Here is a 72,089-nt window from a genome sequence, read left to right on the forward strand (position 1 = left end):
AGAATAAAATCCTTAGGAATATATCTACCTAAAGAAACTAAAGACCTATATATAGAAAATTATAAAACACTGATGAAAGAAATCAAAGCAGACACTAATAGATGGAGAAATATATCATGTTCATGGATCGAAAGAATCAATATAGTGAAAATGAGTATACTACCCAAAGCAATCTACAAATTCAATGCAATCCCTATCAAGCTACCAGCGGTATTTTTCACAGAGCTAGAACAAATAATTTTACAATTTGTATGGAAATACAAAAAAACTCGAATAGCCAAAGTAATCTTGAGAAAGAAGAATGGAACTGGAGGAATCAACCTGCCTGACTTCAGGCTCTACTACAAAGCCACAGTCATCAAGAGAGTATGGTACTGGCACAAAGGCAGAAATATAGATCAATGGAACAAAATAGAAAGCCCAGAGATAAATCCAGACACCTATGGACACCTTATCTTTGACAAAGGAGGCAAGAATGTACAATGGATTAAAGACAATCTCTTTAACAAGTGGTGCTGGGAAAACTGGTCAACCACTTGTAAAAGAATGAAACTAGATCACTTTCTAACACCATACACAAAAATAAACTCAAAATGGATTAAGATCTAAACATAAGACCAGAAACTATAAAACTCTTAGAGGAGAACATAGGCAAAACACTCTCAGACATAAATCACAGCAGGATCCTTATGATCCACCTCCCAGAATACTGGAAATAAAAGAAAAAATAAACAAATGGGATCTAATTAAAATTAAAGGCTTCTGCACAACAAAGGAAAATATAAGCAAGGTGAAAAGGCAGCCTTCAGAATGGGAGAAAATAATAGCAAATGAAGCAACTGACAAACAACAAATCTCAAAAATATACAAGCAACCTATGTAGCTCAATTCCAGAAAAATAAACGACCCAATCAAAAAATGGGCCAAAGAACTAAACAGACATTTCTCCAAAGAAGACATACAGATGGCTAACAAACACATGAAAAGATGCTCAACATCACTCATTATCAGAGAAATGCAAATCAAAACCACAATGAGGTACCACTTCACACCAGTCAGAATGTCTGTGATCCAAAAGTCTACAAGCAATAAATGCTGGAGAGGGTGTGGAGAAAAGGGAACCCTCTTACACTGTTGGTGGGAATGTAAACTAGTACAGCCACTATGGAGAACAGTGTGGAGATTCCTTTAAAAATTGCAAATAGAAGTGCCTTATGGGTCATACACACCGAGGAAACCAGAATTGAAAGAGACACGTGTACCCCAATGTTCATCACAACACTGTTTATAATAGCCAGGACATGGAAACAACCTAGATGCCCATCAGCAGGCGAATGGATAAGAAAGCTGTGGTACATATACACAATGGAGTATTACTCAGCCATTAAAAAGAATACATTTGAATCAGTTCTAATGAGGTGGATGAAACTGGAGCCGATTATACAGAGTGAAGTAAGCCAGAAAGAAAACACCAATACAGTATACTAACACATATATATGGAATTTAGAAAGATGGTAATGGTAACCCTGTATGCAAGACAGCAAAAGATACACAGATGTTTAGAATGGACTTTTGGACTCTGTGGGAGAGAGAGAGGGTGGGATGATTTGGGAGAATGGCATTGAAACATGTATACTATCATGTAAGAAACGAATCACCAGTCTATGTTTGATACAGGATACAGGATGCTTGGGGCTGGTGCACGGGGATGAATCAGAGAGATGATATGGGGTGGGAGGTTGGAGGGGGGGTTCAAGATGGGGAACTCATGTACATCCATGGCTGATTCATGTCAATGTATGGCAAAACCAATACAGTATCGTAAAGCAGAATAAAGTAAAAATTAAAATTAAAAAAATAAAGAGTGCCAGCTTAAAAAAATATATATATATGGCTTACTTCTTTCTAAGAAAAAACTTGTTAGGGTTTGAACATGAGGAGATATTGATTTCTTCTAACACCTGCCTCCAGACATACCATGTTGAAGCATTCCTTTTCTTGAGGCCATATTTTAAAACTTCCAATAAATTTTTATTATTGCAGAAGTCTTGCTTCATTTTTGAAGACTCATTTTTGTTCTTTCTAAAAAATTAAATCACTAACCTTTAAAAATTGTATAAAAATTTTATAAATGTTTAAAAGAGATGCAAAAATTTAAATTAAATTACAAATGTAATTCAACATTTTCCCCCATGACCACAGCATTGGCAAGATCTGACTATACAGTTATGCTTTTCTTTGGGAGAGGGACATGGTTTGCTTTTTCTGAATCTTTTCCCTTTTCTAGTTGCTAGACCCTCCAGTGCCTTGAGAATAATAAATATCTCCTTGCTTAACTAGGAAAGGTTGCTGGTGTCTCCCTAGTTGACGAGCTAACTTGGATTATCGTCATTAGGAGAAGACGATTGCTCCAACCTGTGCTGCTCAAGCTGGGCTCAAGTCTTTTAAAGTTTTCTGGGGACTGATGGTTCACTCTTGAGTTGGGCTCCTCTGCTGTTAACCCCAGCAGGCACATTCACATGGGCTTCCTCTGCCTGTGTCTCTTTGCTTCCCTTGCTTGGTTTCCCAGAAAACTGTGAATCTCATCTTCCCTCTGCAACAATCTCTAGGCAAAAACACATGGGATCCATCATCCTCACCTCCTGGAAACCCCAAAGAGCCCTGATTCCCCTCTTTACTTGGCAGTCCCTGGGATGCCAGGTCACTCCAGTGAAATTACCCTGGAGGATGGGACCATTTAATAAGTTCCTAAAAAGACATCTAATTAAAAGGGAAAATATCAATTCTTTTTTTTTTTTTTTTTCCCAGGCAGTGTCAAAAATGAGGATTCCCTTGACACATCTATCTCTTTGGTTTGGGGAAACAAAGCATCCTGCTTTCTTGGCAATCTGCACTTTCTGAAACAGACTGCCTTCCTAGAGTTTGTCACACTGAGAGCAGTAAGTCAGACAGAAAAAGAGAAGCATTGTATAATATCATTTATATGGGGAATCTAAAAAGAAATGATACTGATGAACTTATTACAAAACAGAAACAGACTCACAGACTTAGAGAATGAACTCATGGTTAGCATGGGGGAGGATAGGGGGCAGGGATGGTTAGGGTGTTTGGGATGGACATGTACACATTGCTATATTTAAAATGGGTAACCAACAAGGACCTATTGTATAGCATGGGGAACTCTGCTCAATGTTATGTGGGAGCAGATTGGTAGGGGAATTTGAGAGGGGGGTACATGAAAGATAATATGCATGGGATACATGTATATTGTTTACGGCTGAATCTGTTTGCTGTGCACCTGAAACTGTCAACATTGTTAATCAGCTACCTTGTTGTTGTTCAGTCATCAAGTCATATTTAACTCTTTGAGATCCCATGGACTGCAGCATGCCAAGGCTCCCTATCTCTCACCATCTCTCAGAGTTTTCCCAAGTTCACATCCATCAAATCGGTGATGCCATCCAACCAGCTGAGTATAACTGGCTATACTCCAATATAAAATAAAAAGTTAAAAAATAATAAAATAAATAAAATAAAACAGACTGCCTTCTCCCCTCTACGCAGTCATAAAATCCCTTAAGAAAGCCAGCTCCAACAGGGATCTCTCTAGTTACCCTTTCGGAAGGCAGCTGACTTTAACACAGGAGCCTCCTTGAATTTGGTACTGGAACCATAAAATGACTTTTGTTCAGAACTTTGAGTTACTGAAATTTTAAACAACATGAAAAATTCCAGACAACATTCTATATGTATATATATCATAAACTGCCAAAGGCATTTCTAAAATTGTTCCTTTTATAATAAAGCCAACTTCCCTGGTGGCTCAGGTGGTAAAGCGTCTGCCTACAATGCAGGAGACCTGGGTTCAATCCCTGGGTGGGGAAGATCCCCTGGAGAAGGAAATGGTAACCCACTCCAGTACTCTTGCCTGGAAAATTCCATGGACCGAGGAGCCTGGTAGGCTACAGTCCACCGGGTCGCAAAGAGTCGGACACGACTGAGCGATTTAACTTTAACTTTCACTAACTTTCTTTAAGCAGCAATGTGTAGTACCTGAGAGTTCCAGGCCGTCACACAGCTATCACTGGAAGCGGGACCCTGGGACTCTCACCTGCACCCTGTTCAGAGGCCACTCTCCCTCCTGGCGGGGCCCCCGGGTCAGAGGATTACCAGGCTCTATGGGAGGAGTACTGCTCTATGTCTGCCATCATTTCAACATATGTTCAACACTGATTTCTTAGTGACCATTTATACTTTCCAGACTCTGTCCATGAATATGAGTGAGAAAGACATTTTCATGAAGCACAGGATATTACGATTCACCGAATATCTGAATCAAGCGTGCAAGAAAATGTGCAAAACCAGAAAAGAATACTCGCAAGCTCTGATTTCTAAAACAATCAAGTAATGATATTTCCATAGTGATTCTTATTTTTTTAAATATTTATTTATTCAGGTCTTATTAAGTTCCAGTGCACAGGATGTAGAGAGTACATACTCAGTAGTTGTGATGCGTAGGCTTAGTTGCCCCATAACACGTGGGATTTTAGTTCCCCAATCAGAGATGGAACCTGTGCCTCCTGCATTGGAAAGTGAATTCTTAACCACTGGACCAACAGCGATGTTCCTCCATAATAATTTTCAGAGCATGATGATTTGGGTGCCTAAATAATATAATAGAAATATAATAAATAGAAATAAGCAGGTATGTGTGTGCTAGTTACTCAGTTGTGTCCAACTCTTTGAGAATCCATGGACTGTAGCCCTCCTGGCTTCTCTGTCCATGAAATTCACCAGGCAAGAATACTGGGACTGGTAGCCATTCCCTTCTCCAGGGGATCTTCCCAACCCAGGAGTTGAACCCGGGTTTCCTGCATTGCAGACAGATTTTTTACCATCTGAGCCACCTGAGAAGCCTACATATTATTAAAGATTTTGTTCTCTTGGCAGTCAATGAAATAAAAACTATTTCCTTTCTTTTTGTTTCTTCTGATTTTGATGATTTCTTTTGGCTACCACATGATTTGATCTGAGACCTGTAACTACTTAAATCAAAACATGCAGGCTGTAGCATCATCTCTAGTTTTTCCATTAACATCATTTTAAAGGGCTTTAGGGTCAGATGTGCTTCAAAAAGGCTGACTTGTGGAAGTAAGACACTCCCTCTAGTGGATAAAGAGAGAGAAGAAAGTATTTGATTTCTTGATTTGAGGATTAGCTACAATTTCAATTTTTGACCTCATGGGAAATAGATGGGGAAACAGTAGAAACAGTGTCAGACTTTATTTTGGGGGGCTCCAAAATCACTGCAGATGGTGACTGCAGCCATGAAATTAAAAGACGCTTACTCCTTGGAAGAAAAGTTATGAGCAACCTAGATAGTATATTCAAAAGCAGAGACATTACTTTGCCGACTAAGGTCCGTCTAGTCAAGGCTATGGTTTTTCCTGTGGTCATGTATGGATGTGAGAGTTGGACTGTGAAGAAGGCTGAGCGCCGAAGAATTGATGCTTTTGAACTGTGGTGTTGGAGAAGACTCTTGAGGGTCCCTTGGACTGCAAGGAGATCCAACCTGTCCATTCTGAAGGAGATCAGCCCTGGGATTTCTTTGGAAGGAATGATGCTAAAGCTGAAGCTCCAGTACTTTGGCCACCTGATGCGAAGAGTTGACTCATTGGAAAAGACTCTGATGCTGGGAGGGATTGGGCGCAGGAGGAGAAGGGGACGACCCAGGATGAGATGGCTGGATGGCATCACGGACTCGATGGACATGAGTCTGAGTGAACTCTGGGAGATGGTGATGGACAGGGAGGCCTGGCATGCTGCGATTCATGGGGTCGCAAAGAGTCGGACACGACTGAGCGACTGAACTGAACTCAACTGCTTTTTGGCTTAGTTTTTCCCTAAGAAACTACACTCCATTATGTTCCATTTATCAAGGCTCCACCAGGCAGTCTCTGCATCTTTTTAAAGTTGTTCAGCCAACAAATACTTATTAAATATTCTCCATGTGTGAACACAGGTCTAAGTACTAGGGATACAGCAGTGAATGAACAAAATGATTGAAAATTCTGTCATTGAGGAACTTAAATAGATATTAGGTGACTTCTCTTCTGGTCCAGTGACTAAGACTCTGTGATCCCAATGCAAGGGGCCAGCTTCAGCCCCTGGTCAGGGAACTAGATCCCACATATAGCAACTGAAGAACCCACATGCTGCAGTGAATACCAGTGCAGCAAAAAAATATATATTTTAAAAAATAATATTAAATAATGTTCAGTGTGTGCTGTGTGTGTGTGTGTGTGTGCTTCCTATGCCAGACTTCCAAGGAGCAAGCATCTTTTAATTCCATGGCTGCAATTATTGTCTGTAGTGATTTTGGAGCCCAAGAAAATAAAGTCTGCCACTGTTTTCATTTTTTCCCCATCTATTTGCCAAGAAGTGATAGGACCAGATGCCATGATATTCATTTATTGAATGCTGAGCTTTAAGCCAGCTTTTTTACTTTCCTCTTTCACCTTCATCAGGAGGCTGTTTAGATTTTCGCTTTCTGCCATTAGAGTGGTGTCATCTGCATAGCTGAGGTTATTGATATGTCTCCCAGAAATCTTGATTCCAGCTTGTGATTCATCCTGCCTGGCGTTTCTCATGCTGTACTCTGCATGTCAGTTAAATAAGCAGGGTGACAATATACAGCCTTGACACACTCAGTTTCCAATTTTGAACCAGTTCATTATTCCATGTCCAGTTCTGTTACTTCTTGACTTGCAAACAGGTTTCTCTGGAAGCAGGTAAAGTGGTCTGGTATTCTCATGTCTTGAAGAATTTTCCACAGTTCTCTATGATCCATATAGTCAAGGCTTTAACATAGTTAATGAAGCAGAAATACATATTTTTCTGGGATTTCTTTGCTTTTTCTATGATCCAACAGATGTTGGCAATTTGATCTCTGGCTCCTCTGCCTTTTCTAAATCCAGCTTGTACATCTGGGCATTCTTGGTTCACGTACCATTCAAGCCTAGCTTGAAGGATTTTGAACATTACTTTGCCAGCGTGTGAAATAAGTGCAATTGTGTGGTAGTTTGAATTTTATTTGGCATTGCCTTTGTTTGGGATTTGAATGAAAACCAACTTTTTCCAGTCCTGTGGCTACTGCTGAGTTTTCCAAATTTGCTGGCATCTTGAGTGCAGCACTTTCACAGCATCATCTTTTAGGATTTGAAATAGCTCAACTGGAATTCCATCATCTCCACTAGTTTTGTTGGTATTAATGCTTCCTCAAGCCCGCTTGACTTCACACACCAGGATGTCTGGCTTTAGGTGAGTGATCACACCATCGTGGTTATCCAGGTTATTAAGACCTTTTTTGTACAATTCTTCTGTGTATTCTTGCCATCTCTTCTTACATCTTACACCACCTGAGGAGTATTCTAGAAGGGAAGAAGAAGAGGTATATTTGGGTGCTCTTATGGCTCAGAAATTCACACTGAAGAGCTGATTGATGACTGTGACATGCTTGTTTACTGATATGGCAGGAAATATTCCATTTCTCAGAAGTAACTCCTAACTGGTTGACTCACCTGAAGTATTTTAGAATTATACAGTCTTTCTATTTTCTTAAAGAGTAGGTGAAGGAAACAAAATCTAAAATGAACAAGATCTGATTCTTCAGAAGAGTTAAAATCTAGAAACCGAGTCTCACTTGCCACTTTTCTTGAATTTTGCAATTAGAGGAGACAGGATCAGGGTCTCCCTTGTGACTCAGGTGGTAAAGAATCTGCCTGCAATGCAAGAGACCTGGCGTTTGACCCCTGGGTTGGGAAGATCCCCTTGAAAAGGGAATGGCTACCCACTCTAGTATTCTTCTCTGGAGAATCCCATGAACTGAGAAACCTGACAAGCTACAGTCCATGGGGTCGCAAAGAGTCGGACAAGACTCAGTGACTAAGCACACACATACTGAGGATCAGGGTCTAGTTGAAGTGGACGTGTCTGCTTTCTTGGACCCATTTGATTCTAATCAGCTCGTGCTGCGTGTTCTGGCTGTCATTCTTTCCAAGGTTGTGCCCTGCTCCCTTCCCTCCTGTTTTAACCTTGAATCTGAAGTGAATCTGTTAAGATTGTGAAGGTGGTTGGGGATGCTTCTGAGATGTTTTGCTTTGTCTTCTTTTTTAAATAAATCAAGAATTGGATGGGATGGTCTTTTGTTTTTCTAGGAAAGGAACAAATTGAGCTGACTTTACACAACTTATTATTTGCAACTGTACCTAAAGTTACTGCTCTCAAACCTGGGTACAAAATGGCATAAGGGTGCTATTAAATACTGAGACCTCATTCACTTGTTCAGTAAATACCTGTAGAGGACTTGGTGTCTGCCAAGCACTGAGACAGATCACGAGAATACAAGAGTAACCAAGACTGCCTCCGGGGTTTTCAGTCTTTATAGACAACAGAAGAGGCCATGATAACACACTGTGTGCTAAGTATGTAGTCTGAATGAGGAAATGCAAAAAACTCAAGAGAAGAAACAAAAACCAAAATCATACTAGGGCGGTCAGGGAAGGCTTCTTGGAGGAATTTGCAGGTTGGCCAAGACCTAAAAAAGTAGAAGTTACACATGTGAAGGTGGGTTAACTATAGGTTAAGATGGGCTTCAGAATGGAAGGTGGCAGATAATGCTATGAACAACAACAACAAATTGCAGCTTGTTGTGAACATTGATGAGACAAGATGTTGCTGAAGATGAAAGAAATCCAGTATGAGCTCTGTATGTTACTGTGGGATGGGCACTGAAAGGGTTGAGAGAACAGGAGAGAACAGATCTTGAATGCTTTTCTAATCAGTACCGAGGAATCTAAACTGCATTCCAAGAGAACCGGGGTGGGGGGGGGGGGGGGCATCAGGAAAAGTGGTTATATAACACTGTCTAAGCACCCCAGCTTTTCAGGGCTGGCTTTCCATAAGCTTCCCAAGAAAGGTGAGCAGGACATTAGGAAAATTTTTTATTAATGTCCGTTTTTTAATAAGACATTGAAATCTGTTGGTAGAAAAGTATTTTCCAGTATTTCTTTTTATACGTGTTTATAATTAGTGAACCTCCTTTTAGAGTTAAAGCTGAAAAGACAACTAAAATCCAGGCCATAGTGTATACTATATATATATAGGATATCCATGGTGCTGCTTAAGGGAATATGAGTTGATCCACAATACAGTGGTTCAATTTATGGGAAAATCCCCTAGTATTATGGTTTTAATACTATATTATCATACTCAATTATTGGCTAATAAGGATATTTGAAGGAAAAAACAAATGTTTCAGAGATGAAAATGCTTAACATAAGATGATTCTCTGTGTGTAGTTTGCCATCTAGTGTTGATTTGTGGAAATAAGAAAAACTAGTACAATAATTTTCAAATCATGCTCACTAGGTGGCAAAGGGATGACTCAAAGCAACATTTCAACTAAGACATCAAATTATATCAGGAAACTCTCTGAGATTTGTGGAGCTGGGAGAGTGTGTGGGTGGATGAGGTGGCTACTTCTAACAAATTGTTACTTCTGGGGAGTAGTACAGTGTAGGAAACAGTTCCCAGTTCTGGCTACTCTGAGAATCACCTAGGAAATTTTTTTAAAATGCAGATGGCCTGGTCACTCTCCAGGTCTAGTAAATCAGATTCACTCAGTGAGACCCACGGTGATCTTAACGTGCAGCCAGGGAGATGACCACTGCGTAGTGGGATTTAATGATGATACCGAGTTCAGCCTGAGGGCTGACCTCTCCCTGAGAACTATCAGATTTCTTATGCAGTGCTAACCTCATGCCTTTATAAGTTATCCCCAATCACTGGGAAAGACCCTGATGCTGGGAAAGATTGAAGGCAGGAAGAGAAGGAGATGACAGAGGATGAGATGTTTGGATGGCATCACCGACTCGATGGACATGAGTTTGAGCAAGCTCCAGGAGATAGTGAAGGACAGGGAAGCCTGATGTGCTGCAGTCCATGGGGTCACAAAGAGTCAGACACAACTTGGTGACTGAACAACAACAGATAATTCCTAATTCTGTCCTATTTGAATTACTGATTGGGTTCAAAATGCCCAATTCCCTAGCAAATTTCACTTGTCCTGCTTGGGTCAGACGTCATCTCATGGATTCATCAGAGGGCAGAACATATCATTTATAGACATGGTAACATGAGGGACAGCCTTGTGTGTTGGGGGACAGTTCCCAGTGAAAGGGGAACTACTGTGACTTAAGAGATGTTTTTATGTTTATAAAACAAAACAGTATTACTGTAATATTGTTGGGCAGGAAGAATATCATCGGAAAATTCTCAGAGGAGTCCAGCGAAGAGCAAGTATTTATTTGGCTGGAGTATTCAGTGGGAATATTGGGGTGGGGTGGCATATTATGAAAGACTTGGTCTTGACAAATTGGATCTGGGGGACTAGTGAAAATGACACATCAAATGTAACAGTTTCTAATTTGAGAGAATGGGGTAGGGAGAGAATGTATATAGGACAGTAGCAGAAAATTCTGAGCAGAAAATTAGTTTGATTAGAGATACACTGAGCTGATAAAATAGAGAGCATTCAGGAGGGCCCGTCCAACAGGGAGATGAGGATGAATCAGGGTGAGAACTCACACGAGAGATGTGGACACTAAATTAAGACTTGGATTTGGGAGTCAGCAGAATCGATGTGATGACTGAAGTCAGGGACATGAGTGAGTTTCCTGAGTGACTTGATAGAATCAGGTACCAAGAACGGCTCTCTGTAGTAGCGTATCATCACAGAGGAAGAAGGGTCAACAGAGAAGACTGACGGGAAATGGATGGCATTTGACAAATGTGATTTGAAAACACAGTATGACTGAGTCCCTTCCCTCTTCACCTGAAACTATTGTGTGTGTGTGTGTGTGTGTGTGTGTGTGTGTGTGTGTCTGCGCACGCGCAGTTGCTAAGACAATCAGTTCAGTCGCTCAGTCGAATCTGACTCTTTGTGACCCCATGGACTGCAGCACACCAGGCCTCCTTTTCCATCCCCAACTCCTGGAGTTTACTCAGACTCATGTCAATTGAGTCAGTGATGCCATCCAACCATCTCATCCTCTGTCATCCCCTTCTCCTCCTGCCCCCAATCCCTCCCAGCATCAGGGTCTTTTCAAATGAGTCAGCTCTTTACATCAGGTGGCCAAAGTATTGGAGTTTCAGCTTCCAAATCAGTTGCTCAGCCATTTCCAATTCTTTGTGGCCCCATGGACAGCAGCCCGCCAGATACTTCTGTCCATGGGATTTCCCAAGCAAGAATACTGGAGTGGGTTGCCATTTCCTCCTTCATGGGACCTTCCCAAACCAGGGATTGAACCCATGTCTCCTGCGCTCCTGCATTAGTATGCAGATTCGTTACCACTGAACCACCTAGGAAGCCCTATACCCCAAAATAAGAAGTTAAAAAATAAAAATAAAAACAGAACAGGTGAGGGGAAAAACTACAGGTGAGGGAGAAAACTCACTACAGTCAGTGAATTAATAGCATAAAAAGTTTGGCTCCTTTAAATTAAAACATTACTGGCTCATCCATGAAATAGATGAACCTAGACTCTTACAGAGTAAAGTAAGTCAGAAAGGAAAAAAATCAACAACATTGGATATTAATACATAAATATGGTATCTAGTAGCCATCATGGTCAACAAAAGAGTCTGAAATGCAGTAATTGGATGCAATCTCAAAAACAACAGAATGATCTCTGTTTGTCTCCAAGGCAAACCATTCAATATCATGAAAATCCGAGTCTATGCCCCAACCAGTAATGCTGAAGAAGCTGAAGTTGAACGATTCTATGAAGACCTATAAGACCTTCTAGAACTAACACCCAAAAAAGATGTCCTTTTCATTATAAGGGACTGGAATGCAAAAGTAGGAAGTCAAGAAACACCTGGAGTAACAGGTAAATTTGGCCTTGGAATGCGGAATGAAGCAGGGCAAAGACTAATAGAGTTTTGCCAAGAAAATGCACTGGTCATAGCAAACACCCTTTTCCAACAACACAAGAGAAGACTCTACACATGGACATCACCAGATGGTCAACACCAAAATCAGATTGATTATATTCTTTGTAGCCAAAGATGGAGAATGATTATATTCTTTGTAGCCAAAGATGGAGAAGCTATATACAGTCAATAAAAACAAGACCAGGAGCTGACTGTGGCTCAGATCATGAACCCCTTATTACCAAATTCAGACTTAAATTGAAGAAAGTAGGGGAAACCACTAGACCATTCAGGTATGACCTAAATCAAGTCCCTTACGATTATACAGTGGAAGTGAGAAATAGATTTCAGGGCCTAGATCTGATAGATAGAGTGCCTGATGAACTATGGAATGAGGTTCGTGACATTGTACAGGAGACAGGGATCAGGACCATCCCCATGGAAAAGAAATGCAAAAAAGCAAAATGGCTGTCTGGAGAGGCCTTACAAATAGCTGTGAAAAGAAGAGAGGCGAAAAGCAAAGGAGAAAAGGAAAGATATAAGCATCTGAATGCAGCGTTCCAAAGAATAGCAAGAAGAGATAAGAAAGCCTTCTTCAGCAATCAATGCAAAGAAATAGAGGAAAACAACAGAATGGGAAAGACTAGAGATCTCTTCAAGAAAATTAGAGATATTAAGGGAACATTTCATGCAAAGATGAGCTCGATAAAGGACAGAAATGGTCTGGACCTAACAGAAGCAAAAGTTATTAAGAAGAGGTGGCAAGAATACACAGAAGAATTGTACAAAAAAGATCTTCACAACCAAGATGATCACAATGGTGTGATAACTCACCTAGAGCCAGACATCCTGGAATGTGAAGTCAAGTGGGCCTTAGAAAGCATCACTACGAACAAAGCTAGTGGAGATGATGGAATTCCAGTGGAGCTATTTCAAATCCTGAAAGATGATGCTGTGAAAGTGCTGCACTCAATATGCCAGCAAATTTGGAAAACTCAGCAGTGGCCACAGGACTGGAAAAGGTCAGTTTTCATTCCAATTCCAAAGAAAGGCAATGCCAAGGAATGCTCAAACTACCACACAATTGCACTCATCTCACATGCTAGTAAAGTAATGCTCAAAATTCTCCAAGCCAGGCTTCAGCAATATGTGAACCGTGAATTTCCTGATGTTCAAGCTGGTTTTAGAAAAGGCAGAGGAACCAGAGATCAAATTGCCAACATCCGCTGGATCATGGAAAAAGCAAGAGAGTTCTAGAAAAACATATATTTCTGCTTTATTGACTATGCCAAAGCCTTTGACTGTGGATCACAATAAACTGTGGAAAATTCTGAGAGAGATGGGAATACCAGACCACCTGACCTGCCTCTTGAGAAATCTGTATGCAGGTCAGGAAGCAACAGTTAGAACTGGACATGGAACAACAGACTGGTTCCAAATAGGAAAAGGAGTACGTCACGGCTGTATATTGTCACCCTGCTTATTTAACTTCTATGCAGAGTACATCATGAGAAACGCTGGACTGGAAGAAGCACAAGCTGGAATCAAGATTGCCGGGAGAAATATCAAGAACCTCAGATATGCAGATGACACTACCCTTATGGCAGAACGTGAAGAGGAGCTAAAAAGCCTCTTGATGAAAGTGAAAGAGGAGAGTAAAAAAGTTGACTTAAAGCTCAACATTCAGAAAACGAAGATCATGGCATCCGGTCCCATCACTTCATGGGAAATAGATGGGGAAACAGTGGAAACAGTGTTCAGACTTTATTTGGGGGGGCTCCAAAATCACTGCAGATGGTGAATGCAGCCATGAAATTAAAAGACACTTACTCCTTGGAAGGAAAGTTATGACCAACCTAGATAGCATATATAAAAGCAGAGACATTACTTTGCCGACTAAGGTTCATCTAGTCAAGGCTATGGTTTTTCCAGTGGTCATGTATGGATGTGGGAGTTGGACTGTGAAGAAGGCTGAGCACCAAAGAATTGATGCTTCTGAACTGTGGTGTTGGAGAAGACTCTTGAGAGTCCCTTGGACTGCAAGGAGATCCAACCAGTCCATTCTGTAGGAAATCAACCCTGGGATTTCTTTGGAAGGAATGATGCTAAAGCTGAAACTCCAGTACTTTGGCCACCTGATGTGAAGAGTTGACTCATTGGAAAAGACTTTGATGCTGGGAGGGATTGGGGGCAGGAGGAGAAGGGGACGACAGAGGATGAGATGGCTGGATGGCATCACTGATTCAATGGACGTGAGTCTGAGTGAACTCCGGGAGTTGGTGATGGACAGGGAGGCCCGGTGTCTTGCGATTCATGGGGTCGTAAAGAGTCAGACACGACTAAGCGACTGAACTGAACTGATGGTATCTAGAAAGATGGTACTGATGAACCTACTGCAGGGCAACAATGGAGATGCAGACATAGAGCTCAGACCTGTGGACCTGGGGATGGGGGTAGGAGAGGGTGGGATGAGCTGAGAATAACATGAAACATACACATTACCATATGTAAAATAGATAGTGGGGACTTGCTATATGACACAGGGAGCTCAAATTGGTGCCCTGTGACAACCTAGAGGGGTGGTGGGATGGAGTGGGAAGGGGAAGGGAAGTTCAAGAAGGAGCTGACATATGTAAGAAGCTATGAAGCTCGCTCAGTCGTGTCCAACTCTTTGCGACCCCATAGACTGTAGCCTACCATGCTCCTCCGTCCGTGGGATTCTCCAGGCAAGAATACTGGAGTGGGTTGTCATTTCCTTCTCCAGGAAGGAATGTACCTATGGCCAATTCATGTTGACATGTGGCAGAAACCAACACAATATTGTAAAGCAATTATTCTTCAATTAAATTTTATAAAAATTAAAGAAAAATCACTGGCAATATTGAAAAGGGCAGAACCTTTGGAGTGATAGAGGTTACCAGGTGCTTCACATCATTATCAACCCGTGGTATCATCAGGGGTTTGTTAGAATTTGATATGTGGGAGTTATCTGGATATGGTCTGTCAGGTATTGATATTACGAACTCTGTGGGTTGCGCTTTAACTCTATGATGTATTTGATGAAAAAGGTTCCTAATATTAGCATGACCCAATCAGTCAATTTTCTTTATGTATATTGCTTTTTGTGGCCTGTTTATCAGTTCTTTATCGAGGTCAGGAAGGTATTTTCTTCTGCTGTCTTCTGTATGTGCTAAGTTGCTCAGTCATGTCTGACTTTGCGACCCCATGGACTGTTGCCTGCTAGGCTCCTCTGTCCATGGGATTCTCCAGGCAAAGATATTGGAGTGGGTTTCTATTTCCTCCTGCAGGGGATCTTACCGACCCAGGGATGGATCCTGCATATCTTATGTCTTCTGCACTGGCAGGCTAGTTCTGTACCACTAGTGCCACCTGGGGAGCGCTACCTGCTATCTTCTAGAAGCAAATGGAAACCTTGGAAGGACTGCCATGCAACATATCTAACCAGGAACCAGTTAGACATGAAGATTCATCTTCAATTCATTTTAAAAAGAAAACAGTACTATCAGAAAAGAATACTTGATTATGGCTGAACAGATGGAAAATAAAGAGTATTTACTGACCCCTGGAAAATTTGTCAGTTTCCAAAAGAACAAAACGTTGCACAGGGAAAATGTAATCTGTAGCTAATCAGTGAATAAAAGCTCTAAGTGAAACATGGCTTCTAAATTTAACATCAACAAATAATAGACATCTACTGAATTAGAAAGATGGAAAGGTGGAGGTAAAAATAACTCATGGAGTTAAGAGTACAAAGTCCTCATCTACCATACTAACAAGTTAATAGATAATTAATAAAGTAAAAAGATATAACAGAATATGTTTATCTTTATTTTATTTTTTTTAGAATGAAAGTAAATACCAAAAGCCTGGAGAGGGAAATGGCAACCCACTCCAGTATTCTTGTTTGGAGAATCCCATGGACAGAGGAGCCTGGCAGGCTATGGTCCATGGGGTTGCAATGGTCAGACACGACTTAGCAACTAAACCACAAATACCAAAAGAAACTACTTAAAGAGTTTCCATTCCGCATGGGGTGGAATGAGATAGAAAAATGTTGCTTTTCCTTCTGAGCTCTGTGTAGTTGTTTTTTTCTGTATAGTATTTTGAATTTTTTATTTGTATGTATTAATTAAATAGCAAAAATATTTATTTTTCTAAATGAAGCAAGGTAAAGATAGAGGGCTATGAATTTGAAGCAAATGGAGATTATTTGAAATGATTATTTTTTCTTTCTTTAAACACTGTATCTTAGGCTCTAGATTAGATCTAGAAGTAAAGGACAACTGGGTCAAAATGATAAATATCCAGGCAAACAACTGACCTAAACATTGTATACCATTTCCAGGAATAGCTAGTAATTCAAACTGAATCCAGAGAACACTTCACATGTAAGTACATGACAGAAAGAATCCTTTTATTTAAAACAGGAGGGGAGTGTTCAAGTGTGTGTATTTTGTGTGTGTATGTGTGCAAACATTTAGGAAAATTACAAACTCTGACTATAACATATATTGTACATGTTAAGTCTAATAAATCCTGATACTCCAGAAAATATTTTCAAAATTACTCTTGGATAATTTATTAATCAATCATCCTTTATCAATGTCTAAAGAAATTTCAGTCACTAAGCATCTAACTGCATTTAAAATAAAAAGATGAAAACAAGCTACCTATTGGAAAATTACTTCAAGACTTTAGAAAAGTTGGGGAAACTATGGGCAAGAACCAAGGACATATATTCGATCACAATTTCAAGTGTCTAATAGTGATAACACAAAGTCCCTGAAAGCAGTAGATTGATTATACTTTTAATTTAAAATTTTATCCATGATAATATTCTTAGTTATAATACATTTAATTGCAAAACACCTGTCTTAGAATAATGTAGTGTGAGATGCATGTGAGCGATAGGATAAATATAGCAGTTACAGTATTCAAATCTTAGTTTCATAGATATATACTGTATTAGATGTGCACACCAATTAAAAGGAAAAAGCAAACCCTGTCTTGAAAACTTTACAGAAGCACCTTACCTTTCATTAAATACATGGCCTACATGAACCTATATGAAAAGTTAATAGTCTGCTTGTATACCAAGGGACAAGGCTAACGTTAATAAATTAATCTTTTAAAAATATTTCTGACCCAGAACAATTTTCTTTTTGAGTTTGAGAAGCCAAAGACTATTAAGGCATATTTAAAGGCCGAATAGAATCCAGTGGCAATAACGTTAAATAAGGAATTGGGAAGAACAGATAGTCCAATATTAACAATGCAGTATATCTGTGTATATCTTCTTGGCAAATAGATGGGGAAACAAAGGAAACAGTGAGAGACTTTATTTTTTGGGGCTCCAAAATCACTGCAGATGGTGACTGCAGTCACGAAATTAAAAGATGCTTGTTCCTTGGAAAAAAGTTATGACCAACCTAGGCAGCATATTAAAAAGCAGAGACATTACTTTGTCAACAAAGGTTCGTCTAGCCAAAACTATCATTTTTTCAGTAGTCGTGTATATTTGTGAGAGTTGAACTACAAAGAAAGCTGAGCGCCAAAGAACTGATACTTTTGAACTGTGGTGTTGGAGAAGACTCTTGAGAGTCCCTTGGACTGCAAGGAGATCCAACCAGTCCATCCTAAAGGAGATCGGTCCTAAATATTCATTGGAAGGATTGATGTTGAAGCTGAAACTCTAATACTTCAGCCACCTGATGCGAAGAGCTGACTCCTTGGAAAAGACTCTAATACTGGGAAAGATTAAAGGCAGGAGGAGAAGGGGACAACAGGGGACAAGATGGCTGGATGGCATCACTGACTCAATGAACATGAGTTTGAGCTAAGTCTAGGAGATGGTGTAGGACAGGGAAGCCTGGCGTGCTGCAATCCATGGGGTCACAAAGAGTCAGACACAACTGAGCAACTGAATAAACTGATAATCTGTATATCTGCCACATTCCTGTGCTCATCCAGGTGAGTCCCAACATCTTGAAAACATGAATTCTGAGTTTGGTAAAGAGTCACACAGTACTCAGCTACATCAGATACCTGAGGAAAGTGCTTTTTTGAAACCATTCTTTCTCTTTTATTTATGGACTTTAAGGTAATCCAAACTAATACTGCAATCAGTGTTTTGAAAGATACATAAACTGCAGAAAAGGCCACAATAATAAATGATATCAGCAGGTACAGTAATTGAAATGTATTAGAATTCTGAGGACTGTAGCCCAGGAGTAAGAACCTCGGATAGCTCTGAGAAACTGCTCCAAAGAGACAGTGGGGAAGGCCAGCATATATGTGCTTTTGGTGAAGGGGGAAGTACATGCAGTCAAGCACATTTTTTTGCTAATGGTTTCTGCTGGTCATGAGGAGCAGTCATCCCCATGAGGAATTTTAGCGCTTTTCTACATATGAGCTCATAAAATCAGCTCCTGGGAGTATCTAACCATCTGAAGACCTGTTCCACCAGAGCACAGTTCAGTTCAGTCGCTCAGTCGTGTCCCACTCTTTGCCACCCCAGGGACTGCACAGCTTGCCTCACTTCTGCTCTCCACCCTGAACTCCTTTTCAGGCCATGTTGAAAGTCAGCAGCTGCAGCAGAGCATGAGTTAGTCCTTGTAGAGGTAGATGGCAAGTGCCCATGGTGAGTGCCAATGTGTAGTTGACACTGTGGAGAGAAGAATGGCTTTCAGTCGTTAGTGATTTATCTTTTCCACCCGACGGTAATTAACTTAGATTTTGCTAAAAATACAATGGCAAGCTGCTACATGGACAGAGGGATGGACTATTCAATTGCTTTGTTATGAAAATCATGGAACAAGATTAGAGAGGAAATAGACGAATTAGAAAGCTTTTGAAGTAGTTGGGACAAAAGCTGCTGGTGCTGGGAACCAGAATGAAGGCAATGGGGAGACAGATTTGGGATCTCAGAGGGGAGTTTGGAAGTAGTAATGATCAGAGAACAAAAGAAAGGATTAAGAGGCTTCCCTCGTGGTTTAGAAGTAAGGAATCTGCCTGCAAAAGCAAGAGACACACGTTTGATCCCTGATCCAGGAAGATCCCACATGTCGCGGAGCAACTAAGCCCGTGCACCACGACTATTGAGCCTGTGCTCTAGACCCTGCGAGACACCACTACTGAGCCCATGGCACCACAGCTACAGAGGGCTGAGCATCCTATAGCCGGCTCTGCAACAAGAGAAGCCCTCGCACGGCAGCTAGAGAGTAGCCCCCACTCGCCACAACAAGAGAAAGCCTGCCTGGCAACGAAGACCCAGCACAGCCGAAAATAAATATATAAAAATAAAATTTTAAAGGAAAGATTAAAATTTTCACAATTTCCAGAAAATGTCTAGGCAAAGAGAATAGGCCAAAGAAGGAAAACAAGACAAAGACCTCTGAAAGCCAGTGTGTAAAATGCTTTGAGGTGAATGGGAAGGGTGCTGGCCCAAAGCGAGCCTCAAATCTCCCCAGGGACCTCTGATTGTTTTTGATCTGGTTCCTAACTGGTCATGCTAGGTGCACTTGAAACAACCAAATGAAGCAGATATAATGCATATTTCCATCCCTAGAGCCAAACTGAAGTCTGGAACTTAAGTGAGCATGAAAGCTGGTATATTTTGATCCAGGTTCCAACATGACATGTATTATCTCATTTAATTCTCCCTGCAACCCTATGAGAGAGGTCTGTCATGAGTCTCATCTTACAGAGAAGTAAACTGAGACTCAGAGGGAGTAAGAAACTTGACCAAGAGCACAAAGCTTAGAATTTGAACCTACTTAAGTCTGACCCCAAAGTCTTGACTCTTAACCCCTAAGCTCTGTTTGCTCTATACAGGAGATGCTCAGTTACTGTTGAATGAATGAATGAGTCAAGGGATTACAATTTTGGCCCTTCTCTCTATCTCTGGGTTTCCCTGGTGGTTCAGTGGTAGAGAATCTGCCTGCCAATGCAGGAGATACGGGTTTGATCCCTGGTTGGGAAGATCCCCTGAAGGAGGTAATGACAACCCACTCTAGTATTCTTGCCTGGAGAATCCCATGGACAGAGAAGCCTGGCGGGCTACAGTCCATGGGGTCACAAAGAGTTGGACATGACTGAGCGCACACCACACTCTACCTCTGCTTAGAACCCAGTACCTCTCTGACATTTCCAAGCTGGCCAGCTTTGGGACCTTGTGGAGACAGTTCCCATTGAATGCTGTGTTGGCTTTCTCAGGAGGGGTGTTGACAATGACAATGGAAAGCCTATCTCAAGATATTTTAAGGACAGGCATAGATTTAGGAAAATGAAACAGACACAAAGAAGATAGAAGATTTGCCCTTGGGGTCAGTAGCTAACAGCCTGAATATGAGGATTTATGAACTTTTACTTCATAAGATTCTCAAAATGTGTTAAGAGAGGGATTTAGGGGGATGGTGAGGGATTCTGTAGATGTAGAGGTCAAGAACAAAGTCTTTGACTATAGATGAAAAGGTCACTTTAAGTGTATCTGCAGACAAGAAGGATCTGGTGAATTTCAGTTATAGCAGCTCTGGATCCAGGAAGTAATTTGTGCAGAACTGATAAGCCATTGATCTGAATAAACCTGAGTAGACTTCAGTACAGACACTCAGAGTTGGAAGGACTCCTAGAGGTCATATACTTTAGCCAAGGTGCTTAAATATGAACACACCTCAGTAGAAATGTCAATGTTTCTCTCATACTGGCCTCAGAATAATAAAAAATTATATTTTATATTTACTTTGAAAATTCAGCTATTCTACAGAATGGAAATGTTTTATGAATCTTTCTCACACATTTCTCTGACATTCACTGGAATTTGAGGTCAAAGATTCAGCCTATAGACAGTGACAATATTTTGGAAACGTAATGTGCCTTGCTGTGCTTAGTCACTCAGTCATATCTGACTGATTCTCAATTTTTAAAATTTGAACGACCTGATCAAAAGCAGTATGTGATGTTATGATGTTAAATAATCATATTATAATAATAGTTATGTAATAATTTCATAATTTGATTATGAAGTGGTCACATATTGATAACATCACATACTGCTTTCAATCAGATCTTTTGAATTTAAAATTGAGAATCTAATGAAGAAACATATGTGTAAATACATTATAAATCATTGTGGACTTCACAAATTAATGACATTTGTAAATGATTCTTGGATATATTGTTGGTGATTTCTCTATTAATAGTGGAATAGCTTATTGATTCTCCCCAAAAGATTGCCTAATTTATTATTAACATTCTAAAGCAACAGAATTTGCCTATCTTTCAAATTCAAAAGACCTATCGGAAACAAACAGTATTTGATGTTTTTCCACACTGTCTCATTCAGCCCTCACAGAAAGATGGTGAGGTGAATATTATGATCCGCATTTTGTATGTGAAGGTACAGGGGCCCAAAGACATCATGGAATTTGTTCAAAGTATTGTAGCACAGACGATAAATGGAAGAACTGGGACCAAGACCTAGGGCCTGTTGAGCTTGTGGTGCCAACGTTCATTCCATGTTTCTCTAACATTACTTCAATTTCAGTTTTTCTCAGGGGGTCAATTCTTTCCCACACATCATTCACGGTTGCCTTGAGTTGGGTCGACCACACCCCCAGTGCCCTCTGCAATCCAGTGAGTGTCATAGCTGTCCATGGGTCCCATTATTCCCCTACTCAATCAACTATGCATCCATCTCCTCGTCCTTCTTCCCCCCTCCTCACTGTCATCAAGAAAAGAAACTGTAGGCAAGGAGATGAGAAGTTCTAAGGTTCCCACCACACCACCTCCTCATCAGCCTGAACCTGAGTTTATTTTCTCTACTTTGCCTCCCACTATCCTGGAAAAAATACCTACATGCATATCTAACATCAGCTCTTCTGTTTGTGCCTTGGAACCCATGGCTCCAGCAATTTTCTTCTTTCCACCCCTTGACTCAAATTTTCTTCCCTTTTTTACCTAGATCATTCCCATCACTGCACAAAATTCTATACTACCCTCCGTATTAAAAACTAAATGGGGACTTTTCCTGGCCATCCAGTGGTTAAGCCTCCACACTTCCAATACAGGGAGTGCAGGTTCGATCCCTGGTAAGGGAACTAAGACCACATCTGCCATGTGGTCAAAAAAACAACAACAATCTACAAAACTAAACAAAACCCTGCTTTACCCTATATTGTTCTCAATTTCCTTTTATTGCAAACTCCTTGAAATGTTATCTGGATCACAGTCCCTAATTCCTCTCCATCCATGAAACTGCACTTGCCAATATTTCCATGACTAGGGTGACTGCACATCTCAGTTTGTACAGACAGTCTGGGCCTTTGCCTAGTCTCCAGGAATAATTTTTCACTATCTAAGTGTCTTGGTTTGGATGATAAAGTATGTGCTGATCCGGTTTATGACCTCCACTTTGATAAATTCAACTAAATGAGTTCTCAGTCCTGACTGTACTTGAGGTACTAGTATGTAACACATCTTATCACATCTTTTCTTTTCACTTGTTTTCCAGGATCTCGTATTCTGGTTCTCCTCTTATTTTTCTAGCAGTTTCTCAGTTTTTCCAGCTAGTTCTTCCTCATCTTTCTACTTAGTGAAAGTTGCAGTGCCCAAGGGCTCATATCAGTTGAATTCTCTTCTTCTCTACCCCATCTGTATTCATTCTCTTGCTATCTCCTTTGGTCGCATGACTTTAAATACCATTTCTGTACTATTCATGAAGTGAAGTGAAGTGAAGTCGCTCAGTCTTGTCCGACTCTTTGCGACCCCATGGACTGTAGCCTACCAGGCTCCTCCATCCATGGATTTTCCAGGTAGTAGTACTGGAGTGGGTTGTCATTTCCTTCTCCAGGGGATCTTCCCAACCTGGGGATCAAACCCGGGTATCCTGCATTCCAGGCGGACGTTTTAACCTCTAAGCCACCAGGGAAGCCCAACCGACATTTAAAGCTTTATCCTGAAAGTTTTCCTTGAAATTCAGACTCATACATCTAACTATCTATCTGTCTAACAGCATCCCATAACAGATCCAGAAGTGAACACGTGACGTACTCCTAATAAAAAATTTGTTCCTACTCCAGTCCTCTCCACCAAAAGTATTAATACCAACTACAGCATGCAGGAGGGCTTCCCCAGTGGCTCAGTCGTAAAGAATCTGTCTGCAGTGGAGGAGACGTGGGTTTGATTCCTGGGTTGGGAAGATCCCATAGAGGAGAGAATGTTTACCCACTCCAATATTCTTGCCTGGAGAATCCCATGGACGGAGGAGCCTGGAAGGCTGCAGTCTATGATGTTGCAAAGAGTCGGACAAACTAAAGTGATTGAGCACGTGTGCACAGTGTGCAGGAAACAAAAACCTTGACATTGTCTTTGACCCACACTTTCTCTTACAACCAGTGTGTCATCCATGCTGATGTATCCAGTATGCCATCAGATCGTGTTTGTTCTAAGGTACAACTCCTATAGTTCTCACCATCCTCGCCATTTCCACAGTTGTCTCTCACCTGGATGACTGCAGTATCCTCATAATAGACCTTCCGCCTTCCATCTTTGCTTTCATAGACCACCTTCTCAATAGAGCAGTCAGAGCAATCCTTTCCACAGCTAAGTCACATGCCACTCTTCTGCTCAAAATACCCCACTCAGTATAAGATCCAAATTCCATACAGTGACCACCAGCCTGCTGTCATCGTGCTCCGTTCACTTTTCTGATTTTCTCCCCTCCATTCTGATGTTCTCACCTCCCTTACTTCCCATCACCACTTTGCCCCAGGCACAGGGGCATCTTTGATCTCTCCTGCTTGGAGTCTGAACACTCACTGTCTCCTCTGCTTGGGTTACTTTCACTGTTTCCATGAGCTACACCTTCACCTTCTCATTGAAGTTTTCCTTACCATCCTTTCTCCAATGGCAATTCCATTCCTTCTTGTACAGAAAGTCCCCTAAATATGTACGAGTTCCAGGAAAGTCTCTTGGACATTTTATTTACACAGTCTATTACTGACTGTAATTATAAGCTCTGTAGGACAGGGATTTTTAACTGCTTTGTACCTTGCTGTTATCCTGGTATTTAGAATAAGCGCTTGGAACAGTACACACACAATACATAGCTGTTGTGCATATGTTATTAACTGAATGCTGATTTTATTTCTTTTTGCAGGAACTCTTCCAAGTCTCTGGAAACTTGGGAGAATGAAGGGACATTTGCAAGTGTAGCTTGAAAAGGCATATCAATTCTATTTTCCTTTGCAGAGGTGGTAAGCCATTGCCTGTAGGACATATCTCATCTGCTGCTTCTTTTTGTAAATATAATTTTATTGCCATACAGATATGCTCATTTGTTTATCTATTGTCTAATGCTGCCTGTATGCTCTAACAACAGAGTTGTATAGTTGCAACGGAGGCTATATGGCACAAAAAGCTTAAAATATTTGCTGTTGGCTCCTTTATAGATAAAGTAAGTGTTCCAACCCTTGTTCTTCTCTGTTTCCATAATTTTAACTGGGGGTATTGCTGATCATTAAAAGAGGATCAGATTAAAAGATTAATAAACATTCTCAAGTGAAAATAAAATGAAGCAGAAGATGGCTTTCAGCAGGTCGGTTTCATTTAGACCACTGGGTGTCTCTCTTCCCTAAACTTTACAAGTAAATGTTGAATCAGACATCAGCCAACTTGGGGCTGTGACATACCAGACAAATATTGACAGTTGCTAAGGCAACTGGGATAACTTATTGCCCAAAGGATAATATAGGCGCCAATTGCGCATGCCATGTTTCTCACATAGGGGAGAGACAGACATGAATGAAAAAATGTATTTCATGATCTCTCTTCAACTGTGGCTTAAAAACAACACATAGCTGATGCTTATCTTAATTCCTCTTTCAGTTTTTCTGGAAATTAACACTTTTCCAGAAAAAGTGAGGGTCCTTAAGTCAGCCACAATATGTCACAAATGGGCAATCTCTTTGGTTATCAATTCTTTTTCCCAGTTAGTCCTGGAGTTTATCTTTCCAAGTTGTGTTCTAATGGCCAGCCATAAGGCCACATGTATTTTCTAGCTCATCCATCTTGTCACAAAAGTGGTTTCTGCAGCATCTTTTTTTCAGAGATTTCTTATTAGTCAACACTGGAATAATTAGTCTGTCGCTTTCTTTGCCTCCTACAACATAGTTGGAGAGAGGGTTTAAACTTGAGCTTTTTCTGACATTAAGCTTTTGCTATTATGCAAGGCTTCTTCGCTGTGGCACTATTGGCAACTGGGTTGGATAATTCCTTGTTGTGAGAGCTGTCATGTGCTTTGTAGGATGTTTAGAAGTATCTTTGACCTCTATCCACCAGATGCCAGTAGCAACTCCCCTGCTGTTAAAATTTTTTTAAAAAATGTCTTTAGATAAACATCCCCTGGGAAGCAAAATCATCCCAGCTAAAATATTGTGCTAGTCAATCCTAACCATCTTCCTTCTCAGATTATCCTTAAGGCATCCTCAAGTGGAGCTGAAGTTTCAAAACACAGGGAAAGAATTGGTAGGAATCTTAAATCAACCAAATTTCAAAGGAGAACCTAGTTTTACACAAAGTTTAAAAATACAGAAATTAAAATATTGGTTATAATAAATCCAGAAAGATCAATCAATGAGAACTGCTTTCATTCAGTGAGATACAAGATAAAATCTCAGAAAAGATAAGATCTCCCAGAGGAAACTTTTAGGTTCATTTTTTTTCTGGAATATATAATCATATTGTGTGCTCAGTTGTGTCCAACTCTTCATGATCCCATGGACTGTAGCCCGCCAGGCACCTCTGTCCATGGAATTTTCCAGGCAAGAACACTGAAGCAGGTTGCCATTTCCTCCTCCAGGGGATCTTCCTCACCCATGGTTTGAACCCATGTCTCTTGCATCTCCTGCATTGGCAGGTGGATCATTTACCACTAGCAGTTCCTGGGAAGCCCTTCTGGGCTCTATAGAAGTCTTGCTATTGTGAACTTCTGGGCAGTGAGAAGCCATTCAGGATGGGCTCTGACCATGCCTTTGCTCTGCTGTCCTCAAAGCCTTTCCAACGACTGAGTTTGGCTCTCTGAGTTTGGAGCATCTGGGACTGATTAAGGCATGGCATCTAGGAAACTTGGACATTTGACGTTTGTCTTCTAGAAAACCATCAGCCTGTCCACAGCTCTTCGGAACTGCTTAGCCTTTGAGTCCCTCCTCGAAGGCTGGGTAATCCCATTTCCCACTGGACAGGAGGGGCTGGGTGAGGTCATTATGACGATTCATATGCAACATGCTGGGCTGTAGCTCCCAAAGGAGCTTGAAATATTGATTTTATGCATGTCATGCTAAAGGCTGAACAGTTGTAATCCTGCTTTGTATATTACTTCTTGAAGATTTAAAACAAGATGGCTTTGCCACCAGCATAGCTGACATATTTTAATTAATCTTTGTGAAACAGCTTGACATGTTTAAATGAGCTCATCCAAATAGAATCAGTTATCCTCCTCTGATATAGAATACATTGGAATGAAGCATGATTTATGAAGAATAGAAATCTCGCCCTCATTTTTTCCTTTTTTTCTTGGGTATGTCTGTCATCTGCATGATGGGTTAAGATTTATAAGGTTTATAAGAGTGTGTTGTATAGCATATTTTGCTATGCCTTGCAATATGGAGAAATAGGTAACTCCCAGTCTATGATGATGGGGTGATACATACTTAATGGAGATTGTCTTCTCCTAAGTTCTCTAATGGATACTGCTTAAGAATGTTCTAGAAAAGATTGAAAGCCACAAAACCAATGGTATGCTTTGCTACTCCTTTGGAAAAGTTAGGCAATTAAAGACTTACGTCATTTGTGGGAAACATGACTGATGGTTCAAATGAACTCATTACAAGTTATTTCTTTTGAGTTTATAGATTGCATATTTTTCTCTCAAATACCAGTTAAAGAGTAAAATAGGCAGAAAAATCAGTACCTCAGTGAGTAGTTATGAACACTGAATGAGATAATGTGTGTAGGAATACTTGGAATGGAAATCAACCTAATTAGAACTGGAGTTACTCCATTAAGATGTTGGAGTATAAACTGGACCTAAAAAAGAGTCAAAGTTTCCTTCCTCAATAATTCCAGGAAACAAGTAATTTTTGTTTCCACCAAGGGTGAAGTTAAATCCGTGTTGAAAGGAGACATACAGTTTTTCATGATATCAGAATAGATCAGATATTTGGTTTTGATCTACTTTGTTTTTGAGGCAAAATTAGTGCTTGCCCTGAGGTGGTGTTTTTCTTTTTTTTTAATGTAGTCACTAAGTTGTGTCCAGCTCTTTTGGGACCCCATGGACTGTAGCCTGCCAGGTTCCTCTGTCCATGGGACTTCCCAGGCAGGAATACTGGGGTGGGTTGCCATTTCCTTCTCCAGGGGATCTTCCTGATGTCTGAACAAACCTGGGTCTCCTGCACTGGGAGACAGTTTCTTTACTGTGGAGGGAAGCTCTTTCCTGAGGCAGTCTCCATTTTTTTTTTTTTAAGGTGAACTCTTGAGGTTATCCGTGCTAAGGATAGCAGCAATACAAAATGAGGTGTGAACTAACAGGAGGGTTGCTGAGAACCAGCAAAGGGAGCATAGAACAATAGTTGTTGGATGGGTGTGAGTTCTGGACGAATTCCTGACATCATAATTGATGACTTTCCGCATCAATTTTGCAAAGGGAAAACTTTTATTTAAACCATCAGGGAATGAGAGTCATAAAGTTCCAGGTCCCATTTGTTTGTTTATTTGTCAGTTAATACTTTAACCATCCAATTCCTCCAGCTCATGGTCCTTTCATTCTTTCATCATTTTATCCTTTCATTTTTTATACAGCATTTACTGAGTTCCCATTTTGTGTGAAATTATTGTTTAATATTTTGTAGAGGAGTAAAGACTGTTGAACGTAGCCCGTAAACTATCATTGTGAACTATAACGGTGGCTATGACGGCTTCAGATTGATGGATAAAGCTTCTTTCTTAGTTGTGCTCATGTAGAGATTTCTATTATGTTTGCTTTCCACCTCTTAACTGTAGGGATGATCCCAAAGATGGTATACTGAACTTGAGAAGGGCAGTTCAATAGTTTCATCTAGAAAAGAGGCCATTGGTGGGCACACAGAGCAACTGTTACAGTTCAGTGTCATCCTAGTGGACCAATGTATTGGGGAATGCCTGCATTTTCCAAAAATCCTTGAAGAAAAAACAAGCAAGAAATTGAAAAGTTGAGAGAGAGAGGTGAAAAGAAAGCAAATGTGAAATTTTGGAAACAAAGTAACAGCTTTAATACTACTTCCGGTGGTTCCTCCTGAGTTGTGGTGTATCAACTACCCTTAAAGAAGGTGTGGTACATACATCAGGCTTCCCCAGTAGCTCAGCTGGGGAAGAACCTGCCTGCAATGCAGGAGACGCTGGTTCGATTCCTGGGTTGGGAACATCTGCTGGAGAAGGATTAGGCTACCCACCCCAGTATTCTTGTGCTTCCCTTGTGGCTCAGCTGGTAAAGAATCTGCCTGCAATGTGGGAGACCTGGGTTTGATCCTTGGTTGGGAAGATCCCCTGCAGAAGGGAAAGGCTACTCACTCCACAGAGATGAAAAGAAGGCAAATGAGTAGTCTTGGAAACAAAGAAGCAGCCTCAATACTACCTCAAGTGGTTCCTCCTGAGTTGTGATGTATCAACTACCCTTAAAGAAGATATGGTACATGTACACAATGGAATATCACTCAGCCACTAAAGAAATGAAACAGGATCATTTGTAGGGATGTAGATGGACATACAGTCTGTCATGCAGAGTGAAGTAAGTCAGAAAGAGAAAAATATCATATATTAATGCATATATGTGGAATCTAGAAAAAAATGGTACAGATGAACCTATTTCTGCGGCAGGAATAGAGACGCAGACAGAAAACAGACACGTGGACATGCGGTGGGGGGAAGGGAAAGGTAAGGTGAATCGGGAGACTGAGACTGACATGTGTAAAATAGATGGTGGGAACCTGTTGCAAAGCTCAAGAAGCTCAGCTTGGCGCTCTGTTACGACCTAGATGGGTGGGATGACTGGATGGCTGGGAGATCCAAGAAGGAGGGGATATATGTATGCATACAGCTGATATACTTCATTGTATGGCTGAAACTAACACAAATACTATAAAGCAGTTGTATATATTCCAATTTAAAAAAAAAATCCTTACAAAAAGAAAAACAATGGATTCATGTAACCAGGCAGGAAATCTAAAATAGCCAAGAAGATGTAAATAGTCTTTCATTCTGTAGAAGATACAAACCCTGAGTAATTTAAAATTTAGCCAAATGCCTGTGAAGGCTCTAGATAACAAATAAAAGGACATTTTCTCTGGGCTTAATGCCCATGGAAAACATGCCACACACCTAGCTAGTCAGGATAGGGATGAGAGCTCTTGGCTGTCACTATTTTTTTTCATAGTGAGATTGTAGAGTTCAGGGAACACTCAAGTGAAATAATGTCATTTTCCCCTTCAGGTAAAAAATAGTAGCTTCTTTAGACATTTTCAAAGCTATAAATATTAATCAAAGATGAGAAAGACACAGAATTAAAAGAGTGGTAGAAAATTAATGGGTGAAAAAGGTTTTGTGCAATTTACAAGATTTGAGGGACTTATAAATCCACAGTTAAGTTGTATAGAGCTAAAGAGGTGTGCAACTCAATGCAAAGTGTTGGGGAAAATTATGCTCACTGAAAGACAGGACTTTGTGTTTTTAAGGAAGACAATGGAAAATAATACTTGGATTTACTTTTGTTCCAAGGTTGAACAATTTAAACTTCATTAACCATTCCAGTGTGGTATGAAGTTCAACTCTTTTTGTCTAAGAACCTGTGTCCAACATTGGAAGAATTATCTGTGATGATCAGTCTAATAAGAGAAGAGGTGTGTGGTCAGGCCTTAGACAGTCTCAAGCTTTGATCAAATGAAAGAATTAACTAATTAATACATTTTTCTTGGATAAATCGTAAAGGCTAATTTTTAAAATGGTAGTTCAGTTGAGTTGCTCAGTCATGTCTGACTGTTTGTGACCTCATGAATCGCAGTACACCAGGCCTCCCTGTCCATCACCAACTCCTGGAGTTCACGCAGACTCACATCCATTGAGTCAGTGATGCCACCCAGCCATCTCATCCTCTGTCGTCCCCTTCTCCTCCTGCCCTCAATCCCTCCCAGCATCAGAGTCTTTTCTAATGAGTCAACTCTTCATAGGAGGTGGCCAAAGTACTGGAGTTTCAGCTTTAGCATCATTCCCTCCAAAGAAATCCCAGGGCTGATCTCCTTCAGAATGGACTGGTTGGATCTCCTTGCAGTCCAAGGGACTCTCAAGAGTCTTCTCCAACACCACAGTTCAAAAACATCAATTCTTCAGCACTCAGCCTTCTTCACAGTCCAACTCTCACATCCATACATGACCACTGGAAAAACCATATCCTTGACTAGACGAAACTTAGGCACTACTAAACAAATGACTTGTTTTTAAGATATTGAATGGTCATTAACTAGTTAGTAACTTGGGTTATAAACAAGTTGTTAGAATGAAATGAGCTATTTCAAAAAATGGTCTGCCCAATTAAATGAATCTATCTACAAAGCTTTGCATTTATAGATGCACCTTGATATCTTATTTCAGTCCAACAAATCAGTGGCTCCATAGAAAAGCCAAAATCTTTGATTGGTAAGATATAGTTTTAGTAGCTGGTTTCCTGTTTGATTTTTTTAAATCCCCCAAACAGGTTGGGGATGTATACATACAGTTTTAATTAGCATCTCCATTGCTTCATCAAAAAATTTACAAACAACAAATGCTGGAAAGGGTATATAAAGAAGGGGACCCTCTTACACTGTTGTCAGGAATGTAAATTGGTACAGACACTATGGAGAACATAATGGAGATGCCTCAAAAAACTAGAAATACAGCTATAATATGACCAGCAGACTCACTCTTGGGTGTATATCAGGAAGAAACCATAATTCAAAACAATACATGTGCCTCGGTGTGCACTGCAGCACTATTTACAATAGTCAGAGCATGGAAATAACCTCAATGCCCATCAACAGAAGAATGGATAAGGGAGATGTGGTAGGTATATACAATGGAATATTCAGTTCAGTTCATTTCAGTTCAGTCACTCAGTCGTGTCTGACTCTTTGCGATCCCATGAATTGCAGCACGCCAGGCCTCCCTGTCCATCACCAACTCCCAGAGTTCACCCAAACTCATGTGCATCGAGTCGGTGATGCCATCTAGCCATCTCATCCTCAGTCGTCCCCTTCTCCTCCTGCCCCAAATCCCTCCCAGCATCAGGATCTTTTCCAATGAGTCAACTCTTTTCATCAGGGGGCCCAAGTATTGGAGTTTCAGCTTCAGCATCAGTCCTTCCAATGAACACCCAGGACTGATCTCCTTTAGGATGAACTGGTTGGATCTCCTTGCAGTCCAAGGGACTCTCAAGAGTCTTCTCCAACACCACAATTCAAAAGCATCAATTCTTCAACACTCAGCTTTATAGTCCAACTTTCCATCCATACATGACCACTGGAACCATAGCCTTGACTAGACGGACCTTTGTTGGCAAAGTAATGTCTCTGCTTTTTAATATGCTATCTAGGTTGGAATATTACTCAGTCATAAAAAGGAATGAAATTGGGCCATTTGTAGAGACATAAGTAAACCTAGAGACTGTCATACAGAGTGAATAAGTCATAAAGAGAAAAACAAATATCATATAACATGGCTTATATGTGGAATCTAGAGTAAAGATTCAGCTAAACTTATTTGCAAAGCAGAAATAAAAACATAGATGTAGAGAACAAACTCATACGTAACAAGGGGGAAAGGAAGGGTGGGCTGAATTGTGAGGTTGGAGCTGATATATATGCCCTACTTTGTATAAAATAGCTAACCAATGAGAACCTACTGCATAGAACAGGGAATTCTACTCAGTGTTCTGTGATGACCTAAATGGGAAGGAAATCTAAAAAAGAGAGGATATATGTGTATATATAACTGATTCACTTTGTTGTACAGCAGAAACTAACACAACATTATAAAGCAACTATACTCCAATAAAATTTAAAAAGAAAAAAAAAAAAAAAAGACTTCACTGCTTATTGCATCACCATAGTGCCTAGAAAGACCAGAATAAACCTAAAGGCTTTGGTGGTTATTTTCTAATCCAAAAAACGGAAGTGCTTCTATTGCAGAGAGTTCAACCTTTGAAATGCTCATTATAATAACAGAGAAAAGGAGGAGGAAGTGCACTGTCAGCTCTTGGGAAACGATGGTGAGTCATGCTATCACGAGTCTGGCCTCTACAGCCACGTGCCCTGGAGTGTTAATCCTTATCAGTCTTATCTGTAAAGTGGGGTAGCATTGCTCACCTTTTAGGGTTTTGGTGAGGAAAAATAAGGTTATGAAGATGAAATTTATGAGTGCATGGCTCATAGTAGGTACTCCGCAAGTATCCATGTGGATAGAACCCCGAGAGTTGTTGAAGTCAACATCCTTGTCCACGTTGCTGTTACTTGGGACCTCCCAGCATACTGTTTAAGCCTGGATGCTGATTTTCTCAATTTAGTGATGTGTGTACTGTTATAGTTCTTTGTTTCTATTTCTCTTTTAATGATTGTATATTGAAATTAAGTTCAATAACTATCTATTACATATTGAAATTGTTTATTTGTGTGTAATGAGTGGTTTCTTTTGTTAACAAATCCTTTGAACCTGAAACAAAAGTAAAATTTTTGACCAAACAAGTACATGTAACCCAGGATACAGATAGTAAAGCAGAGGGATTAAACAAACAAATTCTGGATATGGAATGGGAGAATTCAGACCCAATCCTTACCACATAATAGATTTTCGATTCTGTATAAGCTGTTCATCTTTCCAAAGCTTTGCTTTCCTCATCTGGAATTTTGAGATAAAATGGTATCGCCCACATAGGATTTTTATAAGGAGTAAAGTAAATGAGGTCATCTATGTAAAAGACTTTGCGTGTTGTCTGGAACCTAATAAGCTTGATAAATGTTCATTCTTTCCCTCCTCCACCATCCTCTCCTTCTTTATCTCCTTAAATTTTAAATATTCTAAAAGAAACATTTAACAATATTTTTGTACTTCTAAAAGTGGGACTTTTGTGCTTATAATTGATGGCATGTCCTAGGTCATTTGGAAGAATTTATTTCTTTTTGATGTATGAATTGTTAATAGTATTTCCTAAGATTGATGCCTCACAAAATGAGATAGAATTTGGAATTATTATTATTATTGCTAATCAGACCATGTGAAGTATGCAAGGACATATAAGAAGCTTCAGTTAAATACCATTATGTAGCATCAAGTTTACTTGAAGATTTAGGTGGTAAAAATTGAATAGTCAATTAGAAAATTTAAATGTTATTTTTCTATTTAAACAAGCATGGACAGATTCAAGAAAAGTCAAGATTTATGTGAACTTTTAAGAGAAGAATGTGGCATGGCCTAGACACTTCCGCTTGAAATTCTAGATTGGTGTTGTAGTTGTTCACCATGCTCAGCTGTTTGGAGTAACGTGATGGAAGTTTGAGAAGCACAGTGTGAGGCAGTGGCAAGAAAACCAAAGGAGCTCCCTGCCCTCATGGAGCCTAGAGTCTAATGGGAGAAAGACATGAAAACAAATAACAGATGCAGGGCATTTTAGTAGCTATGATAGAATTGCTATGAGGAGCATTTAGGCACAAAGGAGAAAGTGGCCCAGTTCTGTTCAAAACTTAAGGGTACAGTTGAGAAGACTTCTTAGAGAAAGTGACCTTGAAGTATATATTTTTTGTCTTTTATTTTATTAATGTATTTTAATTGAAGGCTAATTGCTTTACAATATTGTGGTGTTTTTTGCCATACATTGACATGAATCAGCCATGGGTGTACATGTGTCTCCCCATCCCAAACTGCCCTCCCACCTCCCTCCCCATCCCATCCTTCTGGGTTGTCCCAGCACAGTAGCTTTGAGTGCCCTGTTTCATGTATTGAACTTGGACTGGTCATCTATTTCACACATGGTAATATACATGCTTCATTGCTATTCTCTCAAATCATCCCACCCTTGGCTTCTTCCACAAAGTCCAAAAGTCTGTTCATATCTGTGTCTCTTTAGCTGTCTTACACATAGGGTCATTGTTACCATCTTTCTAAATTCCATATATCTGCGTTAATATACTGTATTGGTGCTTTTCTTTCTGACTTACTTCACTCTGTATAACAGGCTCCAGAAATTTGTGATACATATACACAGCTATTAAAAAGAGCACATTTGGGTCAGTTCTTATGAGGTGGATGAAATTGAAGTATATTCTTGAATGAGGGTATGTAGTTTGGAGAAATGACAGGGCACACTCAATAAGACTTGTAGTTTTTAATTCTTTTTCTTGGGTGCTGAGAAGCTCTGAAAAATATTGGGGAAGATTCTCACTGCTGAACTTTCAGAGGAACTAGAACACACATTTATTGGGATCTCCTCTGACAAAGACCCCCAAGAATCTTGTGGATGGCCCTGCTTCAGCAGGACAAATCTGGGTCATTTGGGGGCATACTGACCCTTATTTAACCCAGGCTAAAAACTTTTTGACTTCTTCTAGACTTCCGAATCTATGCTACAAACAGATCTCGCTTCTCAGATTTTGCTAATAAAATATAAGTCCAAGCAACATCCTCTTCTTGGATCCTAAAGCATTTCTTTCCAAGATCCTTTTGGCTCAAAAGTACTGGTGGGCTTTTTATTCTGTGAAATGTTGCCATTTGAATGGAATTGTATATTCTTTCATAGAGCTTCCTGGGTTGAAATTCACACCTTCAGCTTCTTGTCCTAAAGAAAAAGACATATATTCTTTAGGAAAAATTGTACAGCCTTACCATCCTTACCCTTTGCACCTTCTAATTATCCCCAGAACAGCTGGCTTAATGTAACAGTAATTCACAGTCCTCAGCTGGATGGCTGCAGAGAATTCTTCTTTATTCAGAGTTCAGCAAGTGCCAGCAGTGTTATTGAAGCAGTAATTGAATTTGGTGAACCCTCTGCGGTCAAGACAGCATAACACTGCCTGAAAGAACCATGTGGTGTGGTTAAGATGAATAGACTTCCAACAAAAATGAATCTTCAAACTAAGCTCAAGAGCACACAGCCAAAAGGACATACTGTTTTGATGATCTGACTTATGATATTGAGCATTTTTGGAGCAAAACCTGTTCAGAAGCATGACAACGTGTATCTACAAGTAAAACACTGGGAGAGAAATCTAATACTGTCCAGAAATCTCCTGCAAAAGCTTTATCAATAATCTCATCAAGCACAGATAGGCGTGTGACAAACATATTTCCTAGGGTAAAGGTGTCCTCGCTGCATTGTTGAATTGAATCCTCAAGTGACAAAAGAAAAGAAAAATCCTCCATTAATTTTCAATGAAGTGTGCCTTGTCACTAAACAGCAATTAAGTGATTTCAAAAGTTTCACATTCACAGAATGATCTCAACAAGCTCACGACTTTGCAATGCTGTTTCTAAAAGAGAACATTTATAGTTTGGGAAAACAGAACAAAAATGAAAACTGTTGGAATTGTTTTGGTTGCTGAAAATATACTTGGCCTCAGTGTCTGCGGCGCTGTAGAAAGGAAAGAACTTTGGCTCTGAGCTCATGCAGACTCTGAGTTTGAATCCCAGCCCCTTCATTCACTGTGTCCTTAATAGGTCATTAACTTTCTTTGAATCTCTTGGTCTTTTCCTGAGGTCAGTAATGTCTGCCTCTGAACATGACATGCATGATTAAGGGGTGGTGCTTGACTCTACTGGAGAATTTTATTTTAGCAGCTGTCATTTGCTGGCCTACTGTGTGCCTGGCATGATCAAATGCTTAAGAACACATATTAAGTTACAACAACACGTGTTTAGTACCTAGGATGGTCATTTCATCCAACTTTGCCTGGGACTGTCTTGATTTTACGACTGAAATTCCTGAGTCCCAGGGACCATATCAGTTCAGAACAACTTAGGGTGATTGGCTACTCTCTCAATATTATGATTTCATCTTACAGGTATGGACACCAAGACACAGAGGGTGTGTCCAAATTGCCCAATATCCCAAAGCTGGGAAAGAACAGACCTGATTTGCAAACCCAAGCTTGAATAACTCCCAAACCTGTACTCTTTCTGCAGTCTTAAACTCTGCTCTGTAAATATTGCTTTTAACTAGGACGTTCTAGAGTTAATAAATATTTGTGGATCAGATCACATTTTTTTCACAAGTATCTGAAATCGTGATTTCAGGAATGCATGTATGTGTGTTTGTAGATGATAGAGAGTGGAAGACCTCTAAGTGAGAGATAAAGAAAACTATAGAGACAGTGACACTGAAAATGAGAGTTTAAGAGCCTAGCATCTATTTCGAAGAGCATTTTATCTTTTGTCAATGCAGAGTTCACTGATGCATTCACATATCCATCCATCCACGCATTCACTGAGTGAAGCTCTGTGCCAGGCTGTGTTGCATGCATGCTTCATCGTATCCAGCTCTTCGCGATCCTTTAGACTGTAGCTCCCAGGCTCCTCTGTCCGTGGGATTTGCCAGGCAAGGATACTGGAGTGGGTTGCCATTTCCTCCTCCAGGGAATCTTCCTGACCCAGGGATTGAACCCACATCTCCTGTGTCTCCTGCATGGCAGGCAGATTCTTTACCTGTTGAGTCATCAGAGAAAGCCCAAGTACTTCTTTACAAAGAAGACTAAAATGTTGGCCTCAAGATGCTCATTGTAATGGGATTTTTAAAGAAGTAGTTGTAAATGATGCAAGAGCTAGGATGATAGAGGCAAACCCTACATGTTTGAGCCCCTGCATTTGTATCATCACCTGCTTCCATATTGCTCCAGCCACCTGGATATTTTTTTAATGAAGCTCCAAGCTTATTCCAGATGCTGACTTTTTTTTTTTTAATCCTAAGCTGTTATCTCAGCCTGGAAGATTCTCTCTCCTAATCTTGGTGATTGAGATGTAAGATGAAATACTACATCTTCAGAAAAAAAACACCTTTACTACCTCCAGCTAAATTACCCACCCAGAAACTATTAGGTCACCTTAGTTTAATAATCTTCTTAGGCTTTATCTCCTTTGACTTTTTGTTTACTGCTTTATGCTTGCTGAGGCATACAGTGAGTCATTGCCAGGAAGAAAAGTAACATTTATTTTATTGTTTGTTTTATTCATGACTGTATTCTCAGGACTTAAAACTATGCTAGGCACACAAACGCAGTCAATAAGTATTTTTTGAAAGAACAAAAGGAATGAATTGATAAACGTTTTGGATGCTGGAAGGGGCAGCCAGAGCAAGATGAATGGGCAGAGGTGTGAAAGGAAATTGTGCTTGAAGGGATATGTGAATTCAGACTTGCTATTTTGTTTTCCTATTGTTGCTGTTCTCATTATATTACAGGTAGTGTAAGTTGGATTTCCCTGGTGGCTCAGCAGTGCAGAACCTGCCTGTCAATGCAAGAAACAGAGGAAATTTGGTTCAATCCCTGGGTCAGGAAGATCTCCTGGAAAAGGAAATGGCAACCCACTTCAGTATTCTTGCCTGGGAAATCCCATGGACAGAGGAGCCTGGTGGGCTACAGTTCATGGGGTGGCGAAAGAGTTGGACATGACTTAGCAACTAAATTACAACAACAAAAATGTCCTAAGTTTAAAAAAACGTTCAAAAAGAAATCACAAAAAAGGGGAAAATATGACTCCAATTTGACATAATTGCTAATATTTTGTTGCTCATTTTCTCAGTTTTTTCAATTCATGGAAACTTAAAAACAAATCCCTCTTTTCAAAATTCTATATGTTTTATGGGGGTAAATATTTTCTGACATTTTCATTTTAAATATTGCTTTGTTCTTCATCATAATGGCTGTCCTGGGATTTATCTAATCAGACATGTACTTTTGGACCTCAGAGTCTTCCTATTTTGCTCTTACGAGCAACATTGGATTGAATAGTTTTGCAGATAATCTTTGCAGGAATCCACAAGATAGCAGAAGCACGTTGATGAGTTCTAGATCCACCTGCTACTGCTAAGTCGCTTCAGTCATGTCCGATTCTGTGCGACCCCATAGATGGCAGCCCACCAAGCTACCCCATCCCTGGGATTCTCCAGGCAAGAACACTGGAGTGGGTTGCCATTTCCTTCTCCAATGCATGAAAGGGAAAAGTCAAAGTGACATCACTCAGTTGTGTCCGACTCTTAGCGACCCCATGGACTGCAGCCTACCAGGCTCCTCCATCCATGGGATTTTCCAGGCAAGAGTACTGGAGTGGGGTGCCACTGCCTTCTCACCAGTTCCTTTTAAACATTTATTTTAAATTTTAAGACGTTCCCTCAATTGTAATATGGGGAAGAGTGTCTACCTTGTAGGATTATTATGCAAATCAAACAATACAATGATGGTGAAGTGCTCAGTACAAAGTAAGTATGAAATCAAAGTCAGCATCCCTTGATAATCTCCTTTGAATAAACTCCTAGAAATAAAACTGGCTTTCCAATCTATCTTTAAAGAAAAAAATATTTATTTATTTATGGTTGTGCTAGGTCTTTGTTGCTGCACATGGGCTTTCTCTAGTTGCAGAGAGCAAGGGCTTCTCTTCATTGCAGTACACAAGCTTCTCATTGTGGTGGCTTCTCTTGTTGCACAGCACAAGCTCTAGACATGTGGGCTTCAGTAGTTGCAGCACGCAGGCTCAGCAGTCGTGGGGCACAGGCTTAGTTGTTCCATGGCATGTGGAATCTTCCCGGACCAGGGATCAAACCCATGTCCCCTGCATTGGCAAGCAGACTCTTATCCAGTGTATCACCAGGGAAGTCCTTTCTAGTCTATTTTAAAAGGCAAATAGAAGCTAGCTAAAGTTATGGGTGGGAAGAAGGCTTGCAGCATGGGGAAGTGAAGTTAGGAATTAAGGAAACTTTAAAAAAAAATTATGAAAGAACCAGAGAACTAGTATATCAACCAGAAAACTTTAAAACACAGAGTTAAATTAACTCTAGCCCTCATGTTGCCCAGATGAGAGCCCTGCTCACGACTGTGTTCTGCATCACCACTGGACACTGAGTAAAGGCAGGCTGATCAAGGTAATCCTGGCATCAGGAGTCCCAGTGCTCATAGTAGCATTAGTGTATTAGCCAAGATACAGGAGCAACCTAAGTGCCCATCACCAGTTGAACGGATAAAGAAGATGAGGTATATATACACATACACACACACAATATATGTATAAATACACATACATACACACAAAATAGAATATTACTCATCCCTAAAAAGGAATGAAATTCTGCCATTTGTAACAATGTGGATGGACCTAGAGGGTATTATGCTAAGTGAAATAGGCAGAGAAAGATGAGAAAGACACATACTATATGTTATCACATATATGGAAGCTGAAAAACAAAATGAATGAATATAATATGACACAAGAGAAAGACTCACAGATACAGAGAGCAAACTAGTGGTCACCAAAGGGGAGAGGGAAGGTGGGAGGGACAAGATAGGGGTAAGGGATTAGGAGGCCCAAACTACTATGTATAAAATAAACAAGATAAAAGGATACATTGTATAGCACAGGGGATGTAGCCAATATTTCATAACAACTGTAAATGGAGTATAAACCATAAAAATATAGAATCACTATTTGTACACCTAAAACTAGTATAATGTTGTAAATCAGCTATACTTCAATTTAAAAAAGAAGATACTCTTGGCAATTTAAGTTGGGTAATTGAGAGAATTGGGGGGGGGGTACTTTAACTAGATAAGGAAGACAGTAAGGTGAGTTTTGTTTGGTCCAACCACAAGTTCAATTTTTAATTTATGGAAGTATCTCGAAGGCTGTCCAGAAAAAAATACCAGGGTTCTAAATACTGGATTGAGTAAAAAGAGTGGAGAATAGCTAAGGCCTTGGCAATAGAGATCACCAAATTAACAATGGTCTTTTGTTTTCCTTCTGATCAGAAATTCTAAGTTCATCTAAAAGTATCCACTTTGCTCTCAATAGATGCTCATTTGTTATCTGACTTAATTGGTAAATTTTAATTTAACTTTTACTCTCAATAAATAACTCAGAAGCACAAAACTAATAGCAGAGTCACACTTTGATAAGATAATGTTTATTTAGTAATGTCCAACAGGTAGCGAAAGTAAAAAAGAATATTTTTAAAAATGTATAATTTATATTTATATAAATACTTTAAAGGAGAAAAGCTGAACACATAGGGTGACAATAGAAGAATGTATACATTTAAGTTTGCAGTCTATCTTATAGCCTGACAAGTTAGATAAACATATGTAGATGCATATATCTTGTTCATGAGTTTGCCTAACTAAGACCCAAGGATAAGTTTGGGGCATCTGTACAATAATTCTGAACCACCATGGAGTTTGTGGTATCTCGCCACTGCAGTCATGTCGATTTTGTTTTTCTTTTTCAAAATTCCACTACCAACATATTTGAAAGTTATCAAAAGTTGTAATCAGGTGCTTTGGGCCTCAGTTTATTCATTGGTCAGATAAGAGGACCCCTGCTGATGTGTTCTGCTTCTGAATTAAAAAATTAGTGATCCCCAGGAACCTCCAGACACATACAAATGTCTGAGGGCTGAGAGAGGCTGGTCATCTCTGTATAAGGGGTAATTTTCTGTTTGGCTTCTTTCTTTTGGAAAGGAGTCAGCTTGTCTGAAATGGAGCCAGTTTATGACACCAGTGCACTTAATTAATAAGCTTCCATTTTCGTAGATATAGCTTGTTTCCCATGCACACAGAAAACAGATTTCAAGTTGGAGAACTATATGTTTCATCGGATCTCAGAATTTAAAGTTGAGAGTTGAGTCACTGAAAAAGAGTGCTCCACAGAGAACCCTTAGGTCAATCCTCCGTCTATGGTGAAATATTTACATGACAATACTCTCAGTATAACCTTGGACTTCACCATGTCATTCACTACAGTGACCTTTTCTTCAAATTTCACAAGTGTATAACAAAATGAGCACAATGTGATACTGTTTACACAGATGTGTATCTGATTTCTGAAATTTATAGACGTTTTCACATGTAGTAAATGTGTAGTAAATGTGAGTAGTAAACATGTAAAAGAAAAAGTCATCCCTAAGTACTCTCCTGAGCTTACCTTGATTCCAGGTTTACAGTTAATCATATCCTTCATGAAGAAAAAAAGACAGATATAACTGACCTCGTATGACCACAGAAAATACATGAGACTCAGAGGAGGATAATAATTCTTCATAATTTTCCTTATATTCATTTGATGGTGGGTGGCTGCAGTTTGCCTCTGTAGGTGAGCTTCTCAAGGGACATGTTACATCTTCCCTCGCTGGTGTTTGGCTTTAAGTCTTAGAGGAAAGACGAGTTGCTGTGAGGACAGTTGTTGTGACAGGTGCAGGTCCCAATGACCATCACTGGCTTCTTGAGGATCTGCCCTGGGGAGCACTGGAACTCCACCTGGATGGTTTTGGTGTTGTGGGGAGTGCAGCATCGGCCATCACTACAGATCCCACAGAACCTGGGCTTGTAGGTATGCAGGCTCGTGCAGTTCTCAAACTGCAGGTGGATGGCTTTGAGTGACTTGATGCTACGGAGACACTTTTTCCCTTTCTAAGAAAGAAGAAAACGAGTGATGTGTGAAATGGTCATCTTTCCTCTGAGGGACCCATCTAGGCATATGGAATAACTTGCTAGTTGCCTACCCAATATCTGTTGCTCTTTCTTCTTTGCTAACAGAATGTTAATTTTGTTCTAACAATGTGCTCCACTACAAGTATTGCTTCCCCCAGAATATCTGGGAACTTGTGACAAAGTTCTGGGCCATGATACATAAACCAAGAGATTTTGGGAAATTCTTTGCCCTTCAGACAGTACAACTCTTAACTGCTTCCTGTATTCGTCTGCATTCCTACCTAGAATGTGGAAACCATGCCTAATTGTCTGTAATCATCTTTTGACGAAGTGACATAAGCATGAGGGTGAAAGCATATGCATGATAAAGAAAGTTTCTTTTTCAAGCCATCATAAGAAAACTAGCATTAGTTTTCATCCAATACATTCTTTAGGTGTTATAAAGAGAAATGGAATAAATATGGCATCACTGGAAGCCTATTAATATTTCAGATTTTTTCAGACATTAACTCACTTAACTTTATTAGCAACATTCACTCATACAAGGAGCAATTATTCATGTAAAGAGCAATTGTCCAAGTTTTATAGATGAGTAAATGGAGTCTCAGAAGGCTGAAGTGATCAGAAGACAACTAGTAACTGAATTTGTCTGACACAAAGCTCATTTTTTCTGCTGATATTACACTGTGACCTCAGGAAAGTCTAAGACAGTGGGATTTAAGGTTACTTTCCATGAAGGCATGGTAAGTAGGGAATTTATCCAACATTCCACTAGTATTTACTGATGAAGAACCCCAATACTGATAATGCAGTAAGACACTGATTATATGTTAATTTCCCACCTGGATTTCTTTGCCTAATTTGTCACAATTCTCCACTGCTTTTCACCTTTTTAGGCACAGTCCATAGATTGTGGAGTGATAAGACTTGGAATTCTCTAAAATCAGTAACTCTAAAGCTTTAAGAGTACATGAAAATGTACTAAACACACATTGCTAAAACACACATTGTTGGGTCTTAAACCCAGGGTTTTTATTCAGTAGATCTGATGTGGATCCCCATAATTTGAAATTCTAAAAAGTTCTTAGATGATGCTGCTGGTCTGGGGACCACACATACAGAAGCACTGTTTCATATTTAAGAATCTTTCAGTGACAAGGAAGTAATGATTACTGGGCTAGCATTTCCCTAGATTCTGAGCACATTTTTAGATTTCTAATGAAATATATACATATACTATAAATAAATATCTTAAATATAATATCTCCTAATATTAAACTGGGTACAAGATTATATTTTCTATAAGAAAAAAATATAAATTCTGGAAAAATAAACTGTAGAAAAAGCAAAATGTTAAAGCCATGGCATGGAAAAGCCTTATGTAATAAAGTACTATATTCTTGACAGTACTTAAAGGCTCTTGCTTTTTCTTTGTTGATATTTAATACACAGTGTATATTTTTGCCAGTATAAACCAAAAGGCACAAGGTCTGCAACATTTGTGTGTGTGTGTGAGTAAGAGAGAGAGAGAGAGAGATGAAGAGACAGAAACAGAGGAAGGTGTTTCTAGGTGTTCTTTCTAAACTGGTAGAAGAAGCACAGAGTTAGAATGGATCTTAAAAAGTCAGAGAGTTAAGTAGCCATATAACAATGCAACCACTAGAGACTCTTATTTTACCAATAACAGAAATAATGGTTAATATCAAGTAATGATATGTATATTAATACAGTAATCTATGCTTCCCAGGTGGCGCTAGTGGTAAAGAATCCGCCTGCAATACAGGAGATGTAAGAGCCCCAGGGTTCAATCCCTGGGTAGGGAAGATTCCCTAGAGGAGGAAATGGCAACCCATTCCAGTATTCTTAGAGAATCCCACGGACAGAGGAACCCAGTGGGCAACAGTCCATGGGTCGCAAAGAGTCAGACTCAGCTGAGCATCTGAGCGCCAGGGCAACAATCTATGCCCAGCACTTTGCAAATTCATGGAATTTAATCTTCATGACAACTCTGAGTAAGGAACTGTAGCTACTGTTAATGTCTCTGTTATGTAAGGGAAGGAACTGAGGCTTAAAGGTTAAGAAAATCACCCAAGTCCCACAGCTAGCTCATATGAGAAGCCAGGATTTAAAGTCAGCCTGTCTGGCTCCAGAGTTGCGCTCTTGAGCATGAGATGATATTGCCTCAGTTGGGAGATATGTAAATCTTTCATTGCTAGGGACTGCTTTATTTTGGCTTTAGGTTTGTACAAGGGTCCATCAACTAGTTTGATTTGAGTATTGCATTTATCTGATCTTGGGTTCTGCTAACAAGGACTGTGATGTCATCAGGAACCAATCAGAGCTTCTGAACTGCATGCCTTCTGCTCAGCATTAACACACTGAGTTGATACCATTCCAGCAAAAAAGGAAAACAATGTGCTATTTTATTTGGCACATATCACCTCTTCCTGGAAAATGTACTGGTGGCACTAGGCTTTTTGAAAGACTGAAAATAATTCCCAGACACCCATTCATTTATTCATCCATAGTTGTTTATCAAGCACACAGTACATTCCAGGTAGGATGTGGAGGACAGAGGGATTTGGAAGGCAGATGTGGTCCCTACTCTGTTGCTCCTTTCAGACTAAACCTAAAGGGTGAAGACAACTGGGCTCAGAAATGACCTTTCTAAAATCAAGCATGCTTGATCATTGAGTAACTGTGTTTTTCCAGGATGAAAAGAGATTTGCCAGACTTTTCTCAACTGGGGACAGTATTGGAGTTGTCCAACCTCTCCCTCTTTTTTTTCTTTTTTTTTGTTGGCACCACGTGGCATGTAGATCTTAGTTCCCTGACCCGGGACTGAATCCATGCCCCCTGTAATGGAAGCATGGAGTCTTAACCACATGGAGTCTTAACCACAGGATCACTGACCTCTCCCTCTTTACCTGCTGTGAGTTGCTTAGGATATTTCAATACATTAAAGAGAGAAAAAAAAAGGTAAACTCCTCTATCCTCTACTGGAAATGACTGCAGAGTCAACTAACATCACAGAGACTTGCTAAGGCACAGGGCCCAATGAGCAAGGCCACCTCCTCTGTCACGGGAGGCTTCCCCCAGGCTTGTACCTTGTCTGTTGGCTGCCTGTGCTCTTGGTCACAGGGCCGCACCATGCAGAGCCGGGTTTGCTTCACCATTTCACAGTGAGGATTCCTGTTGGTGACTCGGGTGGAAAAACCCATGCCACAGCTCTTGGAACATGCACTCCACTCTGTGGTCTGTTCGATGCAGTTGATACTGGAGTCCGAGACTGCAACTCCTAGAGTGGCTTCTGGCCTGTAGGCTATGGGATTTTGGAATAAAGACAGCACTACTGAGTGAAACATGGGGATGGCAGAGTGGTCCTTTCAACCATTATTAGAAAAAGCATCTCAACCAATCAGGTACCTGCTCAACTCAGGGGCTTTCAGGGGACAGACCTGGAACTCTGTATTTATAAGCCCCAAACAGGTAGCACAATGCCTAGCACACAGTTGACCTTCAAGAAATCTTTGTGGAATGACTGTCCAATCTGTTCATGAGAACTTAAGGAAAATCTGTCTTTGAGAAGCTTAGTAGTTTTAATAATATAGCACCGTATAGCATCAACAACCATTCCATAAACTGTAGAGAAATCACATGATTTCAACATGTGATTTTTGTCTAGAAAGATGATCAGTTAAAAATTGTAATCGGATGAGAAAGTAGAACCAACCAACTCAAAATAGTGATGGAAGTAAAACTCTGCCTTAGGGAAGTGCAACTGGTTGTCTGGGTTGTGGGATACAGTCACTTTCAGACAGGTCAGTCTCAATACTTAATATGCTGGGCACATCTCCTCCCTTACATGGCAATTTTCCTATCTGTAAGGCATAGCTGATAATTCCTCACTTCAGAAAGACTGTAAAGTTCTGTGTCCTGCCAGTGTAAATAATCTGGCTGATTAATGGCTTTTAAAATATTCTCTACTGGATCTTGAATTTTTGCTTTTCTAAAAAAAAAAAAAAGGTCATTTCCTTTAAGAGCCAAAACAAAAGGAAAAGCAAACAAAGACCCTAAAGTGTCATTTGATCCTTCCTGCAGCATCTAGAAAGGTGGCATTTCTCTGTGACACTTGTCCAGGGATGGCATTCCTCATGGGAGATAGTCTTGAGAGTGCATAGGTAGTTGACAGAATCTAGAGAAGAAAGAGCTATCACCAGGCCCTTTGCAAATGACCTAAAAGTCATTCCCCTTGAATTGATAGCCTTTCCCATTGGCTCATATGGTCAAAAAAAATCTTCCTGCAATGTGGGAAACCTGGGTTCAATCCCTGGGTCGGGAAAATCCCCTGGGGAAGGGAATGGCTAACCGTTCCCATAGTCTTGGCTGGAGAATTCCATGGACAGAGGAGCCTGGAGAGCTATAGTCCATGGGGCTGCAAAGAGTTGGACATGACTGAGTGACTCACATAAATTGACTCTTGCCATAAATATAGAAGCTATATCAATTGTGTGTTTTGCATAAAGTTGCTAAAATATACCTTTGCAATGTTAATAAGGGTCAAGTGAGACAGACTAAAATATAAATAGTAGTCATGTAATAAGATTACAAAAATCACTCCTATGACTCAAAAGAACCACTGAACATGACTCTTCTTCAGGAGAGGCTGTGTGCATACTTCCATAACTTGGCTGGGATTCCCACATGTGCTATGTCTAATCTCCGTGGGCCAGCTGGACTCCACGAATGAATGGCCAGAAACTGAAGCTGGTTTCTCACTGCAAATCCCAAAGAGCATACGTCCTTCCTGCCTGCATGTCCTCCCGTGCTGGGACTGTTAAATTCAGCTATGTTGAGTTTCTCACCTGGAAGGGTCTGGAGGCCCCCTAATGTCCCCGTCTCTTTGGTGTCACAGATCCACTTTTCACAGCACTCCCCTGGCACTTTAACTTTTCTGGGAGCTGGGCAGTCGGGCTGGGGCAGTAGCAAGTCCTCTTCACAGCGGGGCACACAGCCAACCTGTCCATCTTGGCAGGCGCACTGGTATTTGCAACTTGGCTGGAAGGTCTCCCCACTCTGGTAGATGACTCCATCGAACACACAGTTGTCTCCTTCTACCGCTAGAATCATGGGGAAGAAGAGCAGAGAGGGAAGGGGCTTCCCTGGTGGCTCAGACAGTAAAAACCTGCCTGCAATGCAGGAGATCTGAGTTCGATCCCTGGGTCGGGAAGGTCCCCTGGAGAAGAAAACGGCTACCCCACTCCAGTACTATTGCCTGGGAAATCCCATGGACAGAGGAGCTTGGCGGGCTACAGTGATTATTAATGGGGTGGTGAAGAGTCTTGGGGAAGAAGAGCAGAGAGGGAAGGGGAGAGGAAAAAAACAAAAAAAAAACAGGATGCACTGGAGAAGCTATAGAAGATGCACAGCACATGTTCCAAACCCCAATTCATTCCTTCTCTAGTTGAAGGCATCTGGTTGCTGATCTGTGTCACCAGTAGAGAGATGTCCTCATGGAGCTTCCCAGAGGAAGAAGAAGAGACACTCAAGACCACCCAGTCCTGCCACTCATGTTACAGATGAAGGAAGAGGGGCCAGACCGTGAAGTGACACTCCCAAGGTCACTTAGCTTTTGCTCCCAATGAAAAGGTTGTTTTGCAAGAACCTCCTTAGATTCTCCTATTCCAGGAGCTCAGAATTTAAAAGAAAAACAGAGCTCTTCAGTCTCCAAACAGGTTAACTGGGCAAACTGGGAAGGGCTTCAGATTCTTTGGCATCCCAGTGCAATAAATCATCACTAGTTTAGAAAAGAAGCTAAAAGACTATCCCAAGCCCCCTCATCCAGGGAGGTGGGGACAGCCTCCAACTAAATGGTACACCAGGTGGGAAACTGACTGGTTGAGTTTCACCAGCTTGATTTTACTCACAACTCATACAGGGGTTCCATAGGTCCCAGGAGAGTAGGGGCTGCTTTGGCTCAAATGGGACAATTACAGGTGTGAAAACAAACCTGAATGGCTACAGTTGGGGGGAACTCTGAGCCTGTGAGTAAGCCCAAGTTTCCATCACCCCCCAAGCATCGCCTGGAAACATGGATAGGAAATGACTTCACTGGCCCTTAACTCTGCTCTGCTCCCAGTCTGTTTGGATTCTTCTCTAGGGAGGCAAGTGACCAACGTTTCTCACCTCCACGGGAGGGCAGGTTTCCTTCCAGCTTCTGGCTCTCCTCCAAACCCCACGCGACCCCAGACCATCCCTGGCACAGGCGCTCCATAAAAATCAACTAGGGCATCACTATGAGTATTTGTGCACCACCCTCTGGGAACAAAGGGAAGAGGAGAGGAAAGAGGGGACAGCTCCGCTATCGAGAGACAGGAGATCAGGTGGCGGGGTGGGGGCAGGTTTACCCATGCAGATGCCAGTCTGGGCGCTGGGGTCCGCTCTGCGGTCGCAGAAGAGGCCGCGGCTCTCCTCGCATGGCAGCAGCACCGAACAGCTCTCGCCGCGCTGCCGAGCGCACACGAGGCAGCAGGAGCAGTCGTCCAGCACCGCTCTCACCCCAGGGGCGCAGGTCGGAGGCTTTGCGGGGCACGTGGCCGGGCACGAGGAGGGGCAACGCTCAGCCGCAGCGACCTGAGGGCGGCAAACACCGGAAGGAGAAACTTCTCATCAGGGATGCTGGAAAGCCGAGTGAGCCAGAGATCGAGCAGGGGCTTTGCTCAGAAAGTAACCAGAGGCACCTGGTGAGTGCGCCACTCACCTGTCCCAGGAGATGGAGGAGCAGGAAAGCCAGGCAGAGGCACTGCTTGGGCAGACCGAGACTCGGGCTCTGCGCACCCTGCATGTTCAGGCTTTCCCCTGTAGCTCTCATAGGCCTTTTCCAGGTCGGAGATTGGCTCTGCTCGCCCCGCTCCAGATCGGGCTCGCCCCGGGCCAGCGCCACAGCGCAGGTTTTATAGCGCGCTCCTGGGACGCGCATAAGCCGGTTGGCTGCAGCTCAGGCAGGAGGCGGGGGGACCGGCGGGGTGGGGAGTGGAACGAACCCCGGGGTTGCCATAGCAATTGGCTGTGGGTGCCGCTCTCCTTTGGGCGCGGCCCTGGGGCCTGCGTGTGCCTGTGTGTGGCGACTGGCTTTTCCCAGAGCTCCGGGCGGGGCTGGGTGGAGGCCCGGGGCCAGGACCCAGAGCTCGCCGAGCGCGTGGGAAGGAAACGCCCGTTTCCTCCTGGAAGCGGCTGCGCCTTCCCCCAGGACTAAGACACCGCCACTCCCCATCACGCTTCTCCGCCTGGCCGTTCCCAGCCGGATTGCAAACGTGGGGCTCCCCTAAAGGGTGTCTGATGTTTGCGACCATCTGTGGGGGGCTGGCGAGAGGCCCAGGAGTTTAGTCATAAAGGAAGCACATGCAGGTTTGTCACTGTTTAGGGCACGCTCGCTCTGAGTGTGGAGAGCTGGGGAGTGGGGGAGGGAGGAAAGGGGAAACAGAGAAGGGAGAAAGTAGTTGGGGGGTGGGGGTAGAAAGTAGAAGTCTTAAAGTTAGGATGGGGGGATGCTATTGGCCAAAAGGCAAAGTTTTTGTTGTTGTTTTTAATTTTTATTTATTTGGCTGTAACAGATCTTAGGTGCAGCTTGGGGTATCTTACATTGTGGCATGTGGGATCTAGTTCCCCGGGACCAGGGTTCAAAGCCCCGGCCCCAGAGAGTTAGTAACCGGATCACTACGGAAGTCCCAAGGTAGAGTTCTTTTGACTCTAATCATTTCAAGCCCTGCTGATTCTTAAACCCCCAAATCTGCAGGTTTGGTAGAAATACAAGCAAAATATAATGGAATGAAAATATGAGAGCCTGAGGTACATAAAAATGTCCTTTCTTGTAGAGAAAAACACCTTCAAACACCTGTGGTATGATGCCTCCCATGAAAGGGCACCTGTCAGAATGTAAGAGCCTCTGAGGGTGTTTAAGATGGCTTGAGCTCAGGCCCTGTCAAAACCTCAGCAAATTAAGGAAGGACTGGGAAATGTACTTCCTTTCCTGAGCTGGCATTCCAGCACATCAAATCCTTCTTCCACCTGGCACCTACTTTCAAAAAATTCAAAAAATGACTGCTGGGAAACTCTTGTCATCTCTCATGAGAAAGAACAGTTTGCTCCAAAGGTGACAGTGCTGGACGGCTTTCAAAAAAATCTCTGTCCTGTATTTCAGCTTTGCTGCTGCCTCTGGGATCACTGTGTCCACCTCCCTTGGGGCAGCCCTGTTGGAAAGCCACTTTTCAGGAAAATTATATTGGCTTGTGATGGAACTTTAGGCTTTGAAAGGAAGCAAATTTCCTCCACATCATCCATCTCCAGCATGAAGGAAATCAAAGGGAGCTTGTGTAAGGGGCTGGGTCTGCCCCTGCCACACCTATCTCCCAGGATGAAACCATCCCCAGCCCCTTCAGAGTAGTTCTCTGGACAGCTTAAGACTGCTATTACCTACTACTGAGCCTCCATGAATTTCGCTTTCTTTGAGGAAATGCAGACTGATTAGGAAAGCTTGGTGTGAGGCTGCACCGTTAATTTGTGACACGTCGGGGACACTCAGTACACTCTTCAAGTTGATGGGCCTCATGAGTCATCTGGCATAGCGATGCTTCCACATGGCTGTACATCACAATTAACCAGGGTGTATTTTGAAAGATGTATATTTTTGTTTATAATGATTTTTAAAAATTGAAGTATAGTTAGTTTACAATGTTGTGATAGCGTCAAGTGTACAACAAAGTGATTCAGCCATATGTATGTATATATTTATATGTATTTATATATACATTATATTTATATATGTGTGTGTATGTATATATACTATCTTTCATATTCTTTTCCCTTATAGGTTATCACAAGATTTTAAGTATAGTTTCTTGTGTTATACAGTAGGTCTTTGTTGTTTATCTGTTTTATATGTAGTTCTGTATACATGTTAATCCTAGCCTCCTAATTTATCCATCCCTCACCCCCTTTCCCCTTTGGTAACCATAAGTTTGTTTTCTGTGTCTGTGAGTCTCTGCTTTGCATATACATTCATCCGTGTCATTTTTTTTTCTTTTAGCGTCCACACTTAAACAATATCATATGACACCTGTCTTTTGTTGTCTGCTTGCTTCACTTAATACAATGATCTCTAGGTCCATCCATGTTGCTACACATGGTGTGATTTCATTATTTTTATGGCTGAGTAATATTCCATTGTATATAAAAATTATAGATTCTTGGACCCCACCCTCAACCCACTCAAGTTGAATTTTCTGGTGAAGGCTCTTGGTAGACAGCATTTCAATGTATTGAATACTTGGAGATGGGAACTGGCTTTGGGAAAACTTGATATGGAACAAGTAGGAGTACAACTAACCAGGAGGCAGGAATACTGGCTAAATTTTCAATGTATGAATTGACAGAACAAGGAGAAATTGGCAGCGCTAAGATTGGGCTGACTCTTCTTGGAAAGGGGGAGGTTGAGAAGAGAAATGTAAGACAAGGAAGATGTCAAGTCATTGCTAATGTGTGCTACAGTTCACGTCTCTTGATTGCTGCAGGTGATAAAAACCAAACGAGCTAGTTTCAGAAAGACAAATTTATGAGGCAGAGCCTGTGATATTTCACCTAAAAATGACATGGAAACGGTGCTGCTAAACCTCAGAGACAACTAAGATCAGGGCCTCGGAGCTATGAGGACTCCATCCTTCTATCTAGATTTTCCTTCTTTTTGTGTCAGCTTTTCAGTCTGTCCCACCACGGACCAGCTTCTAACATTTAGGAAAAGTGTCACCCTTAAGTTCTCCCTAATTGCTTACATTATGACCCTATCACCAGAGAAGGAACGTCCAGTCTGTAATCTCCTAGATACAGACATAGATGCAGGAGATAGATGCTCCTGCTTAAGGACCTCTGCATGAAAACAACTGGCAATTGAAAGCGGATCCATCTGATGACAACATGTCAGGTCCTGTGTGTCCACCTTCAGAATAATGTCTCTGGACTCCTCCTTGCTGGGGGAGATTTCATCGTCTCTGAAGGCCCTGCATCTCTTGCTTTTCTCTTACATCTCTTAACTTATCAAATAATAATGATGTGCCTGTTTCTGCAGCTATCTGCCTCTCCTGCCTGGGAGCCTTTGAGGACAAGGAGAAGGTCATATTCTCCAAAATATCCCCAGCATCTACTTCAGGGACAGGTACATGATCAGTTGGCTTAGGACCTTTTGAGACACTGCTAGCCTCACTTAAAGTTTTGTCTTTTGTCAGTGTTTTGCATATGAGGAGGTAAGAAAGAGGTGGAGGCCATTTGTTTCTTGGCAGCAGTAGAGGTTGTATTGGTCTTATCAATCATCACCCATCTGCCCCTGACATGCACTTTTTCTTAGTCTTTCTGGGCACTCAGAGTCTAAAGGATGGCACACAGGCAGGTGATCCCTTGTTTGAAATAAACCATGTGTCAGCTGAGTTGTCTGGGGAAGTTAAAGTGAAAGTGTGAGTTGCTCAGTCGTGTCTGATTCTTTGTGACACCATGGACTTTAGCCCAGGCTCCTCTGTCCATGGAGTTCTCCAGGCAAGAATACTAGAGTAGGTTGCCATTTCCTTCTCCAGGGGATCTACCTGACCCAGGGATGGAACCTGGGTCTCCTGCATTGCAGACAGGTTCTTTACCATGTGATCTACCAGGGAAGCCCCTGGGGAAGTTAGGAGAAACTGTAATAGACACTTCCCATAAATCTTGGCAGCCAACCAAGATGGCAACTCCACTGGGTTAGAAGGTGCAAGTACTGTGTTTATTTCACTTTTCCTCTTTCATTTCTTTCTCTTCTCCCTTTCCCTTATCCCAGATGTGGCACCAGAGACTCATTTCTCCTTCTCTGTTAATGGATTTTTATTTTTATGGCTTATCAGTCAGTGCTCCTACATTTAGAGAATACATATAGAGAACTTCCTACATTTTATAAAGGCTTACATTGTTGTTGTTTTATCTTTTCCATTATGATAAAAGATGTAAAATATATTGACACTGGTTTCTGTACCAGGCAAGAGAAATATCAAGCACAGAATCCCATATTAAAAATGAAACCAATAAAAAGCTGGGACTGTTGTCACCCACAGCACAGCTCCATCTCTCCCCTTTCCTCAGTGATCACGTTCTCTGTAAGCTCACAGACATTCGCTGCGTTAAGTGAATAGTTAAGCCCACCCACATGATACTTAGGTCCCATATTGTGCCTCATAAGTCAGCCTCACAGCTCGTTAAAAATTTTGTTGCTCTTTTCTGAATTTGCTTCATAGGTCCCTTTTCTGGGGCCTTGGGGACTTGGTAGAACACAAGGTAATTCCGAGTATATGTTAGGCAAGCCAGCCCTACATGGTGTTCAATTATATGGCTAATTTCAGCCACTCCCTCTTGTTTTTCTGCCAACTCTCTTGACTTCTTGCTTTTTCAGAAACAATGAGGGGCAGAGAAGGAACAGTAATGAGAGGCAAAATATTAAATATATAATGTTTAGTGTTATCCCCTTTGGAAACATCTTATTGCCCACATTTTTAAACTTTATTTTTAGTGCATTTATTATTTAAAAAACCCAAATCTAAAGGTTTTTTAAAAAAAAAAAGTCATACTAGAAATTACAGAGGAATTTGAGAAATAAGTTTCTTTCTCACACTGCTAAATGACCTCCTTCTAGGGAAATGAGCTTTTGGGGAATCAAATAATTATTTTAAGTGTCTTGAACTGGAGTGGAGTCTATCAAGTCTGCTGATGTGCATACCATTCCCAGCCCACCGGCACCAGTAGCACCCTTCCCTGCCCTCAGCCGAAGAAAGTGGCCACCAGCCATCCTTTCCGTGTGACTTCTGTATGGCTTGTGACAGTTGGCTGGACTGAAAACCATTCTGCTTCATGGACTGGAGTCCTTTAGACCAGAAACTGGTGTCAGAAACAAAGGCATATACATATGGCGGGCGTGTTAGCCACGCGTCAGGGGTGCTCCCAATGGGTAAAGGTGGGTCTAGCCCACAAATGCCCGTGGTCAAGTGAACAAGGAGAAGGGAAGTAGTATTGCCCGAATACAGTCAAAGTCTTGAATAACTTTTAATGATTGTTCCTGGACAAAGGAAAAATTAGATTCTTTTTCGGGTGAGTCTCTATTCCAAATGCTATCTCAGAATATTAAAAAAAAACTCATGCAGCCTCTCCCACCAATCTCTGAAATCTCAGCAACAAAACACAGACTTATAGGAGAGACATGGCCACAAAACGGTATTGTGTTTGATGGTGTGACTGTTCATGTCGTCCAATTCATGAAATGATAATTATTTTTTTCTTCATGACATGAATCAAAGATAAATAAGATGTTTTGTTTTTTCAAGAACATGATAACCTAGTAGGAAAATGAAGTAAAAAAATAACTGCTGCGTAAGGCAGAATGTGATAATTCCTATAAATAAACAAAGGCAAACTAACATAGGAACATAAAGGAAGATGAAATTAGTTTATTCGCTCTGAGAGCAGGAGTGTAGTGCAGACTGGAAAGGGATTGTTGTAAAAATTATAATCCCTTTTTCATTGTTTGTATTTGTCTAAACACTGAATAATAAATGACATTAAGTTGAATAAAGCATGGATGAAATTTGGAAATCTGGAGATGTGGGCTGAACAAAGACAATTGAACAAAGGCATAAAGATGGGAAAACTCAGGACTTGTTCAGGAAATGAAGAATGATTTATCTGAAACAGAGGAAGGTCATGGAAATGACTTTGGAAAAGTGGACCACAGCTGCCAACTCTTGGAAGAATATAAATGCCAAATTCTCAAGTTTAATTAAAAAAATCTATCTGTCATCTATCTTTCATTCTCTACTTATCAGCAAGGAGTTGAAAAGCAGAGCTATGTTTAGGAACATTATCCTTTAAAAGTTTGTTTGTTTATAGGAGGAGATGATCAAAGATAAGTACTGCAGTTTAGACATTGTTGCAGCAGTTCAACAAGAGACAATGAGGACTTGAACTTGCAGAATGGCAATGGGAATGGAAAGAGGAGTTTGGAGGGAAGCGATGTTTGCCTTCAGTGGAGCTCCGACTGGCTGCAGAAACCAGGTTTTGACCTTAGATAACTAAGTAGCTTGTGATAGCATTTTAGTGGAAGCCAAATAACTTCTGTGATGAAACATCTCTACCAGTAGACTACTTGGGTTCAGATCCTTAGATCTTAGACTACCTGGCCAGTCTGTGCTTCCTGGCCTTTCTCTGTTTGTAAGATAAGAATGACAATAATTGTTCTTTTTTCCTAGGATTGTTATTAAGCTAAATAATATGATACACAGAAAGCCCTGGAGCCATTTCAACAGGGTTCTGTGAGAGAATTAATCCCTAACACACCAAGGCTTCCGTTTCAATGAAATAACTTCCCTTTTCTGCAGCTTGAATGGTACTAACATGTAACAGGTGGCTCAGTGGTGAAAGAGTCTGCCTGCCAAACAGGAGATGCGAGTTTGATCCCTAATAGCAACCCACTCCAGTATTCTTGCCTGGGAAATTCCATGGACAGAGGAGCTTCATGGGTTACAATCCATGAGATCACATAGAGTAGGATACGACTGAAGTGACTAAACAGCAAAAACAGCATGTGATACACAAGGGTGGCTTATTATAAGATTTGAATTTGGATTAGATGATGTTGAGGACAGTTCAAAGAAATTGTGTTCTGTTTGGGGTTGGGCAATTACAGGATGTGGAGGTAATTCCTTGATTGGTTATCTTATTGATAATCTTTATGGCAGAGGCAGGATGAACAAAGAACAAAACGAATTGTTTTTGCAGAAGAAATAATAGCTGTTCATGTTAGCTGGGTTGGGGGGAAGCTCCATCATTTGGGGGGCTGTACATTGTCTTTGTTTTTATTTCCACCACACATGATCTCTTGTCATGGAGAATCCTCATCAGATGCTGATATTCTGTGAAATCCACAGTAGAGGAAACTCACCACTTTGTTGGTAGCAATAGTTACCAGTAGTCAGGGTTGGTTTTTATTTTTTTTCCTTATTGCATCCTGTGAATAGCTTTGATTTTTTACTTTGAGACTAATAGAGCAAGGATTTGTATAATTTATGATTTTGGATATAAATTTCCAATTTGCTTTCTGGGGATGCATCCTTTGGCTCTTCTGTTAGCGGTGTATGAAAGTGGGATAAATGTTGGGTGATTTCCAGAAAGTCAGTACATTGAGTGGTCGGAGTGATTCGTTAGACAGGGATGTAAACCCTTAGTGCTTTTAATGGTTCTACCTACTTTGTTCTCTTTCACTAGGTTTTACAGCTGAGTTTGCTGATCACATGGGGAAGGATCATTCACAGTCTTCCCTCCTCCTGTAGCAGAACCCTCCTTTTTGTTGATTGAGATCACTCATTCCAGCCAACTCTGGGACTCACTTGTATTCTTGTTACCCAGTCCTGGCCATTTTGTTCTCCTCATGTCACTACTTATGAATTGCTATAGTTCCTTCCTTCGAGTCATCTTTACCCAGGTTAAAAACACAACAAATATCACTAATGAAATATCCTCTCTTTCATCGTCTTTTAGGACTCTCTAGTGTGAAGCTCAGCTTTAGGAAGAATTGCTTCTCACTGCTACTAGCTTGTGTGTATCAGGTCATCTATAACAAACCAGAACGTTGACTGTCAAATATTTTTGACCATGACACTCGGTAAGATATAATGAAATTTTACATCATAAACAAAAATGCATAAATGCATGTTCATATATACAACATACACACATAAAAGTATATATATATATTTATACTGTATAATTGGAACAAAAGTTTTATAAAATACATGTCTTTATTGCATGCCTTGGGTTCAGATTTTTGCTGTTTAGCCTCTTTTTTATTGGAAAAAAAAAAGTCCATTATGATCCCCTAAATTAATGATTTAGCTTCTTAGTGATAGAATGTGACCCATTGGTTATAGGTTAGTGAGTGGTAACATATAATAAGCCCATTCACTCATGTTATCTCTATCTTAGAATTTCTTCCTTTTTCTTATACCGAGAAATTTCAACTTGTTTGGTACAGCCCAGTCCTGAGTCCAAGTATTCATTATTCAGCCCCAGATGCCAAAGTGAGAGGATTAAATTCAGAATCTCGAAATCAATTCAGCCATAACCATAAATTCAGCCTGATCTAAAAATGATATTTTCTTTCTCCTTAATTGAATATCATCAATCCTTATTCTCATAAATATGTTCTCACATTTCCCCCAAAGTTTGGCAGTTATTCTACTAATTATTCTCCTTCTTCTACATTTGACTTCTGAGGAATGGGGGGCAAGTCCCGTTATCCAAGAGGAGAACTGGGTACCCTGGGCAAGGATAGAGTCTCAGCTGAAATAGGAGGCTTGCCTTTAGGTAAAAGAGAAAACATCTTTATTAAACCAGGAAGGAGAATTTCTTTCAGTTGCTAAGGTGTTTTTAAAGGCGTCTGTAGCTCCTAAGCGGAGAAGGCAATGGCACCCCACTCCAGTACTCTTGCCTGGGAAATCACATGGACGGAGGAGCCTCGTAGGCTACAGTCCGTGGGGTCGCTAAGAGTCGGACATGACTGAGCGACTTCCCTTTCACTTTTCACTTTCATGCATTGGAGAAGGAAATGGCAACCCACTCCAGTGTTCTTGCCTGGAGAATCCCAGGGACGGGGGAGCCTGGTGGGCTGCCGTCTATGGGGTCGCACAGAGTCGGACACGACTGACGCGACTTAGCAGCAGCAGCTCCTAAGGGCTTCCCAGATGGTGCAACCGTAAAGAATCTGCTTGTTAATGCAGGAGACACAAGAGACATGAGTTTGAGCCCTGGGTCGGGAAGATCCCCTGGAGAAGGAAATGGCCACCCACTTGCAGTATTCGTGCCTGGAGAATCCCATGGACAGAGGAGCCTGGCGGTCTACAGTCCACGGGGTTGTATCTGGGTCTTTCCATTTCCAGTTCTGCTTATTTAGGTTATCTGTTTCTTCTTCTTCAGTGAGTTTCGGTAATTTGTTTCTTTCAAGGAACTTTTCCATTTCATATAAGTTATTGCATTTGTGGGCACAAAATTGCTCTTAATATTCCCTTACTGTCCTTTTAACTTCTCCAGGATCTGTAATGTCTCCTCTTTCATTTCTGCTGTGGTTAATTTCTTGCTTCTTTGTTCATTGATCGTTCTGGCTAGAAGTCTATCAATTTTATTGATGTTTTCAAAAAACTAGCTTTGATCATTTTCTTTTCTTTTGTTCTGTTTTCAATTTTATTGATTTCTGTTCTTTATTATTTTTTTCTATCTCCTTGCTTCGGGTTTAACTTGCTCTTCAATTTCTAGTTTCTTAAGGTGGAAGCTTAAATATTTTGAGAACTTTCTTGTTTTAATGCTGTGTATTTTCCCCTAAGCCCTGGTTTAGCTGAATCCCACACATTTGGATATATTGTGTTTTCAATTTTATCCAATTAAAAATATTTTCTACTTTTTTGTGTGTGACTCCTGTTTTGATCTCTGAGTTATTTAGAAGTATGCTGCTTAATTTTGAAATGTTTGGGAGTTTTTCAGATGGCTCTCAGTTATTTATTTGTAGTTTAATTCTGTTTTGGTCACAGCACATGCTTGATTTATAATTTCAATTCTTTCAAAATTAGTAAGGTTTGACTTTTATGCCTCAAAATATGAGCTATTATGGTGAATGTTTTGTGTGCACTTGAAAAAGCTGTTTACTCATTTTAAAAATGGAAATAATTATTGAATTGCCTCAAGGGATTTTTGTGAGGATTAAATGAGGTAATACTTATAAGTGTTCAGGAGAGTCTGGCTTGTGGGAAGTACTAAAAAAAAAAGTTAACTAATTTTATTGTTGTAGTTGTTTTCTTCACCCTAGAACACAATATTTTTTAAAAATCCCTTTTGTAAAGTTAACATTTTCTCCATATAAATACTGCTTTTGGCTTGTGAAATTCATCCAGAGTATTTTGTTGTGGTTACTGTTTTGACAATATTGTCTAAGACATTGTTTGTTATGTATTTGACATATGACTGTTTTACTAAAATTTATCATTAGTTCTAATTTCTTTCACACATCTAATTATCTTGCGGTTTTAGTCAAACAATTTTTTACTAGTTACAAACATTAGTGATTTATATCTGATTTTTTTGGACATCTTCTCATTTCTGTTTATTTTTGCATTGCTCCAGACTTCCAAAATAATGTTAATTGTTGGGATAGTAGGAGATGTCCTTGTTTCCTTCTTAACTTTCATGGTAATTTCTCTAGCATTTTACCAATAAGGGTCCTGTTAATTACTCTATCAAAGGAAACTTTTTAAAGCCAGTAATGTTTATTTGGTTTTACTGAATACATTTTAACATTTTTTGTGTAGGATTTTTACTGAATTATGTATATTACATCTTAAATATGAATTGATTTCTAAATATGAAATCATCCTGTGTTTTCAGAAAAGGCCAAGTTGGTTACGGTGTAAGCTGATAAATTGATTTGTTGGTTTTTATTTATAATTTGTGTGTTCATATTTATAAGTAAATTATATTTATAGTTTTCTCTTTTTAACCTTTGTTAGAATTTGATGTTAATTGATAATAACTAATTAGGAAGCACTCCTGTGTTCACTTGTATTGGAAGTGTTTATTTTGCTTGTGGATCATTTGTTTCTCCAAAGTTTAAAGCAAGTCACTTTATTTTTGTAAATGTTTCATAGAATTTGAGAAAGTTTATTTTCCATGGTTATAATGTTGTGTATATGTTCTGTTTGCTGTTTAGTCACCAAGTCACATCTGACTCTTCCGCCACCCCATGGACTGTAGCCTGCAGGGCTCCTCTGTCCATGGGATTTCCCAGGCAAGAATACTGGAGCAGGTCACCATTTTCTTCCTGGAGGGATCTTTCCAACCCAGGGATCGAACCCATGTCTTCTGATCAAACACAAGTCTCCTGCATTGCAGGCAGATTCTTTATGCCTGAGCCACCAGGGAAGTCCTGTATATATGCACATGCATTTAATTAATATTATTAACATGATGTTATTATACTTATTAAACTTTTTTAGAGCATACATTTTTCACATACTTTATTTATGACAAATAATTATGTTGATGTCTTTTATGAAATTTGTTTATTTGAATTCATTGTGTATTTATGACATTTTAGTATATTAAAAGTATAAAGTATTCTCATAATAAATTATAAATTTATATATATATTCTATATAAAATATTTCCTATTATATCTTTAAATAATTTTCCCTTGGATTCTGCTTTGTCTGATACAGATATTTCAATTCTTCGTTTTTCTTCTTTTTTTTAATGTAGCCTTGATGATTCATTGATTTTTAAATTTCCTGTGTTGTTTTGGCTTTAAGTGTGTATATTTCTATTTTTCAAATAACATACTGCAGTGGTATTATCATTCATTATTTTCATTGACACATACATAGATTCAGTGTTTTAATAGGCAAGATTCATACATTTACGTTTATTGTCATAACTGACAAGATTTTTCTTGTCTCTCTCATTTTGTTTTATGTTCTATAATATTTGCAATCCCCTGCTTTCTTTTTCTTTTTTCTTGTTTTTCTTTGTTCATTTGTTTTTAACCTCAATTTTTTCCTCAAGTGATTTAGAGGGTAAATAACTCATTTTTATTACCTTTAAATGAAAATTTCATTATCTTTAAATGAAAATGCCTATTTTATGTTAATTATTTAGCTAGAGAGTGAATATTACTTATTTTCTCCTAATAAAATTGGGAATAAACTTTTTTATAGTCCTAATTTTTGTTCATTGAGCATTTTATTTTATATATTTTATTGTATGAGTAAATTATAACATTTTCATTAAGCTACTTATACATTATCTTTGATGATAGTTTCAATGGTGACTTCCATTTTTTTAGTGCCTTGACTTCTCTTTATTTACATTCCTCACTTTCATTAACATTTTAGTTTCCCAGGAGGGGTAAGTGAGTTGTACACTTGCTGAGGAGTTTTGCACATGAAGATGTCCTTTACAGCTGAAGAGCAACTTGACTGGACACAGAATTCTTGGATAATAAAATTTTCACTTTGGATAATGCTTATATTTAGGTAGAGCTGTTGCAAACACTAGCCATATACTGACTCATTGAATTCTTCTGTATGAAAGCTTTAATCATTATCTCCATTCTGAAGATGGTATAACTGAAGGACAGAAAGCTTAAGTAAATTGCTGAAGGTGAGACAACTGGTAAGTGGAGTCAAGATTTGAGCCTAGACAATTTTGTTTCATAGCCTAAACTCATAACCACTATAACAAATGGTTCATTAGATAGTCATTTGGAGATTATTGTGTCTTAGGTATTTATAGATGTTAATTCATTGCCTCTAGGCTTTTGCCGACTAAGGTCCGTCTAGTCAAGCCTATGGTTTTTCCTGTGGTCATGTATGGATGTGAAAGTTGGACTGTGAAGAAGGCTGAGCGCCAAAGAATTGATGCTTTTGAACTGTGGTGTTGGAGAAGACTCTTGAGAGTCCCTTGGACTGCAAGGAGACCCAACCTGTCCATTCTGAAGGAGATCAGCCCTGGGATTTCTTTGGAAGGAATGATGCTAAAGCTGAAACTCCGGTACTTTGGCCACCTCATGCGAAGAGTTGACTCATTGGAAAAGACTTTGATGCTGGGAGGGATGGGGGCAGGAGGAGAAGGGGACAACAGAGGATGAGGTGGCTGGATGGTATCACTGACTTGATGGACGTGAGTCTGAGTGAACTCCGGGAGTTGGTGATGGACAGGGAGGCCTGGCGTGCTGTGATTCATGGAGTCGCAAAGAGTTGGACATGACTGAGCGACTGAACTGAATTGAGGCTTTTAGAGAAGATACCTCTGAGGAGTCATATTTTTCTTCACTGGAAGAGAAGCTGTATTTTTTTCTTCACCTTGCCTGGATGCAGTATCAAACTATTAGTCTCTATGCTTTGTATTTTTAAGCAACTTTTCTGCATGTTCAGACTCACTTCATCTCTGTAAAGCTTTCTTCTAGCATTTCATTCATTTTATTGTTTCTTTAGTATTGTCTCCTGTTCAGATCCCTATGTTTGTAGGCGGTGTATCCACTGGTACTTGACTTACACATTTATTTAACAAACATTTATTGATGATTTACCATGTGTCAGATCCTGTGAATACAACGATGATGAAAATACGGCCACTAGCCTTATTAGTCTTATAGTCTAATTAGAGGGAGGCGGTTTTTAAACAAATAAACACTATTATAATTTTAAATGTCATTTAATGCAAATCTGAAGGATGAATAGACTTTGCCAGTTTAAAGAGTGAAAGGGTATATCAGGCAGAGGGAGAAGAATGAAAAAGGGTTCAAACAGAGTACATTTAATGAGCTCCAGCGTCTGCTGAAGGGCAGTGAACAATGGGAAGATCATTGTAACCTAAGGTGACCCATATAGTTAGGAACTTGATAATACAGGTCTGCACAGTATATGTTCAAAAGCATCAATTCTTCGGTGCTCAGCCTTCTTCACAGTCCAACTCTCACATCCACACATGACCACAGGAAAAACCATAGCCTTGACTAGACGGACCTTAGTCGGCAAAGTAATGTCTCTGCTTTTGAATGTGCTATCTAGGTTGGTCATAACTTTTCTTTCAAGGAGTAAACGTCTTTTAATTTCATGGCTGCAGTCACCATCTGCAGTGATTTTGGAGCCCCCCAAAATAAAGTCTGACACTGTTTCCACTGTTTCCCCATCTATTTCCCATGATGTGATGGGACTGGATGCCATGATCTTCGTTTTCTGAATGTTGAGCTTTAAGCCAACTTTTTCACTCTCCTCTTTCACTTTCATCAAGAGACTCTGTGGTGTTGGAGAAGACTCTTGAGAGTCCCTTGGACTGCAAGGAGATCCAACCAATCCATTCTGAAGGAGATCAGCCCTGGGATTTCTTTGGAAGGAATGATGCTAAAGCTGAAACTCCAGTACTTTGGCCACCTCATGCGAAGAGTTGACTCATTGGAAAAGATTTTGATGCTGGGAGGGATTGGGGGCAGGAGGAGAAGGGGACGACAGAGGATGAGATGGCTGGATGGCATCACTGACTCGATGGACGTGAGTCTGAGTGAACTCCAGGAGTTGGTGATGGAAAGGGAGGCCTGGCGTGCTGCGATTCATGGGGTCACAAAGAGTCCGACACGGCTGAGCGACTGAACTGACTGACTGACAGTATATGTTAATCTTTGTTTTTTTTTAACAAAAGTCATTAAAAGTTTTAAAGTAGTAAAATCAAATGATCTCATCCAACTAGAGAGTTAACTAAATGAAGCTAAACAGGTATGTAGGGAGACCAGTAGATGGACATTACAATTATCCAGCTAAAAGATGATGCCAGCTTAGACTAGAATCTTGCTTGGAGAGGGGAAGAAAAGAAAAAGTTTCACAAACAATTACAAAGTAAATGCTTTATGTTTATAAATTTTAGTAGAAGTGACTGAAACCAACCTAAACTGTCATGACAATCCTAATTATACCATTACAGGGATGTCTCCAAGGAAATGAAGGCACACAGCTGACCTAGGGCCTGGAACCAAGAAGTGACTTACTTTTATTTCTCATCTCTGTTTCTAAAATTTCTCTGTCATCCTCTCTACCTGTGTGTACTGACTTAATCTGTTCTATACTTCTGATGGACAATGGTCATAGCACATCACTCACATTTCTACATCTCTTCCAGTCAGAAGTAAGCATGCAATTAAATTTTTAATTCTTTAGTTTCAATTCTAATTGCTCAAGAGCATGATCCAGGTTATCCAACTTGGGTCTTTTCAACTGGATTCAGGGGGGAGTTTTATGATAAAAATAAGATTCTGAGGACCTACCACATTGGATGAGGCTAGGGTTAGGGTTTGGGCTTCCCTAGTGGAAGAGTTGGACACGACTGAGCGGCTTCACTTTCACTTTCCACTTTCATGCATTGGAGAAGGAAATGGCAACCCACTCCAGTGTTCCTGCCTGGAGAATCCCAGGGATGGGGGAGCCTGGTGGGCTGCTGTCTATGGGGTCGCACAGAGTTGGACACGACTGAAGCAACTTAGCAGCAGCAGCAGCAGCAGCAGTGGCTCAGTCGGTAAAGAATCTGCCTACAGTGCAGGAGACCCGGGTTCAATCCCTGGGTCAGGAAGATCCCCTGGAGAAGGAAATGGCAACCCACTCCAGTATCCTTGCCTGGAAAATCTCATGGACAGAGGAGCCTGGTGGACTGCAGTTCATGGGGTCGCAAAGAGTCGGGCATGACTGAGGGACTAACACTAACCAAGCTTCCCAGGTGGTGCAATGCCAAAGAATCTGCCTTTGTGGATTGTGCCAATGCAGGAGGCACAAGAAACATGGGTTCTATCCCTGGATCAGGAAGACCCACTGTAGGAGGAAATGGCAACCCACTCTAGTATTCTTGCCTGGAGAATCCCATGGACAGAGGAGCCCGGCAGGCTACAGTCCACAGAGTTGCGAAGAATCAGACAGTCAACCAGTCAACCAACTGACAGAGGCACAATGCGTTTAGGTGTTAGATGACACAATGATGAACCATGCATGTTTAAGGTGAGAGGTGTGAAGAGAAGAGACTTATGGTTGGAGAGAAACTAAAAAGACCAGCATATATGAAGACCCCGAGACAGGTGGTGGGTTTGAAGCACTATGAGGAGTTTAGCAGCTGGGGTTACAAGCTGACTTCTCCTCTAGTTACCACTCATCTCAGTGCCTCTAGTGCTCAACCCAATAGCTACTCGTAATAGATGCTCAATAAACACTTTTTGAATGAATCTACCCTTGTCTGTGTTTTATCTAGCAATTTTCCTTCAAATTTTCTGTCCTCTAGATGGCACCCTTCCATAGTTTACAGGTGATGAAGTTTTCATCCTTTTTTAAATTGGAAAAATTACTTAAATATTCTGGACCTCAATGTCCTCATCTGTAATATATAGGTATACTAACAACAGCTACTTCACAGGTGGTTATGAGGTTTCAATCTAGCAAAATATGTAAAACATTCAACTTTTAACTTAGTATATGTCAATCGATACATTTTATCCAATATAATTATTAACTTTATTGCAGTTTGGGGTATTATTTCAGCCTATGAGATTATCTATGTTCATGTTATTGTCTTGGTCAGAAATCCTTCGGTTTGTACTTGACATTTGTAATTAGGAGGACAGCAAACATCCTTTTCCCATTTAATTGTCTCCTGAGCTCCCCTTTGAGACTCTAGCCTTTCCCAGTTCTGAGTCCACGTGTTCAGCGTGGGATGTCTACTCCCAGTTATAGAGCAGCCACTCTGGAGGCTTATGTCAATACTTGCATTTCATCTCCCTGATCATAGGGATCGCGGAAGTCCAACTAGAGCTAATGATATGTGCAATAATTTTGGGCTTTTGTCTCTTCTCTGGGAAAACTCCTAGAGACCATCTTTTTTTACAATATTATGAGGTGAGGTCCTGAAGTCTGTATCTAGGGAAACCATTGTTGCTGTCAGGAGAGCTGAGAGGGCTTTCAAAGGGAGCCTGAGGATCAAGGAGAGCAAAACAAAGAGAGGTTTAAGAATGAAGTTCTGGGCGGTTATTTTTTGAGCCCCTGGATCCATCCTGCCTCAAACTGTTTCTGGTACATTTCATTTTTAGCATAAACTAGCTTAAGGTGGAATTTTGCAACTTGAATTTTGCAGTCTTAGCTTATACACGATTTTCACTGAGGAGGCAATTTTTTCCACATTCTATTAAATATATATTGACAGAAATAGAATTTTTATTTCAATAGTTTTACCTAGAAATTCCACTAGTGTAATAATCAATGGATGCAATGCCATTAGGTAGGATATATATTCCTTTTTTTTTTGATATAAATAGAACTTTGGGATAATAAGATCTTTTGGAAATTAGTGACTCTTAATAGTATGCTGTGGTTCTTATGGGTGATCACTGGGTAAATGATATCTCTGCCTATGAATTAGTTCTTTTTTTTCCTATGGCTTGTTTCACTTCTTAATGTAAAACAGGAACATTACGAGATCTATTATTATCCACTTACTATAAATCTGAGATCAATATTTTGCTACGAATATTTATTATTTAGGGCTTCCCTGAGGCTCAGATGGTAAAGAATCCACATGCAATGTGGGAGACCTGGGTTTGATCCCTGGGTTGGGAAGATCCCCTGGAGGAGGGCATGGCAACCCGCTCTTGTATTCTTGCCTGGAGAATCCCCATGGACAGAGGAGCCTGGCAGGCTACAGTCCGCAGGGTCGCAGAGTCAGACACGACTGAGTAACTTGGCACACACATAGCACATTTATTATTTAATTTCTACCTTTCCATTGTATTCAAATTTTGAGAGACCATGGTTTTTATTACTCGCAGAGGGAATATTTGATGTGGAAGGAATTTTGAAATCAGACAGAACTGGGTTCCAATCTCCGCTCAGCTACTTGCTAGCTCAGTGAACTCAGACCAGTTATTTAACTCTGAACCTTAACTGTATGTTTTTTCAAATTGGAACAATTAGAAATTACCAGAGAGAAAAGTGTAGTGAGAAATGGCAGAATATGCAAAACTCTTAGTGTATATTAAGATATCTAATAGCTTATAACAAGTATTATTTTCCTTTTCCCAATTAGTACATTTAGCTTTATCTTCTAATATTTTAGTGAGAAGACATGCAGATGTATTGTTCTTTGATTTAAATTATTAAATATTTTTCTTTACTTCCTTCTACATACTCAGTGAGAAAGAGTCTATTTAGATTAGATCTTGTTCAAGGTTAATTTGATGTCCTGTATATGAATGACTTGAAGTGGCATAATCTATGGATAATGATAGGAATATCTGTATCTTAGCATATTACATTTAGAATCATTAAGAGCTTAAAAAGCCATTAAACCCCTCTCCTATCATAATGTCCATACATCAGGTTGTTTTAAAATATATATTCTTTCAGTTCCATTACAGAACTTTGGCTTCCTAATTTTTCATTTGTTTCTAAACTTTATATTATTTTATGCTGCTACCTAAGTAACTCATAATAAGGACATTTAAAAAAATATTTGTGCAAACCGTGTCCCATCCATTTAATATGAGCTGAGAGAGAAGTCTCTTCCCCTTGGTTTTATTCTTATTATTGAAGCATTCTCAACATTTGGATCCCAAGTCTCAAGAGTTTTGTTCTTTATAGTATTTTTTGTATAAATATCTTGAATAGTTTTCACGTGAAATAAAATTTGCTTTTCTTTAGACTTCAGTTCTAACTTTGACAATCAGAAACCTTTTTATTTTATTATTTTGGCCTCCTTATGTGGTCTGTGAAATCTCAGTTCCCTAACCAGAGATTGAAACCCCAGTCCTTGGCCATGAACGTGCAGTCTTAACCACTGGATCGCCAGGGAATTCCCCAACAATCAGAAACCATTTAAAAATCTCCCAGTTGCATACCATACCCAGTGGCCCGATGGCAATGACCTATTCATGCCAGGATCCCTCCTTGGTTCCCATCTGGAAAGTGAGATGGAGTTGCCAAGAAGTCCTCTTAAACAGAGGGATTAAATATTTCCAAGTTTGAATCTGTCTGAGTTCTGGTATAGTTATACAAGTAACTTTGCTATGCTTTTTTATTGTTCAAGCTAAAGTGCCGGAGGGAGAAATAAGCTCCTGAAAGTTAGCGAAGACCGAAAAAGAGAACAAGACTCTATTGCCTGAGATGCTTCTTTAGGTGTGATGATAGTTACAATTTAAAACCAAGATGCAAGACAGCGTGATGATTAGAAGCATGCATACGGAGCTTCCTGGGCTGGAACACAGGCCTGCCATTCACTCAGTTGGGAAGGGAACCTCCCTCTGTGCTTCTGTGAAATGGAGATAAAAAACAGGACCGGCCTCATGGATTCTTGGGGGGACTGGTAAAGGTAAAGAAAATACATCCACCAAGAAAAGTGCCTGGAATGTTGTAAATGCTCAAAAAACTATTGTTGTGTCTATTATTGTTGTTGTTTCTCAATATTTAACAATACACTGAACAGAAACTTCATATCAATAAATAAATTCAAAATATACAGAGTCAATGGGGCTTCCCCGGTGGCTTGGTGGTTTTAAGAATCTGCCTGTAGTGCAGGAGACATGGGAGATGTGGGTTCAGTCCCTGGGTTTAGAAGATCCCCTGGAGGAGGAAATTGCAACCCACTTCAATATTCTTGCCTGGAAAATCCCATGGACAGAGGAGCTTAGCGGGCTACATGGGGTTGCAAAAAGAGTTAGACACGACTGAGTGACTAAGCATGAGCATGCTGACTAAATGCAGGTAAATATAATTTTAGGATTCTAGTAAATTTAGTTATATAGAAATTGGTGATGTTAATATTAATATTATACTGATTCATGTTCATGAAAATGATTCTTGTCTAACATATATTTTTACAGAAATCTTTACTTCAGAAATTTCTTCATAAGCATGGAATAAAAGCACTTTGCAAACAGAGCCTAAAGGAAAAAAAGAGACAAAAGCATTTTGACTTCCCATTTATTCGCCTGTAAACTGAATAGTAAGTCCTGCTACAACTATTCCAGTTTTCTTCTTAATTCCTCTTTTATCCAAAAATCTGAAAGAATCGTCGATATTTGAAGTTACAATCTGTTACTGCAGTTTTCCTCTTGGCCTCAGGTAACATCATTTCAGCTTCCCTGGTAGCTCAGACAGTAAAGCGTCTGCCTCCCATGCGGGAGACCCAGGGTCGATTCCTGGGTCGGGAAGATCCCCTGGAGAAGGAAATGGCCACCCACTCCAGTGTCTTTGGTCCTCTGCAGCTGCTTTTGCAGGAGCCATTGAAACACCCAGAACCACTAAAACGCAACAAATCCTTTTCACTTGTTACTGATGGAGGCTTCGAAGCAACCGACAATGTTGGCTTTTCCGTCCTTGAAGCTCTTCTCCTCCCCTGGCTTCCTCTTTCCTATATTTACCCTGTCTCTCTCTGGACTTCTTAATCTTCTCAGATACCTCTTTTCATGGCAATGTTGTTAATTTTTTATACTCCTTAGGATTTGTATCTCAATGTTGGACTCTCTCTGATTGCTTTGACCCAAGCCAATAATTTCAGGTTATCACCCAAAGTGTCCCAATTTATTTTTCTCAGTTTATGCCTCAGTTGTTTATATTTCTATCTCTTAGATACCATGGTGCTCCATAAATATTTTAAGGTCACTGTGACCTCAACTAAAACTCAGTATTTTTCTTCCCACTTCAAAGTTGCTTCCATATTAATTCTTATTTAGACAGATGACTCTACCATCAACATGTTCATCTAAGATAGAAACATTTAAAGCACACTGGATTGTTTCCTGAACACTTTCCAGTATTTCCTACTGGTGCTCAAGACCAGCTGAATCTGTCTTTTAAATTACTTAACTCTATCCTTTCTCTACAGCTACAGCCCTAGTTAGTTTTCGTTTTGTTTTCATCTTTTATTTACAATATTACAATAACCCCTACATTGTAGGGCAAGAAAAGACCATAAAGCTAATGAAGATCACTGGATTTTCAGAGAAAAAGAAACTTAAATAAGTAGAACCTTTAATGTAAAGTAGGAGTAGGGTGTGGTAAGTTGGCAATTGATTTCTCCACAGAATGAACATTTCTTAGCTCTTAACTTCTCTGCCACTCTGTATCCCTTTTATGGCACTTAGCACAAACTGGTCTATACTATAATTATTTGTGTATTAGATTCATCTTACATGCTAGTGTTTCAGTTCAGTCGCTCAGTCATTTCTGACTCTTTGCGACCCCATGGACTGCAGCATGCCAGGCCTCCCTGTCCATCACCAACTCCCTGAGTCTACACAAACTCATGTCCATTGAGTTGGTGATGCCATCCAACCATCTCATCCTCTGTTGTCCCCTTCTCCTCCTGCCCTCAATCTTTCCCAACATCAGGGTCTTTTAAATGAGTCAGCTCTTTGCATCAGGTGGCCAAAATACTGGAGTTTCAGCTTTAACATCAGTCCTTCCAATGAACACCCAGGACCAATTTCCCTTAGGATGGACTGGTTGGATCTCCTTGCAGTCCAAGGGATTTCAAGAGTCTTCTCCAACACCACAGTTCAAAAGCACCAATTCTTCTGTGCTCAGCCCTCTTTATGGTCCAACTCTCACATCCATACATGACCACTGGAAAAACCATAGCCTTGACTAGATGGATCTTTGTTGGCAAAGTAACAATTCTGGTTTTTAATATGCTGTCTAGGTTGGTCATAACTTTCCTTCCAAGGAGTGTCTTTTAATTTCATGGCTGCAGTCACCATCTGCAGTGATTTTGGAGCCCCCCAAAAGAAAGTCTGACACTGTTTCCACTGTTTCCCCATCTATTTTCCATGAAGTGATGGGACCAGATGCCATGATCTTAGTTTTCTGAATGCTGAACTTTAAGCCAACTTTTTCACTCTCCTCTTTCACTTTCATCAGGAGGCTCTTTAGTTCTTCTTTGCTTTCTGCCATAAGCGTGGTGTCATCTGTATATCTGAGGTTATTGATATTTCTCCTGGCAATCTTGATTCCAGCTTGTGCTTCTTCCAGCCCATGATGTACTCTGATGATGTACGTTTCTCATGATGTACTCTGCATATGTTAAATAAGCAGGGTGACAATATACAGCCTTGACATACTCCTTTTCCTATTTGGAACAAGTCTGTTGTTCCATGTCCAGTTCTTCCATTTAAGTCTGGATTTTGCGATAAGGAGTTTATAATCTGAGCCACTGTCAGCTCCTGGTCTTGTTTTTGCTGATGGTATAGAGCTTCTCTGCTGCTGCAAGGAATACAATCAGTATGACTTCAGTATTGACCATGTGGTGATGTCATGCATAGAGTCATCTCTTGTGCTGTTGGAAGAGGGTGTTTGCTATGACCAGTGTGTTCTCTTGGCAAAACTCTGTTAGCGTTTGCCCTGCTTCATTTTGTACTTCAAAGTCAAACTTACCTGTTACTCCAGGTATCTCTGGAGTTCCTACTTTTGAATTCCAGTTCCCTGTGATGAAAAGGACATCTTTTTTTGGCATTAGTTCCAGAGGGCCTTTTAGGTTATCATAGAACCATTCAACTTGAACTTCTTTAGCATTCCTGGTTGGGGCATAGACTTGGATTACTGTGATATTGAATGGTTTACCTTGGAAATGAACAGAGATCATTCTGTCATTTTTGAGATTGCACCCAAGGACTGCATTTCGTGTTCTTTTGTTGACTATAAGGGCTACTCCATTTCTTGCCCACATTAATAGAAATAATGGTTATCTGAATTAAATTCACCCATTCTGGTTTATTTTAGATCACTGATTCCTAAAATGTTGATGTTCACTCTTGTTATTTCCTGTTTGACCACTTCCAATTTACTTTGATTCATGGACCTAATATTCCAGGTTCCTATGTAATATTGCTAGAGCTTAAGCTTTCTAAAATTAAGAGACTTCTCTTATTTTTATCCTTCCCACCCCCGCTAAGAAATGCTTGGTACAGTTTTGCTATTCAATAGGTATATAATTGAGATGAGCTGTGAATTTTGCCATTAATAAGTTTCTTGGAAGCTATCAGAAACACACATGTCTATTACTAAACCTGTGCTAAATTGCATGGAATGTCCCCATCTTCTTTCTAATATGCACTGAAAGTCTCTATTTTCAAAGCTCCTCATCAACAGATTATTTATTTAAAAAAAAAAAAGTAAGAATAATCCTAGACATCTTTAAAGTAGCAATCTCTAGCCTTCTTAGCCCTGAATTATCATCATGTTGAAAGAGGCAATGAGGTGCACTGTCAGGATCACAGACTCTCATCTAGATCTATTTGAGTCGAAGCCTTGGCTCCACCCTCAGAAGCTGTGTGGCCTAAGTAAGGCACTTAAGCCACTGGTGCCTCACTTTCAATATGTGTAAGACAGGTGAACAGTATCTACCTCATAAGGCTGGTGTGAGAATGAAATGAATGAATGTATATAAAGTGCTTAGAAAAGTGCTCGGGACATTGTTAGTGCTCAGGTGGTTTTAGCTATTACACTATTTTTATTATTATGTGTACTCAGTTGTTTATGTCTGCCCCTCCCTTGAAAGCATGAACTCCTAAGTGGTTGATATTGTGTTTTCTTGGTCTTTGTATTTCAAGTGACCAGCACAGTGCCTGGCACACAATAAACTCTGAAATAGAAGAACCTGGAATGAAATTTCTTCTTATCCTAGAGGTGAACTTGAACTTGCTCCCTGTCTTGGGTATCCACAGA

At 40.4% G+C, this 72,089-nt stretch overlaps 1 protein-coding gene and 1 non-coding gene across 2 annotated transcripts; one reads left to right on the forward strand and one right to left on the reverse strand.

Annotated features, from left to right (window-relative positions):
* Positions 1-3,813: 3,813 nt before the first annotated feature.
* TRNAC-ACA (transfer RNA cysteine (anticodon ACA)) lies at positions 3,814-3,885 on the forward strand. Its single transcript has one exon. It is a non-coding gene; the product is annotated as a tRNA-Cys (tRNA).
* A 36,452-nt stretch (positions 3,886-40,337) lies between these two features.
* On the reverse strand, positions 40,338-48,655 carry CCN3 (cellular communication network factor 3). The gene is made up of 5 exons (XM_068983803.1): positions 48,512-48,655; positions 48,159-48,384; positions 46,617-46,871; positions 44,859-45,073; positions 40,338-41,730 (listed from the first exon to the last, which is right to left on the reverse strand). Exons 1-5 carry the CDS (start codon positions 48,620-48,622, stop codon positions 41,470-41,472), a joined length of 1,068 nt encoding a protein of 355 aa, XP_068839904.1. The 5' UTR covers positions 48,623-48,655; the 3' UTR covers positions 40,338-41,469.
* Between the last annotated feature and the right edge of the window lie 23,434 nt (positions 48,656-72,089).

The sequence above is a fragment of the Capricornis sumatraensis genome, chromosome 11, assembly GCF_032405125.1.
Source record: "Capricornis sumatraensis isolate serow.1 chromosome 11, serow.2, whole genome shotgun sequence".
In the NCBI taxonomy this organism is placed as follows: Eukaryota; Metazoa; Chordata; class Mammalia; order Artiodactyla; family Bovidae; genus Capricornis; species Capricornis sumatraensis.

What these genes read in the sequence shown, in the direction of transcription:
- CCN3 (XM_068983803.1), bottom strand. Translation starts at nt 48,622, where the DNA reads ATGAGAGCTACAGGGGAAAGCCTGAACATGCAGGGTGCGCAGAGCCCG. An exon ending in CCAGACTGGCATCTGCATGG is followed by an intron (nt 46,872 to 48,158) that starts GTAAACCTGCCC and finishes CCATGATTCTAG; the next exon opens with CGGTAGAAGGAGACAACTGT. An exon ending in ACAGGCAGCCAACAGACAAG is followed by an intron (nt 41,731 to 44,858) that starts GTACAAGCCTGG and finishes CTTCTTTCTTAG; the next exon opens with AAAGGGAAAAAGTGTCTCCG.